The following is a 72,089-nucleotide window of genomic DNA, read 5'->3' as shown; positions in this document are numbered from 1 at the left end:
ACCACACTTTAAAAATACAAAGAGGAGGATATTTCTAAGGGTAATACTTTACAAAAAAGGGCCAAAATTAAGAGAATCATTCAAGCCCACAGGCTTCATAGTACCTAGTGTCACAATCAACATCAATTCTCGCTGGGCCAGCAATTTTTTAACATTGCCATCCCTTATCCCTGTGTGTACAATATCAATCCCACGCACCATGAACCCAGAAGGGTCACAATTGTGCACTGCCTTAAAGTGATGTGGGAATGTTTTTAGATCCAAGTCATTATCAGCCTTCCTAGCCGCAACAATATCCCGAACGTGCTCTCTCACCCGTACTCTCAGCTCCCTAGAAGTTAATCCTATATAAATAAGAGAACAACTACATGTAGCATAATAAATTACATTTACACTACTGCAGGATATATATTCTTTGATAGTATAATTTTTAGTATCATCGGCTGAAGAGAAAGAGCAGGTTCGAAGAACATTATTGCAAGCCAGACAGTGGCCACATTTGAAACATCCCTTTATCTGTTTAGTATGTCCAAATAAATTCTCTTGTGGAGGTACATAATGACTTTTTACCAATAAATCCTTCAGATTTTTGGATCTGCGTGGAGTCATCTGTGGTCGATCAGTTAAAAAAGATCTCAGGGAGGGTTCCATACATAGAATCGGCCAGTGCTTCTGGAGAATTTCTCTCATACTATCCCATTCATGGTTATATTCCGAAATAAAGCGTATTGTCACATCATCCTTTTTCGGCTTCCTTTTAGAATATAATAGCTGGTCATGTGTTGTTGATTTTGCCCTATTATACCCTCTCTTTATACATCTCCTGCTGTAGCCCCGCTGCCTAAATCTCTCTCTTAAATCCAAGGCCTGATTTTCGAATTTCTGCTCAGTTGAGCATATCCGTCGCATCCTCAAGAACTGTCCGACCGGGACGGCCCTCACAGTGGCAAGGCTATGTGTAGACTCCGCATGTAACAACGCATTAACTGAAGTTGTTTTTCTGAACACATCAGTCTGAACCCAGGACAAAGCGTCCACCTCCAGACTGATGTCCAGAAAATCAATTTTGGCGGAATCTTTTTTGCATGTTAATCGTATATTAAAACAATTGGTATTCAACATAGCCATGAAATCCTCCAACTGCTGCACCGTTCCCCACCAAAATAACAAAATATCATCTATATAACGCAACCACTGCAGCACATGGTCTGCGGCCTCCACACCCGCGTCCCCAAACACCAACCTTTCCCAATACCCCAAAAAAAGGTTGCCGTACGCGGGTGCACAGGCCGCACCCATGGCCGCACTGCGTCTCTGCTGGTAAAACTGATCTTTAACCCCTTCACCCCAAAGGGTGGTTTGCACATTCATGACCGGGCCAATTTTTACAATTCTGACCACTGTCCCTTTATGAGGTAATAACTCTGAAACGCTTCCATGGATCCCGGTGATTCTGACATTCTTTTCTCGTGACATATTGTACTTCATATTAGTGGTAAAATTTCATTCAAATAACTTGCGTTTATTTGTGAAAAAAACAAAAATTTGGCGAAAATTTTGAAAATTTCACAATTTTCTAACTTTGAATTTTTATGCCCTTAAATCACAGAGATACGGCACACAAAAAACTTGATAAGTAACATTTCCCACATGTTTACTTTACATCAGCACAGTTTTGGAAACAAAATTTTTTTTTGTTAGGAAGTTATAAGGGTTAAAAATTGACCAGCGATTTCTCATTTTTGCAACACCATTTTATTTTTACGGACCACATCACATTTGATGCCACTTTGAGGGGTCTATATGATAGAAAATACCCAAAAGTGACACCATTCTAAAAACTGCACCCCTTAAGGTGCTCAAAACCACATTCAAGAAGTTTATTAACCCTTTAGGTGCGTCACAGGAATTTTTTGAATATTTAAAAAAAAATGAACATCTAACTTTTTTTCTCAAACAAAATACTTCAGGTTCAATTTTTTATTTTACCAAGGGTAACAGGAGAAATTGGACTGCAAAAGTTATTGTGCAATTTGTCCTGAGTATGCTGATACCGGATATGTGGGGGGAACCACTGTTTCGGCGCATGGCAGAGCTCAGAAGGGAAGGAGCGCCGTTTGACTTTTTCAATGCAAAATTGGCTGGAATTCAGATCGGGCGCCATGTGATGTTTGGAGAGCCCCTGATGTACCTAAACAGTGGAAACCCCCCACAAGTGACCCCATTTTGGAAACTAGACCCCCCAAGGAACTTATCTAGATATGTGGTGAGAACTATGAACCCACAAGGGCTTCACAGAAGTTTATAACGTACAGCGGTACAATTAAAAAATCATATTTTTTCCACAAAAATGATCTTTTCACCCCCAATTTTTATTTTCCCAAGGGTAACAGGACCTTAAAAGTTATTGTGCAATTTGTCCTGAGTACCCTGGTTCCCCCGCATGTGGGGTAAACCACTATTTGGGCGCATGGCAGAGCTCGGAAGGGAAGCAGCGCCATTTGACGTTTTTGGCTGAAATTGAGATCGGACACCATGTCGCGATTGGAAAACCCCTGATGTACCAAAACAGTGGAAACCCCACACAAATGACCCAATTTTGGAAACTAGACCCCTCAAGGAACTTATCTAGATGTGTGGTGAGAACTTTGAACCCCCCAAGGGCTTCATAGAAGTTTATAACATACAGCCGTACAATTAAAAAATCACATTTTTTCCACAAAAATGATCTTTTCACCCTCAATTCTTATTTTTCCAATGGTAAAAGGACCCTAAAAGTTATTGTGCAATTTGTCCTGAGTACGCTGATACCCCACATGTGGGGGTAAACCACTATTTGGGCGCATGGCAGAGCTCGGAAGGGAAGCAGCGCCATTTGACGTTTTTGGCTGGGATTGCGATCTGACACCATGTCGCGTTTGGAAAGCCCCTGATGTACCAAAACAGTGGAAACCCCCCACAAATGACACCATTTTGGAAACTAGACCCCCCCAAGGAACTTATCTAGATGTGTGGTGAGCACTTTGACCCCTCCAGTGCTTCACAGAAGTTTATAACGCCCGGGCGTGAAAATAAAAAATTCGTATTTTTTCCACAAACATGATCTTTTAGTCACCAATTTATTTATTTTCCCAAGGGTACCAGGAGAAATTGGACCCCAAAAGTTGTTGTCCAATTTGTCCTGAGCACGCTGATACCCCATATGTGGGAGAAAACTACTGTATGTGCACATGTCGGGGCTCGGAAGGGAAGTAGTGACGTTTTGGAATGCAGACTTTGATGGAATGGTCTGCGGGTGTCATGTTGCCTTTGGAGAGCCCCTAATGTACCTAAACAGTGGAAACCCCCCACAAAAGACCCCATTTTGAAAACTAGACCCCCTAAGGAACTTATCTAGATGTGTGGTGAGCACTTTGAACCCCCAAGGGCTTCACAGAAGTTTATAATGCCCGGGCATGAAAATAAAAAAATTGTATTTTTTCCACAAACATGATCAATTAGTCCCCAATTTTTTTATTTTCCCAAGGGTAACAGAAGAAATTGAACCCCAAAAGTTGTTGTCCAATTTGTCCTGTGTACGCTGACACCCCATATGTGGGAGAAAACTTCTGTATGGGCACACGTCGGGGCTCGGAAGGGAAGTAGTGATGTTTTGGAATGCAGACTTTGATGGAATGGTCTGCAGGTGTCATGTTGCCTTTGGAGAGCCCCTAATGTACCTAAACAGTGGAAACCCCCCACATATTACCCCATTTTGGAAACTAGACCCCCTAAAGAACTTATCTAGATGTGTGGTGAGCACTTTGAACCCCCAAGGGCTTCACAGAAGTTTATAATGCCCGGGCGTGAAAATAAAAAAATCATTTTTTTCCGCAAAAATGATATTTTTGCCCCCAATTTTTTATTTTCCTAATGGTAACAGGAGAAAGTTGCTTTGCAATTTGTCCTGAGTAGGCTGATACCCTACATGTGGGGGTAAAACACTGTTTGGGTGCATGGCAGAGCTCGGAAGGGAAGGAGCACCATTTGACTTTTTCAACTCAGAATTGGCTGGAATTGAGATCAGATGCCATGTTGCATTTGGAGAGCACCTGATGTGCCCAAACAGTGGAAACCCCCAATTCTAACTCCAACCCTAATGCCAACACACCCCTAACCCTAATCTCAGCCCTAACCCTATCCCTAACCCTAGCCCTAACCCTAACCCTAGCCCTGGCCCTAACCCTAGCCCTAACCCTAACCCTAATGGGAAAAAGGAAATAAATACATTTTCTTTTAATTTTATTATTTTTCCCTTACTAAGGAGGTGATAACGGGAGATTTGATTTACTATTTATGGCGGTTTTTATATTTGGCAGCTGTCATATGCTAAAAGACGCTTTTTATTGTAAAAATAGTTTTTGCATCACCACATATTGAGAGCTATGATTTTTCCGTATTTTGACCCTCCGAGTCATGTGAGGTCTTATTTTTTGCGGGACGAGTTGACGTTTTTATTGGTACAATTTTCGGGCACGTGACATTTTTTGATCGCTTTTTATTCCGATTTTTGGGATGCAGAATGAACAAAAACTAGCGTTTCATGAATATCTTTTGGGGAGGTGCGTTTACACCATTCCGCGTGCGGTAAAATTGATAAAGCGGTTTTATTCTTCGAGTCAGTACGGTTACAGCGATACCTCATTTAGGTTGTTTTTTTATGTTTTGTCGGTTTTATGCAATGAAAACTATTTTATATAAAAAATAATTATTTTTGCATCGCTTTATTCTGCGAGCTACAACTTTTTTATTTTTTAGCTGATGATGCTGTGTGGTGGCTTGTTTCTTGCGGGACAAGATGACGTTTTCAGCGGTACCATGGATATTTATATGTGTCTTTTTGATAGCGCGTTATTGCACTTTTTGTTTGGAGGTATGATAATAAATCATTATTTTTTGCTTCGTTTTTTATTTTTATTTTTTAAGGGGTTCGCTAAAGGGGTTAACTAATGGAACAGTTTTATAGGGCAGGTTGTTACGGACACGGCGATACCTAATATGTGTACTTTTATTTTTTTTATTTGTGTTTTATTTCCAAAAAATGGATTTATTGGGGGAATTTTTTTTTTTCTAATTTATTTGGCGATTTTTAAAAAATTATTTTAACGCTTTTTTTTTTAACTTTATTACATAGTACCAGCTGGGACATCACTGTCCTGTGACAGATCGCTGATCTGTCAAATCACAGATCACTGTGACAGATCAGCGATCTGTCACAGGCACTGCTGCAGATTTCCTCATGCCTGCGCTTTGCAGGCACTGAGGAAGCCGGCTCCCTGCAGGCCTCCGAAGGCCCCGTCGCCGTCTTGGATTCGGGGGCCTGCAGGGAAGGAGCCCCCCGCAGCAGCGCTGCACATTACGCTGCCATGGGAAGCACGGAGGGAGCCCCCTCCCTGCCGATGCTTCCCTTTAACCCCCGGTACACCGCGATCATGTTTGATCGCGGTGTGCAAGGGGTTAACATGTCGGGGGCGGTCCGTGACCGCCCCTGACACATTGTGCCGGGTGTCAGCTGTGATAATTAGCTGACACCCGGCCGCCATTAGTGGCGCTCACCACGTCGGCGCCGCTTAACGCTGAGACGTACTATCCTGTGCATGGGCATAGGGGCCCGAGTCCCATGGACGGGACAGTACGTCTGATGTCAGGAAGGGGTTAAAAGTAAAATAATTATGAGTCAGGACAAAGTGCAGCAGTTCGAGGATCAGCTCACAAAGAGGATCGTCCAGGTCGGAGGCCTCGAGGAAGAAACGGACAGCTCGCAGACCATCTTCATGGCTGATGCAGGTATACAGCGTCTCCACTTCCGCGGTTACTAGTAATGTCCCTGCCTCAACACTGACTCCGTCAACCCTTGCCAAGACGTCCGTCGTATCTTTTATAAAGGATGGCAATGTCTCCACCAGCCCCTTAAGATAGTAATCTAAAAATTTACACGTTGGATCACACAATCCATCTATTCCAGACACGATCGGACGCCCTGGAGGGTTGACGGAGTCTTTATGACCTTGGGAAGTAAATAAAATGTAGGCACTTTTGGGAAGGCAACAGTCAGACCGTCCAACACTTTTTTGTTAGTAATCCCCAAATCAAAAGCTTTTTGAAGGATTTTTTGAAGGACCACTGAGAAGGAGACCACCGGGTTATGGCTCAATTTATTATATACTTCGTTATCACGGAGCTGACGAAAAGTTTCCCGTTCATATTTTGCCAACGGCCAAATCGCGATATTTTCCCCCTTGTTAGATGCCTTAAAAGCCACATTATTTAGAGATTGTAACTCACGTAACCCCTGTCTTTGTTTATATGTTAAATTATCAAAACGACGGTTAGTTGGCAACTTTTTTAATTCTTCAGTCACCATTTTGGTGAAGACTTCCACCGCAGGACATAATGACAAGGGGGGAAAACTCGTGGACTTTTGGAATATTGTTTTGGCCCACCCACCTTCTTGCGTGGGATTCTGCTCCTCCAATAGCTCGTCCAGAATCCCAATGGCATCCCTCTCAGCCGCCGTCCAATCCTCCTGTACATTATCGCCTTTAGTATGTAATTTTTTCAAGATAAATTTCCTTGAAAACAGGTGGAGATCTTTCAGTGCTAAAAAATAATTAAAGCTGTTAGTAGGAGAAAAAGACAGCCCTTTACTGAGCACTTCTATTTGTTCATATGACAACACGTGATCCGACAGGTTAATTACCTGGAGCCCCCCCTGAGATCTATTATCCATCTGTTTCGCAAATGTAGTTTTCTTCGCATTTTGTCTGGTACTCATCTTCCCATTACTGGTCGAAGAATTGCCTTTGTCCATTTCGGATCTTGGCTTTTTAACTGTAGATTCTTCAACTGATAAGGTACTGTCACACTTAGCGATGCACCAGCGATCCCGACCAGTGATATGACGCCGTCAGGATCGCTGATACATCGCTAAGTGGTCGTTAGTGAGCTGCCACACAGGCAGATCTCACCAGCGACATCGCTGGGGACGGGGGTCGCTACTTACCTGTCACAGTAGGCGATCCTGCGTCCTCCCGCCCGGCTCCACGCTCCTGGCTCGTCTCTCCACAGGAAGCGCCGCAGGAAGCTGACGACGAGAAACAGTCCAGCCTGTTCTCGCGCGATCAGCGATAACCAGCGGGGGAGCGGGTTGTAGGTAAGTATCACACACAGCCATATGGCTAGCAATATCGCTATAACGCCACTAGTTATAGCGATATTGCTAGCGATATCGCTTAGTGTGACAGGCCCTTTACTTTCGACCTAACAGAAGTAGATCGTGACCGAGATTGGGAACTAATCCTATAGAAAGGTCGTGACCTATCACTTGCATTTCTCCATTTATACATCTTATTCTGTTGTTTATCACTGATGTCACGTTGAAATTTCTTAGATTTAGTCAGCTGAATCTCATCAGCCCATTTCTGGGTTTCTTATTCTATCTCGGTATTTAATTTTTTCAGTGCCTCATTTGTCATATCCTTCTTAATCATAGTTTGTAGGGCTTCTATTTCCCCTTCGATTTTTTGAAGGGACTCAGCATTCATACCTTTAAGTATTTCCATAAAACCATAGGAACAGGTGTTAGCATACCCCTCCAATTTCTGTTTAATCTCAAGATCATCCACTGGGAACGAAGGGAATACCTGTACTCTTAGACCCCTTGGTATTAACCCTTTCTGCAAGTATTTATCCAGGAAAGCATGGTTCCACCAAATTTTGGTGCGTTTCCTAGGTAAGTCCTTAAAATTTAAAATGACCTCCTGTAATCCTTTATTCTTATCCTGCACATTTGCATTATTGGTATCATTGAACACATTATCTAACTGAGAGAGCCATGCACCGTCGCGAGCTCAAAAGTCCATTACCGTATTGCTGGAAAGAACTGTGAAAAACACAGAAAAGACAATTAATGATTTGAACACCAGACTCATAATCAAAGGCACCAGGTGTGCAAAAACACCCTTTGTTGCAACCAAATACTCAACTGCTTATACAGTAGCATAATGACACACCAGAGAAACGCAGGAGCTTTTTTCAATAAAAAATATCTATTCTTTATTGCCGTGTACAAATAGTTAAAAACATGATCAATTAGAAAATGTATTACAAAAAGACACCAAAAATTCAGACATGTGCCCCCAAGTATTAGGTTAATACATCAAAATAGCAAAAAAGGTTATTACAATAACAGGTAACTCCACTAAATATCACTCCTCCATTATTTTGCATGACCACAGATAATCATACAATCGCAAGTAATTCAGCAGGACCTGCATGAAAGTTCATGCTCCATGATGTCCCCCATTGCATTACATGTGATGGGGGACATCATGGAGCATGAACTTTCATGCAGGTCCTGCTGAATTACTTGCGATTGTATGATTATCTGTGGTCATGCAAAATAATGGAGGAGTGATATTTAGTGGAGATACCTGTTATTATAATAACCTTTTTTGCTATTTTGATGTATTAACCTAATACTTGGGGGCACATGTCTGAATTTTTGGTGTCTTTTTGTAATACATTTTCTAATTGATCATGTTTTTAACTATTTGTATACGGCAATAAAGAATAGATATTTTTTATTGAAAAAAGCTCCTGCGTTTCTCTGGTGTTTCATTATGCTATAAGCAGTTGAGTATTTGGTTGCAACAAAGGGTGTTTTTGCACACCTGGTACTTTTGATTATGAGTCTGGTGTTCAAATCATTAAACTTTTAGTAAAGGTGCAGGAGCCAAGGAACAAATGGAGGGGGAGAGGTGATTTTTCTTCCAATAGTACTGTCACGGTTCCTAGAGTGGGCCCACTGGCTTGCGGAACCAACTGACCCCGGGTGAGCTGGCCAGGTGGAACCGACCCCTATACAGGAAGCGTTAGGGACAAACCCGGGGGGAAAGCACTGCAATAGCTAGTACTTGAGGGCCAGCTCGTAGGAGACAGAGAGGACTGGAAGCGTGAAATGGACAGGTAGCAGGAGCGGGGTACCAGGAAAGCTGAGGATACGGGGCAGGAACCGTACTAAGATCTCTGGGAACAGGACCACGACTGGGCAGAGCATAGGCTGAGATCAGGACACACCGAGAAGCATACAGGGCTGAGGTCAGGGCAGAACGTACACTGGAAAGTGTACAGGGCTGAGGTCAAGGCAGAGCGCATGCTGGGAAGCGTACAGGGCTGAGGTGAGGGCAGAACGTATGCTGGGAAGTGTACAGGGTTGAGGTCAGGGCAAAGCACACGCTGGGAAGTGTACAAGGCTGAGGTGAGGGCAGAACGTATGCTGGGAAGCGTACAGGGCTGAGGTCATGGCAGAGGGCACACTGGGAAGCGTTCAGGGCTGAGGTCAGGGCAGAGTGCCCGCTGGGAAGTGTACAGGGCTGAGGCCAGGGCAGGGTGCACGCTGGGAAGCATACAGGGCTGAGGAGACCAGAGTGCAGGAATGTCAGCAGCGATACCAAAGGGTAGCACCAGGCGATATTCAGGTGTTACCCTGGACAGAAGGCAGTCAGTTATACACGGTGGATGCCACCATGACAGGGCGGAGCTTCCCGGTCACGACCCTCCCCAGAATGCCGAGCAGAAGGAGTGAGTCGCCGGGACCCTCTACGCATGCGCAAACAGCGGAATCCCAGAGATGCCAGCGAGGCACGGTGTAGACCCTGTCCAGTGATACCACGGGAGCCCAGGTAAGTATCCTGGGATCGGATGGGTGTAACAAGTACTCTATGAAACTTATGTTTGTGCCATCTTAGTGTGGCTGGGAAAAAAAAAGCTGTTGCATGAGGTATCAGGGCTCCCACCATAGAAGGCTTACACCACTCCCTTAATGACCAGGTCCTCATTGAAACTTCAATTCCAAGCTGTAAATGCTGGGCCAGACCCTGATGCCTTATGCATGGCTCATGGCTGACTGCTGCTCTGCCATTTGAAAATTTGTACTGTGGTCAATTGATGTGACTTTTCATGGTATTTTCCCCTAATTTTAGCTGTTTGAGAAGCTTTTTGTCACCCCTTAAGGTGTTGTGTACACTCACTGGCCACTTTATTAGGTACACCTGTCCAACTGTGTGTTAAGACTTAATTTCTAATCAGCCAATCACATGGCGGCAACTCAGTGCATTTAGGCATGTAGACATGGTCAAGACAATCTCCTGCAGTTCAAACCGAGCATCAGTATGGGGAAGAAAGGTGATTTGAGTGCCTTTGAACGTGGCAAGATTGTTGGTGCCAGAAGGGCTGGTCTGAGTATTTCAGAAACTGCTGATCTACTGGGATTTTCACGCACAACCATCTCTAGGGTTTACAGAGAATGGTCCGAAAAAGAAAAAAAATCCAGTGAGTGGCAGTTCTGTGGCCGGAAATGCCTTGTTGATGCCAGAGGTCAGAGGAGAATGGGCATACTGGTTCAAGCTGATAGAAAGGCAACAGTGACTCAAATTGCCACCCGTTACAACCAAGGTAGGCAGAAGAGCATCTCTGAACGCACAGTGCGTCGAACTTTGAGGCAGATGGGCTACAGCAGCAGAAGACCACACTGGGTACCACTCCTCTCAGCTAAGAACAGGCATCTGATGGCTACTTTCAGCAGGATAATGCGCCATGTCATAAAGCTCGAATCATCTCAGATTGGTTTCTTGAACATGACAATGAGTTCACTGTACTCAAATGGCCTCCTCAGTCACCAGATCTCAATCCAATAGAGCATCTTTGGGATGTGGTGGAACGGGAGATTCGCATCAGGGATGTGCAGCCGACAAATCTGCGCCAACTGTGTGATGCCATCATGTCAATATGGTCCAAAATCTCTGAGGAATGCTTCCAGCACCTTGTTGAATCTCTGCCACGAAGAATTGAGGCAGTTCTGAAGGCAAAAGGGGGTCCAACCCGTTACTAGCATGGTGTACCTAATAAAGTGGCCAGTGAGTGTATATGTTTGGTTTGGCCTCCTGTTGAATCTAATGGGTTTCACATGTGTTCATGGAACCATTTGGCGAACATGTTCGATGAACGTCTAAACATTCAAATCGAACCAAACCACACCTTGAAAGGTTTGCTCACCTCTAATCACTAGTCATACTGGGGTGTTAGGGCTCATACTCATCTGCGAGGAAAACGAATGAGTGCAATCCGATAAAAATTCGGATTGCACTCTGATCAATGTTAAGCTATGAGTCACAGCTTATTTGCAATTTTTTCTCAGGTGAAATCGGACTGAGAAAAAAAATCGCAGCATGCTGCGATTGTACTCATATCTCGGACAAGACTCACCAATGCAAGTCAATGTGTGTGAGAAAAAATCTAACGGCTCTCAGACCATGTGAGTGCTGTCCGATTTTTACACACTGATGTCCTAGCAATTAATCTGCCGCATACAGTAAAATCTCAGCGTGACCCAATAGAATAGAATAGATATAAACACATAGAATAGATAGATATAAAGATGTCAGTGACATAAATAATTAGTACAGTGCTTGTGTAGCTTACTGTACATGTATTTTTTATATACTAAATTATTTCCTTTAGAAAATATTGTGGGATCCTCCAACATTTTATTAAACAGCATTGGGAAAGCGGACAACTGGGGGCAGATGTTTATAGCCCGGGAAGGGGATAATACCCATGGAGGTTCCTGGGATATTACTTTCAGCTCACAACTGTATACTGAGGCCTTTCTAGTTATTAAAATGAGCGACACCAAAAAAAATCATGTAGGGTCCCCCTAAAATTAATAACCAGCAAACACTAGGCAGACACCTGGAGGCTGATGTTAATAGGCTAGAAAGGGGCCATGTTTATTCGCACCCTCCCAGACTAAAAACATCAGCTCTCAGCCGCCCCAGAAAAGGTGCATTCATATGATGCGCTAAAATCTGGCATTTAACCTCAATCTTCCCACTTGCCCTTGTGCGATGGCAAGTGGGTTGATAGTTGGGGTGGTTAATGTCACCTTTATATTTGCAGACGAACTCAAGCCCAGAGGTTAGTTATGGAGTGGCGTCTATAAGACACCCCATTTCTCATCCCATAGTGTATAGTGCAGCAGGGTTGGTGTAGTGTGACACACAGGCAGTGATCATAGAAAAGTTAAAAGAAAATGTCTTTTAATATCCAAAGAAACTTACAATTGGTACACAAGAGGTATCCTCCAGATCGCAGTTGGGAAACAAAACAGTCCGTAACAGAGACCGGTTGCTGAGGGGTGCCAGGCCTTATTGCTGCGCTTGGCTCCGTGTTACTTCACACAGGCTGAAGCCTCACAGAGCCTCCTGCTCGGCAAGTTTGCGAACCAAGACTGACCCACCCAAACGCTTTACTACAGGGTTTTTAACTGGAATCTGAGGCCATGGGCCACTTGTAAGACCTGACCTAGAGGGAGTAACCTGCCCCACTACCATCCTGTAGATCGCTCCAAAAATAAAAGCCCATACCGGGGTTTCTTAAATCTGCCTTGGGCAAATAACTTGCCCAAGAGCAAAACTTACTTTTATTTTGCACCGCAATCTAGAGTTGAGCGAAACAGGTCGGTCAGATTCAAAAATCGCTGACTTCCGCCAAAGTCGGGTTTCGCCGATCGAAACCCGACCCCCCCGTGAGGTTGGCCATGAGGTCACCGATCAGTGCACCAAAGCCGCATTTCAAATCATGCTTTCAGCGCCTTTTCTCACCCAATGATGGAGGACGCACACTGTGGGCAACGCAATGACATGCGCAGCGGTCAGCACCATCTTAGAGAAGGGCATTGAAATGATTGGCTACGCTTTGTGTGGCTTCACAGTGGGTATAAAAGGCTGTGAACGCCGACCGCCATCTTACTTCTGCTGATCTTACAATAGGGAGAGGTGCTGCTGCTGATTCTGAACAGGGAGAGCGTTAGGCAGGGAAGAAGGAAAAAAAACTGCTTCTGCTGATAGCGCTTTTCACTACAGTTAGTGTGCAGTGAAAGGGGAGGAGGGGAGGATTTTTGTTGTGTGCAGCAGTGCTGGTGGTGATTAGGCTGCCTTTTAAGGCTACCTGCTAGCTGCATTGCTGTGTGCACACTGCTGTTCAAACTGCTTTTTTCAAAGCACTCCAAATTTTATTATTTTGTCCTGGTGAGTTACTGAGCATTCATTTTTTCATACACCGCCTAGCGGTGTACGCTCCTCACACACTTCCGTGTACCGGCTGGTATCACAGACATTTAAAAGCTATATGGGTGTGACTCTGGAAGAAAAAGCTGAGGAGTTTGTCCATTTTTCCAGACCTACGCCTTAGAGTTGTGTCCGTTTTTCAAACAGTTTTGTATATCTGCTGTTTGATTACAGTCAAAACTAGACAGAGACAGCGTGTGTCAGTCCGTATACAAATACACAGAGCTTGACAATTTTCCATGCAGACACTGTCTAGCGGTGTACGCTCTTCACACACTACCGTGTACCGGCTGGTATCACGGACAAATAGAAGCTATCTGGGTGTGACTCTGGAAGAAAAAGCCGAGGAGTTTGTCCGTTTTTCCATACCTACACCTTAGAGTTGTGTCCGTTTTTCAACAGTTTCGCATATCTGCTGTTTGATAATGGTCAAAACTAGACAGAGACAGCGTGTGTCAGTCCGTATACAAATACACAGAGCTTGAAATTTTACATACACACACCGTACAGCGGTGTACGCTCCTCACACACTACTGTGTACCACCTTCTAGCACTGACAAATAGAAGCTACCTGTGTGTGACTCTGGAAAAAAAAGCCGAGGAGTTTTTTCATTTTTCCAGACCTACACCTTAGAGTTGTTTTCGTTTTTCAAACAGTTTCGTATATCTGCTGTTTGATAACGGTCAAAACTAGACCGAGACAGTGTGTGTCAGTCCGTATACAAATACACGGAGCTTGACAATTTTACATACACACACCGTACAGCGGTGTACGCTCCTCACACACTACCGTGTACCGCCTTCTAGCACGGACAAATAGAAGCTACCTGTGTGCGACTCTGGAAAAAAAAGCCAAGGAGTTTTTCTGTTTTTCCAGACCTACACCTTAGAGCCGTGTCCGTTTTTCAAACAGTTTCGTATATCTGCTGTTTGATAACGGTCAAAACTAGACAGAGACAGCGTGTGTCAGTCCGTATACGAATACACGGAGCTTGACAATTTTCCTTACACACATCGTATAGAGCTGTCCGATTCTCCAACAGTATTGTATATCTGCCATTCGCATTACAGTCATTTTATACCTAGTCAGCGTGTGTGTGTGACACTCCATAAATACATATATGGAGATTGTTAGTTGCACAAAAATCGTATACAGCTGTACACTTCTGATACAGTTCCGTATATCTGCTTGTTGGATTACGGTCTAATACATACTATTACGTCTGTGAGAGCGTCTGTGACTAACATAATATATACGTTGATTTAATTTGTTTAATACACCTTACACAGCTGGACGCTCCTCATACAGTACCATCTCTCTGCTGGTATTTTTGGTACAATTTCCCAACATGAGGAAGAATGGTGGAAAAGGCCGCGGACGTGGGCAGGGGGGCGCAGCTGATACTGATGGTGGTGGTGCATCAGCTGGTTCTGGCAAAAGCACAATAGCAGCTAAGGCAGGAGGTGTTGAGCCTGCGTCATCCTCTGGCCCAAGAAGGCCTGTAAGGTTGCCTTTTCTTGGAGTAGGAAAACCGCTTTTAAAGCCGGAGCATCAGGAACAGGTTTTGGCGTACATTGCTGAAACAGCCACCAGTTCTATTGCCTCCTCTTCTGAACGGTCGAAACCTGCAAGCACGGAGTCGTCAGTGCAGGGTTCTGGTAATAAAAAACCCTTTCTTTGTGTCCTTCACCCACACTAAAAGTTAAGGATGCGGTAGCCCACACTTCAGATTACTCTATGGAGCTCTTTTCACATACCATGCCTGGGTTATCCAGACAAATCCTGAATTCCCCAGTCCAAGATGAATCTTACATGGAGTGCACTGATGCACAGCCACTGCTAGATGATTCTGCTGGCACATTGCCCCACAGCACTACATTGCCCTCGCAGTCTATTGAGCCAGAATCTGACCCTGATGAAATCCAGGTGCCCCTTCCCGCATACTATACCACCTTACACGGTGACACAGAGGAAGGTAAAAAGGAAGGTGCAGATGACTTTGAAGGGGACGTGATGGATGACCCAGTTCTGGACCCGGATTGGCATCCATTGGGGGAGGAGGGTGGTGCTGGCAATAGTTCAGATAAGGAGAAGGATCCGCAGCAGGCATTGACATTGCAGCAGCGGTTATCTAGCAGGCCTGTAGCTGTCCTAAAACGTGGAACAAAAACTAAAAGAGTTGCAGGACAGCTTGACCAGACGGTCAACTTGCATAGCGTGCAAGGCCAGAAAATGTTTACCATAGTAGGAAGAGTGCAGTGTGGCACTTCTTTGTCCAAAATCCTACTGATGAGGCAAAGGTTACCTGTAAGAAGTGCGGAAGGGCCTTTTGCCGAGGTAAACAACTCAGAAATTTGAATACTAGTTGCATGCTTAGACATTTAATCAACATGCACTTGCAAACGTGGACGGACTACAAAACCTCAGGTAGCACATGTGCACCTGCTCCGACTGAAGGTAGCCAACAACGCTCCATCGCTACCCCCACTGTAAGACCACCGCCACCATTAAGCACACCACCAGCACTAAATGTGAAGGTGTCATCGCAAGGCCAAAGCACTCAGGGAATCACAATGGTTTTGCAACACAACACTGAATCTAGGCCATCACCACCAATACCATCACCAACCCCCTCTCACTCCATCCAGTCCACCGCTACTTGCCCCATATGCAGCTCTCCAGTCCAGCTCACCCTACCAGACACTCTGAGTAGGACAAGAAAGTACTCATCCTCTCATCCGCGTACACTGTGTTTGCACGCCTACATTGCCAAACTAATCTCATTAGAGATGATGCCCTACCATTTGGTTGAAAACGAAGCTTTCCGCGACCTCATGGCCTACGCTGTCCCACACTATGACCTACCCAGTCGGCAGTTCTTTTCTCGAAAAGCCATCCCTGCCCTCCATCGGCATGTGAAAGACCACATTGTCCATGCACTAAAACAGTCAGTGAGTGGAAAGGTGCACCTCACAACAGATGCATGGACCAGTAGGCATGGCCGGGGTCATTACGTGTCCATCACTGCGCACTGGGTTAATGTGGTAGATGCAGGCTCCACAGGGGACAGCGGCGGTGGAACAGTGCTGCCTAGCTCATGGTATAGGAAACAGTTGGCTGTAGGCTTTTGACCCTCCTCCTCCATAAGTGAAAGCTCGTCCACAGAGCGCAGTCACATGAGGACTCCATCCACAGCTGTCAGTGTTGCACACGAGGTGTCCCACTATCGAACAGCTAGTGGTAAGCATCAGCAGGCTGTGTTAAAGATGATGTCTTTGGGCGACAACAGACACACCGCGGAGGTACTGGCCAACTACTTGCAGTGACTAACAGAGTCATGGCTGGGCAGTCTACATCTTGAGGCAGGCAAGGTAGTCAGTGATAACGGCCGTAATTTTGTGGCAGCCATAAAACTCACACACATACCTTGCCTGGCTAACACTTTGAACCTTGTGGTGCAGTGCTTCCTTAATAGTTATCCGGAGTAAACATCCCTGCTCCATAAGGTGCAAAGACTGTGCTCGCACATCCGTCGCTCGGCTGTACACTCCAGTTGTATGCAGAAGCTGCAACGATTGCTCCACCTCCCCAAGCACCGCCTAATCATAGATGTTGCAACAAGGTGGAACTCCACCCTGCACATTGTTGACAGGCTGTGTGAACAGAGGCAGGCTGTAATGCATTTGTGGGAGGATACACGGCCAGTCACTTTGAGGGAAGACATGGAATTGTCGGGTGTGTAGTGGTTAAAGCTGAAGACCTCTGTAAAGTCCTTCAGTGTTTTGAGGAATGCACACGGCTGGTAAGCGCAGACGATGCTATCATAAGCATGAGCATCCCACATATGCGTCTGCTCATGCAAAGTTTGACGCACATTAAGGATCAGGCATCTGCAGCGGAGGAAGAGGAGGAGAGAAGCCTTGATGACAGTCAGCTATTGTCTGGACAGGGAACTGTCCTGGATGAGGTGGAGGAAGAAGAGGAAGAGGAGGAGGATGAGGATGAGGGGGATGATTATTTTGGGCAGGAGGATGTTTCTCAGGGGGCAAGAGAAAATGTTGGCATTCCAAGGTCAGGTACAGTGTTTGTGCGTGACTGTAGGGACGTGGATTTGCCAGAAACTGCTCCTCCACCCACCACGGGCAGTGCATCATTGACACCTGGAACATTGGCCCACATGTGCGATTATGCCTTGCGGATCCTAAAAAGGGACCCCCGCATTGCCAAAATTATGAGGGATGACGACTACTGGCTGGCCAGCATCCTCTGTCCATGCTACAAAGGCAAATTACACAACATCATGCCACAGGAGAACGTAGAGATAATACTGGCAAATAAACAAGCAACTCTGGTAAACTGGTAAACCGTTTGAGGCTTTCCCAGCACACAGCAGCGGTGCTGGTTCTCCCACGAGCCGTAGTGGGGACAATGGAAGAGGTATTTTTGGTGCACACAGCTGAAGTGGCGTTGGAGACAGGGGTTTAATGACCATGTTGTGGAATGATTTCTCAAGTACCGCTCACACGACTGCTAATACTGCATCGATTAAAAGTGACAGGAGGCAGCAGTTGTCATTGGATTACAAACTACTTTTCCTCGCATATCGATGTTCTCCCTCACAGGTCATTCCCGTTTGACTATTGGGCCTCTAAACTGGACGCCTGGCCTGAATTGGCACAATATGCCTTACAGGAGCTCGCTTGCCCTGCTGCTAGTGTGTTATCTGAAAGAGTCTTCAGTGTTGCTGGATCAATCCTGACAGAAAAAAGGACCTGTCTGTCGACCCAAAATGTTGATGATCTAACCTTCATTAAAATGAACCATGCATGGGTTTCAAAGGATTTTGTCCCACCTTCCCCTGATGACACATAGGTTACCAGAAAAGTGCCTCGGTTTTTTCCTCCTCTTCCTCGGACTTGCCCAATTACGCCCTTTGCAGCAGCTGAATGTCCAGCCAACACATCAACATATGCCAATTTTTAAACCTCCCTAACTGGGCTGCCCAGCCCTCCCCCAACAGCTGGGGTCAAGACATGGTGCACCCAGGCAAGTGCCGTTGCTCTGAACAGGTGGATGGGCCCACTGATGGCCGACGGCAATGGCACAGGGCCCCTCATAGTACAATACAGTGTCTCAGACGGTGGGAGGGCCCACTCGCCGTCAGACACACCAGCGTACTATGAGGGGCCCTGTGTGAGTACCGTCGACCACGATTGTGCCCCCCTGCTTGGTCATGGCCACAGCACTTGCAAGTTGCAATACTTACCTCTTCCTGCTCCATCGCTGTGTAGTCTGGGCAGTTAAATCCTTCACAGGGACGGCCACTAGAAATTTGGTGTATTGATCAATGATGGTTAAGATGTAGCTATGGCCTGTCCTGCTGGCCTCTACCTTCAGATGATCAATGGCTACCATTTGAAATGGACGTCAACTTACAAGCGGATGCAGTGGTGGTTTATGATCACCTTTCACAGTTGTGATAGTCACAGACGTGTGACATTCCTGCCACCATTTTTCAATGTCTCCTCTCATGCCAATCCAATAGAATCGCCTACTGCCTATGGCTTCTGTCTTTTGCACTCCAAAATGACCAGACACATCATGATAGGCAGTGAGGACCATGGGTACATCTCTCCCTGTTATCACAATTTGATGGAGACGAGTAACGGTGATGTGATCCACGCTGCTGCAATAAAGCAATCTTTTCTTCACAAAGAGCCTTTTTCGCTTTCTCCACAGACACAGTAATTGAGGGTCTGCATTGCCTCTGAAACATCTATGGGGAGGTTTTCCCGCGATGAGTAATTCCAAAATTTCTGCTAACACTCGACTTTGTGTCTATACTTGTATCCATGTAGTTTCCAGTAGTGGAGATTCTTGACTGGCTTACTGAGATTGAAATATATACGAAGATTTAAAAGTACCACAACACTGTATACTGGTGTACGCTATGAATACCTTTCCCTTTTTCTACTTTTTTAATTCTGGTGTAATACATAGTGAGCCTGTGAGTGTCTGTGTCTGACTCCGGAAGTATAGACGGAAATTTAACCCCAGACTGGACACACCTGGTATGTGCTGATACAGTACCTTGTTTCAAAAATTTGTATTAAAGTATCATCTGTAGGATAACCAACTGTGGGGGGGACCCTCTTCTTGCCGCAGACAAACACAAGACTGAGACAGAGTTTGTATTGAACAGGTCCGTTTTTAGTGCCCATCCTTCTGTTGACAACAGCAATTCACCACAGTCGTTTCACATTTCTCTGTACACAGTCCCCAGTAGCTTCACTTCCTTTGTAACTATAATCGTGGCGTCAGAACATAGCCAGAGAACAGGGATGGGCTATGCGAGGGGGATCACCACAGACAATTGGTTGGCATTTAAATAGACAATTGTTTATTTAGACATGTATAAACCACACAAAAAGTAAAAACATTAAAAAGTCACACATGTGACTTAACAAACACATAACTGGCTCGCAATAGAGCCTTCACCCTGAAGGTATACTCCACAAGAGACCTGCCTATATAAACAGCACACCAAAGGGTGACCAAGTGTACCGAATAAACCATAAATGAGAAGGGTTATAAAATCCCTCAGTCCAAACGCCTGAAATTATTCAGAGGTAATTGTGACCCCTAAATGAGTTAAATATAGAAAATACACTTAGTCACCATCACCCAGAATGCCTATCAAGAAGAAAATGTAGAGCATACATGTAACCATCATCAGATGGGTGCATCCCCAGATTCAAAATAAACCCAGACAGGCATATAAACCCTGGTAGAAGGAACCAATAACCATGAGTAATGGTATGGAGAGTAACCTAAGAATGCAGAGTCCATGTGGGGCAGCCTCAGGGAGAAAAAGATGCCCGACGCGTGTCGCCACCCACAGTGGCTTCGTCAGGGGACGAAGCCACTGTGGGTGGCGACACGCGTCGGCCATCTTTTTCTCCCTGAGGCTGCCCCACATGGACTCTGCATTCTTAGGTTACTCTCCATACCATTACTCATGGTTATTGGTTCCTTCTACCAGGGTTTATATGCCTGTCTGGGTTTATTTTGAATCTGGGGATGCACCCATCTGATGATGGTTACATGTATGCTCTACATTTTCTTCTTGATAGGCATTCTGGGTGATGGTGACTAAGTGTATTTTCTATATTTAACTCATTTAGGGGTCACAATTACCTCTGAATAATTTCAGGCGTTTGGACTGAGGGATTTTATAACCCTTCTCATTTATGGTTCATTCGGTACACTTGGTCACCCTTTGGTGTGCTGTTTATATAGGCAGGTCTCTTGTGGAGTATACCTTCAGGGTGAAGGCTCTATTGCGAGCCAGTTATGTGTTTGTTAAGTCACATGTGTGACTTTTAAATGTTTTTACTTTTTGTGTGGTTTATACATGTCTAAATAAACAATTGTCTATTTAAATGCCAACCAATTGTCTGTGGTGATCCCCCTCGCATAGCCCATCCCTGTTCTCTGGCTGTGTTCTGTATTGTTCTTTGAATGGGCTGGGTTGGATCCTACTGTGCTATTTATAGACGGTGGTGCCCCTATTTCTTGTTTTGCATATAATCGTGGCGTCCTCTGTGGCTCTTCCACTGTGGCTGGCCTAGGCCCAACCGCCACAGCGCTGCACCAGTCTGAGCACACCGTCCATATGATAGCCCCAGGCCATCTTCGTCTGCGGCCACCGTCCTCTGGGCCACCCCCCCCGTGACCGCCTCAACTGTCAGTCCTCTCTGGAGCCTTTCCACTGTCTCTATTTCCTCAGCAGAACTTCCTCCTTACTGTGCTCCCTTCGCTGACCTTCCCTCAGCCTTTTATACTTCCAGTTCTGGTAACTCCACCCACCATCACCTAACAGTTTCTCTGACCAATGGCAGTTATTCAGTCCCACTCCTACACTCTCCACTGCCCTCCAATGGGCAAGCAAAAACACTGCACCCTTTCTCTTTATCTTAGCGGTTTCACACCTACACTGCGCCACACCTCTGCTTCTCACTACAGGCTGGTTTGTCTGTCAGTCCACCTTCCCTACATCATCCATAGTGAGTGAGCGTGTGTGGGTTACGCCTTCTTGGTGAATCGGAGAAACAAATTTTTACACTATACTTGATACAGCTTGTATCTTGTTATAAAGTACCTTTGTTCAACATTACGGTCCAATCCATACTGTGTAAGCGTCTGAGAGTGACTACGGGACTATTTATACGGAGATTTCAATTGTACCCTAAAAAATATATACTTGCTATCTTGTTATCCAGGACCCTTTTTAGAACATTTTTAATTATTTTCAAAACCAAACTGAGTGAGCGTCTGAGGGTGACTACAGAAATATATACCGATATTTTCAATTTGGCCAACACTGTATACAGCAGAATGCTTCTGTTACAGTAACCTTTTTAGCTATTTAGATTCTGGTGTAATCCATAATGAGCCTGTAAACGTCTGACTGTTACTCCGGCAATATATTTGGAACTTTAAGATTACCCCAACACTGTATACAGCTGTACGCTTGTGTTACATAACCCATTTACAGCTTTTCATATTCTTGTGTAATCCATACTGGGCATGAGAGCGTTTGTGTCTGCCTCCTGAAATGTATACAGAGAATCAGAAGGTTTACACTATACTATATATACCTTGTATCTGGTGATACTGTACTCTTTTTCAACTTGTTATTTTATTGGGCAATCCATACAGAGCCTGTGAGCGTCTGTGTATGCCTCATGAAATATATACGGAGATTTACTATTATCCATAGACTGTATAGAGCTGTACGCTTCTGATACAGTACCATATATCTGCTGGTATTTTGGGTCCATTTTCAAAAACATGAGGAAGTATGGTGGAAGAGGATGCAGATGTGGGTGTGGAGGGCCACCTGGTACTGATGGTGGTGGTGGTGCATCTGCTGGTAGTGCCAAAAGCACAATAGCAGCTAAGGCAGGAGGTGTTGAGCCAGCGTCATGGTGTAGCTCTGGAAGGCCTGTAAGGCTCCCTTTTCTGGGAGTAGGTAGACTGCTTTTAAAGCCGGAATATCAGGAACTGTTTGTGGCTTACATTGCTGAAACAGCCACCAGCTCTATCGCCTCCTCTTCTGAAGTTGTAAAAAATGCAAGCACTGAGTCGTAACTGCAGGCTTCTGGTCAGGAGCAACCCCTTTCCTTGTGTCCTTCACCCACACCAAAAGTGAAGGATGTGGAAGCATACACCTCAGATTACTCCATGGAGCTCTTTTCACATACCATGCCTGGGTTAATTAAAAATAGGGCCCATCATGTACTGGAGCAATGTAAATCGGGCAGATCAGACACTGGAGCAGCATCTAAGGGGCACATTATACACTGGAGCATTACAAATGGTGCCCATTATATATGGAGCATTATTGGAGCCCATCATACACTGGAGCATCATCCATGAGGCCCATCATGTACTGGAGCAATGTAAATGGGGCAGATCAGACATTGGAGCAGCATCGACGGTGCCCATTATACACTGGAGCATTACAAATGGGGCCCATTATATATGGAGCATTATTAGGGCCCATGATACACTGGAGCATCATCCATGAGGCCCATCATGTACTGGAGCATTGCAAATGGGGCAGATCAGACACAGGAGCAGCATCTAAGGGGCACATTATACACTGGAGCATTACAAATGGGGCCCATTATATATGGAGCATTATTGGAGCCCATCAGATACTGTATGGAACATTATATGTGACTAATTTTTTGGTATGGAGAAATATATGGGGCTCACTATTTTGTATTGTGCACAATGTGGTGGCCATAACACTGTATGGAGTAATATACTGTCCTGTTTTTGAGCTATTGTACAATTTAAAATAGATAAGTCATGTCATGTAAGCAGTGAATTATGTGTCATTGTACTATACCTATATTTCTGTGGCATATCGGAGCATCATGAGTTGTGGTATGTGTTAAAGGGGCGCACTGACACTCTTTGGCCCAGGCCACACGAAAACCAGGAGCCAGCCCACCCCCCCCAAGAATTGATGTTTTTGGCATTGAAATTAGCACTGTAGGTGTGTTTACTGTCTTCCACTCCCTGCCGACTTTGCTTCCCCATTGACTTGCATTGGGTTTCGTGTTTCAGTCAGCCTCCGACTTTTCCCTATAGTCGGCCGATTTCGTTCGACCCAACTTTTGCGAAAGTCGGGTTTCATGAAACCCGACTCAACCCGGAAAAAAGGCAAAGTCGCTCATCTCTACTGCAATCACATCTACATCTGTGACTGTAATGCACTCCAGCGGTCTTAATACGCTTCTATACGCATCCTGTGGGACACATAGCAACCCTCGCATATAACACCTGTCACTGCCTCACAAGTGATATTATGTAAAAAAACACACATACCCAAATAAAGTCCTTTAATTGAAAGAATGACACAGACTCATTTAATGAATGTAAATTAAACCATACTAGCGTTATCACCCAATCCACTGAAGTCAACGTCACCTGTAACAAAAATAAAGATGTATTTTTATCTTTGCTACAGGTGACATTGGCTTCAATGGACCGGGTGATGACGGGAATATGGTATAATTTAGATTCATTACATGAGTCAGTGTTATTCTTTCAAATAAAGGACTTTACTCAGGATATGTGTGTTTTTTATACAATATCACTATGGGGTTAGTAATGGGGGCATCTTATAGATGTCTTTCAATTACTAACCTCTGGGCTTAATGTTACCTGGCAATACAAAGGTGACATCAACCACCAGCCCTTATAGTGAATTATAATGGTAGGCAAGCATAAAGTCTCCGTGAAGTCAAAGTTTAATTGATAACTGGTTCCTCTTCTTAACAGAATCAATTATTGGACCCTATTAGTGTGTAGGGTCAAAGGGTTTTGACCCTAAGGGGAGGAACCGTGACAACAACCTTAATGAATTGGCAACTGGTTGTTATCATCATCCTTGGATGCAGGATGAAGGAAAATGGAGGGAAATGGAGGCTGAGCTACCATAATGCATTGCAAAAAGGGGAAGCGAATCAGAAACAAGAAATTGAAAATAGGACTGCAATGACTCTGGCCACCAGAGGGAGCCAAAACACTAAAAACAAATAGAGATTATGAATGTGCAAGTTTTTCTATACTCATACTAATGAATCACTGCAAAATTATGCAAACAGATAATCAGAGGTAAAAAATTATATGTCGGAGACAGAACAGGGCAGTCTTATCGCAGGGGTCCAAAACTCTGACTAACCTGCTTTTCTTTCTAAAAAATTTTCACTGGCAGAGAGAAATTATGATGTGGGTAATCAGGAGTTACTTGCTGTCTAATTGGCCTTTGAGGAATGGAGGCATTTTTTTGAGGGGGCGGTTCATCCAGTTACGGTGATCACCGATCACAAGAATTTAGCGTACACTGAATCGGCTAAAAGGCTAACTCCTAGACAGGCCAGATGGTCCTTGTTTTTCTCTCGATTTAATTTTTCTATTACATTCAGGCTTGGTTCTAAGAATGTGAAAGCTGATGCTTCATCTCGTAGTCTAGATTCAATTTCTCCTTCAGAACCCCCATCCTCCATTATGGCTCAGGGCATTTTGGTGTCTATGGTAACCTCAGAATTGGGAGAGGAGATTTGTAAAGTCCAGTCATTGGCTCCTTCCACTTCCCCATAGTCCAAATTATTTGTGCCTGTGTACCAAAGATTGCGGGTGTTACAGGAACTACATGATTCCGTTTTAAGAGGTCATCCTGGGGTTACTGTCACAAGGAAAGCCGTTGCTAGACTTTTTTGGTGGCCGTGCATGCATAATGATATTAAAGATTTTGTATCTGCTTGTGAAGTCTGCGCACACGCCAAAGTCAGTCATGGCAGGCCGGTTGGGGAATTGGCTCCATTGCCTATTCTTGAAAGACCATGGACGCATGTGTCCATGGATTTCATTACAGATTTGCCTCTGTCTGATGGGAAAACTGCTCTTTGGGTGGTAGTTGATCAATTCAGCAAACAAGCTCATTTTGTTCTTTTGTCAGGATTACCTAATGCAAAAACACTCTCCAGGTTGTTTATTTCTCATATTGTAAGACTACATGGGATCCCTCTGAACATTGTGTCTGATAATGGAGTACAATTTGTCTCTTAATTTTGGAGAGCTTTTTGCAGTAAACTAGGGATTGACTTGTCATTTTCATCTGCTTATCACCCTGAAACCAATGGTCAGACTGAGAGGACAAATCAATCTTTGGAACAAATTTTAAGGTGCTTTGTGGCAGCGTGACAGGAGGACTGGTCTAAGTTTTTACCTCTAGCTGAGTTTGCTTTTAACAGTCGAGTAAATCAATCTACTGGAGCCTCACCATTCTTCTGTAATTATGGTTTTCATCCCCATTTAGGTGAATTTTCTAGGATCAGTTCTGAATGCCCTGGGGTGGAGGTCACTGTACAGAGACTTGGTGATGTCTGGAAGGAGGTTCTCCTCAGATTCGCCAAAAACGTAAGGCCGATAGAAGACATTCGGTGGGTTTTCTTTTCAAGATTGTGGATAAGGTTTGGTTGTCATCTGGGACATTAAACTTAAAGTGCCATCAGCGAAGTTATGTCCAAAGTTTATTAGTCCATATGAGATCCTAGAGGTGGTCAATTACGTGGCATTTATATTAAAGCTTCCTCCATCCCTTCGCATCCCTAACGTATTCCATAAATCTCTATTAAAGGAGTATGTCCCTTCTGCATTGTCTGTCATCCCCGCCTACTCCACTTTCAATAGACGGTGGCCTGGAGTATGAGGTTCAGAGGGTTGTGGATTCTCGGAGGGTCCGTAATTCCCTCCAGTACCTCATCCCCTGGAGTGCATATGGACCAGAGGAGAGATCTGGGTCCCTGCTCGAGATGTGAAGGCCGATTGGTTAGTTGGCCCCCCTAGAAGAGGGGGTACTGTCACGGTTCCACCCCTCAGGGTGTCTGGGATGCAATTACTGACAGCTCGGCCATCCAATCTGAAGCTGTCAGTACTTTGATGGACAGCATGGCCATCCAATCTGGTACAGGGGTGTGCTGAGCTGTCAGTGTGTTGAATGACAGCTTGACTAGCCAATCTTTGACTGTGAGGCGTCGGCTGACTACGCTTTTGTCTCTACCTTCTGTTTATGATGTACCCTCCTGGCTTCTGACCTTGGACTCCTTGACCACTCCGAATAACGGCTTGGCCGTAAGCAGTGACTAGCATAACAGCTGTGTTCACACATTACTGTAATGGTGCATTTGTAATCAAGGTGACAAAATGCACTGTCTTGCCATGATTTTCAGAAATTGTGCCAAAAAAGAGCACCGCAGCTACAACTTGTGAAAGCAACCTAACATAGCTGCCCAGTGTCTATTCTAAAAGCTCAGGTGAATGATCCCTGCCAATTGTGCACATGTCCTAAACGTTATGTGCAGTCACGATGTCATGGGCAGTACTCACATTAAAGGAGTTGACTGCATACTGTACGCTGCAGTGATTTGTCAGTTTCTGACCCTGGAATGGAGGATATGTATGCGTTCTACATCCCCCCAGCCAGTAGTCGCGGCCTCGCTCTTCATACAAGTGTATGGAGTGAGGCCACGACCACTGGCCGGGGGGATGTATAACTCATACTTACCCTCCTTTTCCAGGTCTGAAACAGGTTGCGCCATGAGATAGGCTTGGGAGACGATCTATAAATCGGGCTCCCATGCAATCTAAAAGTTGAAGGTGGCATAAAGAAAAGTAAAATTTTTACGGAGATGAGAGAAAGAGCTTGCCTCCACTTAACACTGTACATGACCCCTTCCTTTGGATATAGGAAAAATGTATATCTTTGTACTGTGTTAGCCAGTGGATAGAAAAATATTAAGAATTGAGACTCCTCAGTGGTTGATACTTTTTAATGGCTAACTGAAAAGATGGTAACAAATTGCAAGCTTTCAAGACTACTCAGGTCTCTTCATCAGGCATAGACTAATAGAAAATCTTAAGACTCACATATTTATACACAGCACAGCACAGAAATAAAGCAATAGATAAGACAAGTGAAGTGAAGCAGAACTATCATTATGGGAGAGTGATAGACAGTTATGGCCATAAATATTGGAATAGTTCATAGATAATGAGTGTGAATATTTTATTGTCCTCTGATTGGGGTCTGGTTCTGTGTTGGAACCAGACCCCAAGACCCCCAGGCTCCTTCCTTTGGAGTGATGTAATTAAGGAAAGACCATTGCACCAGGAATGTGCAAAAGCAGATGACCGAGATAAGAACTAGGAGAAACACAAAGATCTCTCTCTTGCCTTTGACAGCTTATTAGAAATTTTGCAGGGAGGTTTGTATCAACTGTATCAATCTAATAGATAGAAAATTCATATTTTCTGAAACGTGATATAGTAGTAAATGCAAAGTATAGTTTCACATTGCTTGACAATGACCAGAATCCCTCCAATTGAATAACTATCTGATAGATGAGGCTACACCTGTCATCTTTGGTCTCTATGTCAAGATAGAATTGTAATTGGAAAAATGGCGGTAAAATCTCCCTCCTGTGACTTCCAGAGTTTCAGGAACACCGCACTGCACTTGCTCACTGGGCCAATGTGCGTGTCCTGAGTACAAAAAAACTGTGCACAAAGATACCTGTGGAGCAGGGCAGCAGTGGTGATGATGCGTGCTCCAGACTAACAGGACCTGAAGCATGTGACTGCTGAGGGCGTGGTCTAAACTCCAGAGAGCTAGGAGCTGAGGAAAACTCCTAAAAGGGTAACTACGGGACAATGTTACCAAGGGGCATAGACAGAGACGTAAACCAGATCAGGCCGGGGTCAAAGCACGAGATAGCACGACAGTACCAAAGGATTAGACAGAACGGACAGTCAGGACGAAGCAATAGATCAGTAAACCATAACGGGCAATAGACGGTACAATAGGGGCAAACAGTAGCGGAGTAACGATAGCCAAGCCAGGAGGTCAGAATTGGAGAAGACAATAGTACCAAAATGTGAGACAGAGAACAGAGTGAGGGGACTGACCGGGTCATAAGCAAACAAGCAAAGCAGTATACAAGCACACCAGGGGTCAGACACACAGCCAGAATAACAGTATAGCTGACAGGGAATCCTAGTCTGGAGTTGGTATAAATACCCCTCCCAGATCCAAAGGGAGGCCAGCAAAAGTTAACCCTGCGAGAACAGGACATTAACCATGTCCTATACCATGACGCAGAGGTGGAGATATCCAGGAAATTGTGGATCTCATAATTGCCACATCCTATCACCAGCTCTGTTATGAGTCATCAAGGGATGGTGTGTGGGTGTAACTTAGGAGTTGTGATGGGCGATCCCGTGGATGTTCGGGAGTTCGGCTGAACATTAAAAAAAAAGTTCGGTTTGGGGCCCAAACATCCGTTGTTTGCCATGCTGTCATCTGCATGTGATTCCCATACTGACAGATGACAGCATAAACCAGCATCTGTGACCGGCATTAAAAAAGTTATCACCAGTGACAGGTGTTAGCTGATGAGAAAGTATTACTCTCATCAGCCTACCCCTGCTGTCACTGATAACAGTGAGAGCTGGTACCGCTGATGGGAATATTTATCATTCGGGGTCTGTGCTATAAATAAATAATAGTAATAAAAAAATGACATGGGGTCTCTTCTATTTTTGATATCCAGAGCAGGCAGGCAAAACTGACAGCTGTGGGCTACAACCATGAGCTGTCAGCTTTATCATGGCAGATTATCAAGAATAGAGGGGTCCCCCAATTTTTGACAACCAGCCACACTAAAGCAAACAGCTGGGGGATGGTATTCTCAGACATGGATATTGGCACCCACCAGCCTAAAAATAGCAGCCCGCAGCCATCCCAGAGAAGACGCATCTATTGGATGAGCCAATTCGGGTGCTTTGCCCCGATCTTCTCACTTGCCCTGGTGTGGGGTTGATTTTAGCTGTTCTATGGCTGCTGACATCAAGCCCACAGGTTAAAAATGAAGAGGCATCTATAAGACGCCCCATTACTAACTCCATAGCTAGATTGTAAAAAAAAAACACAGCCAGAATAAAATCATTTAATTGAACTAACTGTCATGGTCCAGGCTGGATGATGACAGTTAAAAGCACATGTAACCTTTTTTTTTCCTAAAGCTGTGTGCTTTAGTGTCGTTTTTGCCCCCGGTGGCCATTGGGATTATTGCACTTGGTGTCCTTTGTTCTAAGTTTGCCCCGGTGGTGGTGAGCGTCATTGCACTCTTGTTTCTTTAGTTTAGTGCACATGATTATAGTGCAGGTGTGATTGCTGGCTCTGCTATAAAAGAGTCACAGGTGTTGCAATCAGTGTTGGTGATAGTATTCATTTCCAACCATCCCTGGTGGAGGAAGGAGCTGTAGAGAGCTCCTTGCAACACGGTCAGAGCCCTGGTATGGAAGGAGTCAGAGGGGATTTCCTTGTAGCTCTGACAGAGCTTGGTGGCAGCGTTTCAGTAGGAGAGCTGCATTCTAGTGGTGGACTCTGTTGAGAGGCGCAGACCTCGTAGTAGGAGAGGTTGGAGGGTGGTGTTTCCTTTGGTGAATTGCGGGGGTGTGAGTGTGGTGACGCAGGGGGATGCCTCTGTTGTCAGTTCCAGAAAGAGTTCACCCTATTTTGACAAGCGAATGTGTGGCAATAGACGTTCAGGTCCGGACCTGTGTGTGAACGAGCATGTATGGGTGGCCACCAAAAACATCCAGTGGAAGTGTGTTGTGGTGGTCTGAAATTCTCAGGTGATCGGACTGTATCTGGTGTCAGCTATCCAGGGCCCGTAGTCTTACCAGCTCGAGTTACTCCCAGACATGCATATACACAACTCGTTCCCCAGGTCGGCGCTTCGAAGATGTGTGGTCCCTCCGGAACATACATTGCCAATACCAGCGGTGTGTTCGTTTGTCATAAACCTGAAGTGCAGGTAGTTGCAGGTGTGAACTCTGGTTCTGGGCGTCCCCGCTGTAGGTGGTTCTCTGATGAGGAGCGGTCTTGAGGGTCCAGAGGCCCCTCATAGAGGGAGGGTTGTTGTGAGTTTATTCTCTGGTTCACCAGTTGTGAGTTCTCCTTCCGGACTCCCTCTGGTGGTAACAGGAGGTAGTGAGGCTGGTTTGATCGGTGGAGGTCTGCCACCTGAGGATGAGGATGACGATTGGATCTCAGGAGTCTCAGATTGGATTTAAAACCGCCGACGCCCTATTCAGTTGCTGGTGATTCCTTCTGCTTGTCAGGTCTTGGTTCTCAGCTCTGTTCCAGTCAGCTCAAGCTAAGTTCCTCTGCTAATGTTCACACTTGATTTTGTTGTTCTATTCAGTTTTTTGTGTTGTCAGCCAGCCCCGGCTAGGGCTGTGCTGAATTTCCACTCTTATTTATCAGTATTTGCCAATTTGCTTTTTGTCCCTTATTAGATTGGCCTCTTTTTGCTCTGTCTCAGAATATATCAGAGTGCTGATATAGTGGGAGAAGTCTAGTGACTTCAGGGTTAATTTTGCTATCAGAAGTGTTGGACATTATTTTTGTAGGGTTTTTGGCAGATTGCAGACAGTGTCTTTCCTTTCCTATCCTATCTAGTTAGTTTGGGCCCCATCATTTGCTCAGCCTATTTTCCTACCTGTGTTTGTGTTTTCATCTTGTTTCACCGTCAATACATGCGTGGGGGCTGTCTATTCCTTTGGGGTCTGCTTTGGGGCAGTTAGTTTTCCCTTTTCTTGCTTTAGGCTTATTTAGTCCTCCGGCCGTGACGAGGCGTCTAGGTTCATTGTAGGCACGCTCCACGGCTACTGCTAGTTGTTGTTGGTAGCATCAGGGATCTGCAATCTGCATAGTTACCAACCTCTCTGGTTTTTCTGGGCTTAGCATGTTTAGGTTTTTTCCTCCTCGGTGACCCATTCTTAACAGATGGTACTGTCATGATCCAGGTTGGATGATGACAGTTAAAAGCACATGTAACCTTTTTTTTTCCTAAAGCTGTGTGCTTTAGTGTGGTCTTTGCCCACGGTGGCCATTGGGATTATTGCACTTGGTGTCCTTTGTTCTAGGTTTGCCCCTGGTGGTGGTGAGCGTCATTGCACTCTTGTTTCTTTAGTTTAGTGCACATGATTATAATCTAGGTGTGATTGCTGGCTCTGCTATAAAACAGTCACAGGTGTTGCAATCAGCGTTGGTGATAGTATTCATTTCCAACCATCCCTGGTGGATGAAGGAGCTGGAGACAGCTCATTGCAGCACGGTCAGAGCCCTGGTGTGGAAGGAGTCAGAGGGGATTTCCTTGTAGCTCTGACAGAGCTTGGAGCAGCGTTTCAGGAGGAGAGCTGCATTCTGGTGGTGGACTCTGTTACCAGGAGCTAGGGCAACAGAGTAAAGCTAAGTGGTGTTTCCCTGTGTGTGCCTTTCCTTTATGTGTGTTTTAGTGCAGTGGTGGGATTAGTCTCTGCACCGGCCATTTCACTAGAAACGGGTTGGTGCAGGGCGAGCTAGGGTTTAAAGGTATCCTGAGCAGCACCCGGTGCAGAACCGGCCTAGGGATTGGTAGGAGTGTAGAGACACTGACTCAGGGGAGTGCATGAGGTCTCCATATCCCCGCTCCCTATCGCAGGGCCCACCATTGTTATTGTGTCCCTGGTGTTTCCCCTTATTATTTAAATTCACCCTGCTGGAGGCGGAGTATCCGGTTTTACGTGTATTTCTGAAATTCGCCTGCTGGAAGCGGTATATCCGGCTGCACATCTTATTATTTAAATTCACCTTACTGGAGGCGGTGTATCAAGGGTCGCGTGTGTCATTTACATTCGCCCTGCTGGAGGCGGTGTGTCCAGTCACACGTTAATCGTGACAATAATGACACATACTCCATACTATGCCTCACTCTTCCCACTTGCCCTAGCGCGATGGCAAGTGAGGTTATAGTTGTGGGGGTGATGTCAGCTTTGTATTGGCAGCTGACATCAAGCCCAGGGGTTAGTAATGGAGAGGTGTCTGTAGACACCCCAATTACTAACCTCATAGTTAGATTGTATAAAAGACACAACCACAATAAAAATCCTTTAATTGAAAGGAAGAGACTGACACCTTTATTTGAAATAAAAATAAAAAGCACAGTTATACTTACCTTTACGCATAACCCATTGAAGGCCATGAAGTGATGGCCGGGGAAGCCACCACCATGCAGGGAGACTACGGTACACAAGATGAGGTGCAAACAACAAAGGGTTCATTTATTGACAGGCAAGGAATGAAGTGATAGGAAGGTGTAAACAGAGGTATGCAATGACAAAAGACAATTTACAAGAGTGATATTTTTTAGCTGGGCCGTCAAATAGCACAGTGCTCCAACTATCACAGGTCAATATATCTTCCAGCAGGCAAATCAACACAATAAACGCAGTATGATTGTCACAATCCATTTTTTGATCTGTGTCAGAGTCTTGACTCTCGTATATAAACCTTTTTCCTTTCTGGTCTTCGGGGGTTAATATAGGTTTTTGCCCCCAGTGGCCGCTGGTGTTACTACAAGTTTAGTGAGTCTGCTGCTGAGTTTCCCCCCCCAGTGGCCGCTGGTGTTACTACATGATAGTCAGTCAGCAGGTGTGACCACTCCCTCCTACCTATAAAGGGTCATCAGGTGCTGCACTCACTGTTGGTGATATTGTTCCTCAACCAAGCTGGAGTCAGGAGCAGGCTGTTACAGTGTAGCTCCACCTATTTCCCTTTCTGGTGCCTAACTCTGCTGTCCGGTGCATGACTGCAGAGGAAGATAAGTTTTGTTGTTCTGTTGCTTTAACCCCATGGTGTCTGTTGTATCTTTCCTTTGTGTTATTGGTGCAGTACATCTTTTCCCTGTCTCACCTCCTGTGGAGGGGGTTGGGTCTTTAGCTCAGGGCTAAACAGGAGATAGGGACAGGTCGAGGACATGGGCCTCACTACCATCAAGTGTACCCACAAGTTAAGGAGAGTCAGGGCACCCCCTTAGCCTGAGGGGCAGTTCAGGGGCCCAGGTTCCATGTCTCCTGTTTTCCCCCTACTGACCCGTGACATTATTACCAACCCACACTTTTTTTTCTGGTGAGCCATGGCCCAAATGCAGGCCTTTGCCACACTGCTTCAGTCCCTCACTGATAAGCTTAGGGTGCTACGTGGAGATGTGGTGCAGCAGCTGCAGCAGTTGGTGGGGTTTGGGGCCTTGGTACAGGTGCAGGCTCAACCAGAACCCAAAATATCTCTCCCTGACAGGTTTTCTGGAGGGAGAGATAAGTTTTTGGTTTTTCAAGAGGCCTGTAAGTTATACTTCAGGCTCCATCCTCGTTCATCAGGGAGTGAGGAACAACGGGTGGGAATCATTATGTCCCTTCTTAAGGGTGATCCCCAATCCTGGGCATTCTCCCTGCCAGTCGATTCACCATCTTTACGATCAGTGGACGAGTTTTTTGCAGCATTGGTGCTGGTGTATGGAGATCCTGATGGCGTCTCTCTGGCGGAAACCCGACTCCGTAAGATCAAGCAGGGGGGCCGGTCTGCTGAGGAGTACTGCTTAGAGTTTAGGAGGTGGGCCACTGACACACAGTGGAATGACCCTGTCCTTAGGAGTCATTTTGTGCAGGTCTATCCCCAAAGTTGCAGGATACTCTGGTACAGTACGCCGCCCCCAGGTCGCTGGAGGCCGCCATGTCCCTTGCCATACGGTTGGATAGACACCTCAGGGAGAGGCATACACCAAATGTGCCCCTGTAGTCCTTGCTATGGAGGAGGACACACCAGTGCTGACGGATGAACCCATGCAGGTGGGAGGAACCCAAACGGTGTTACATGCAGTTCGCCGTGGTGGTGGGGCATGTTTTTACTGTGGGTAGACTGGTCATTTCATCGGAGTCTGCCCAATGCGGGCCAAATCTTCTGTACCAGCTAAGAAGCCGTGTCCCCCTGGTCGTGTGGAGGGAGGCCATCAGGGAGTGCATATTTCCTCCATTTCTTCCCCTCAGTGTAACCTGCCTGCGGAGGTGGTGCTTGGCGGGGAGCCTGAGGGTCTACTGGTGCTTGTGGACAGTGGAGCAGGAGTCAATCTGGTCGATGCTCACTTTGTCCGGACTCATGGCCTGAGGTGTAGGATGCCAGCTAAACCCCTAAGTGTCCAGGCCATTGACTCTGTTCTACTTAGCCAGGGGAGGTTGACCCAAGTTGTGGATAACAAACATCTGCGTATAGGGACTCATCATGAGGAGTCCCTGTCATCCTAAGTCTTGGAGGTAATGCCAGTACCTATAGTTTTAGTCCTCCCGTGGTTGGAAAAACACAACCTGGTAATAGATTAGTGGTCTAGGGAAGTAGTCGGCTGGGTTCAGCCGTGTGAGGGCTGCTGCCTGGGGGCTACTGTCAATGTCGTCATTCTACAACTATCCCCTTCTACTCCAGTGGGGGCAGCAGAGGTGCTGCCAGGGAGTAGGGGCAAGTCTCTACCCTCACCACATGCTAACCCTGGGTGTCTTAGTCCTCTTGGAAGGAGGGGTCAGAGGACTGTATTCTGCATTGCTTGTTTGACTCCCATGTATGACCCGGCCTGTTCCCTCACTCTGTACTCCGTCTCTCGTTTTTGTACTATTGACTTCTCCGGTTCTGACCTCCTGGCTGGTCGTTCAAAGAAGGATTCAAGCTTTTTTTTTCTCTGAGGCCCCGCTCCTCCGGGGATGAGTTCCAGAGGGTGGGGGTCGTCATTTCTCTACTTCAGGGGGCTCCACAGGCATGGGCTTTCTCTCTCTCTCTTCCTCTGCTACTGAACTTATGTCTGTGAATTTGTTCTTTGAGGCTCTGGGGCACATTTATGATGAGCCTGATAGAGTGCGTCTGGCAGAGGATATGGTGATGATTGTGACACAGGGGAGGCACTCTGCTGAATGATTCTGCTCAGAGTTTAGACGTTGGACCGCTGAAGTATCCTGGAACGCCGCCGCCCTGAGGGGGTTGTTCTGCAGGGGCCAGTCTGACCATCTGCAGGACGCTCTGGCATTACATCCTCCCCCTGATACCCTGGAGGATGCCATGATGCAGGCAGTCCATATGGACCGGAGACTCCGTGCTAGGGGAATGATGCAACAAGAGTCTCCCTTGTACCCCAAATTGTGTGACACTGCACCTGTATCTGAGCCCATGGAGGTTGGGTCAGTCTCGGTTAAGGAGAAAGAGAGAAAGCACCGTAGAGACAACCTACTATGCTTTTACTGTGGAGCCTCTGGACATTGGAAAAGGAATTGCCCCTCCTGCCCTTCTTCAGAGAAACCATCAGAGAAACGACTGAGTCTGGGCAACAATCGAGGATGTTGTCCAGACTACCAGGTACATTTTTTCTCATGTACAAAGATGGTGCTCCAGGTTGAATTGGAACTTGCTGGTGGTCCTGTTATGACTACCGCCTTTGTTGACTGTGGTTCCTGCATTAATCTGATTGATGCCCAAGTTGTGACTCTTAATAAGATAGGGACAGTCAGGTTAAAAGACCCTGTTAAAATTGTGGCTGTTGATTCATCCCCTCTTACCCGGGATGAAATTTGCTTTATGTCTGAAGTTTTTTCTATGAAAATGGGTTCCACTCATGTGGAGAAGTTAAGTTGCTTTATTATGAATAATCTGCCTGCAGGACTGGTATTGGGGATGCCCTGGTTGCAACGCCACAATCCTCTCATTGATTGGGTGAAGGGGGTGATCATCCGATGGGGATGTAATGATAATCGTCTGTGTTGTAACCCGGTTCCTTTTGTCAATCCGATAAGATCTGTATCTGTGTTGTCTGTTGGTCTGGAGGGTATTCCGGAGTACCTAAGAAACTTTGAAGACGTATTTTCCGAAAGCGAGACTGAGGCGCTCCCACCACATAGACCATTTGACTGTGCTATCGATTTAGTACCTGGAGCCAAATTACCCAAGGCTCGTTTGTTTAATTTGTCTGGGCCTGAGCGCCAAGCTATGAAAGAGTACATCAAAGAGAGCCTTCGCAAGGGGCATATTCGGCCCTCGGTCTCACCCATGGCAGCGGGGTTTTTCTTTGTAAAGAAAAAAGATGGTGGGTTGCGACCGTGCCTCGACTTTCGGGAACTGAACAAAATTACTGTTAAGAACACGTACCCTCTCCCGTTGATTCCTGATCTATGTAACCAACTCACGGGGGCCAAATGGTTTTCTAAGCTCGATCTACGAGGGGCTTATAACCTTATAAGGATCTGGGAGGGGGACGAATGGAAAACAGAGTTCCTGACAACTGAGGGGCTGTTTCAAAACCTGGTTATGCCCTTTGGCCTCAATAACGCTCCTGCTGTTTTTCAGAACTTCATTAATGTTGTTTTTTCTGACTTGATTGGGCGTTATGTAGTTATCTACTTGGATGACATCTTGATATACTCTGAGGACAGTCAGTCACACTTACACCATTTACATACGGTTCTTATGAGACTCCGGGAGAACCATTTGTATGCTAAGCTGGAGAAGTGCTCATTTTTTATGCTAGAACTGTCTTTTCTGGGTGTAATTGTATCCGGGGAGGGATTCCGCATGGATCCAGGGAAGGTTCAGGCCATTACCGATTGGGTGCAGCCTCATGACCTGAAGGGGTTGCAGAGATTTCTGGGCTTCGCTAATTATTATAGGAAGTTCATTAAAGGGTTCTCGCAGGTGGTGAAACCCTTGACGGACCTCATTCTTAAAGGGGCAGATGTAAAAAATTGGTCCATGGCCGCAAAAAAATCCTTCCTTACACTAAAGAAGTGTTTTACCACAGCCCCTGTGTTGGTACAACCCGATTTGTCAAGACCTTTTATCGTCGAGGTCGACGCTTCGGAGGTGGGGGTGGGGGTGGGGGCAGTATTGTCATAGGGTCCCTCTACCCTGACTAACCTCAAACCTTGTGCCTTTGAAACTATGATGTCGATAACATTGGTTAAATTGGCCTTCGAAGAATGGAGGCATTTTTTGGAGGGGGCCACTCATCCCATTACGGTCATCACTGATCATAAAAACCTGGCCTATATCGAGTCTGCTAAGAGATTGACCCCCAGACAGGCTCGGTGGGCACTTTTTTTTTCTCGATTTCATTTTACCATCACATGCCGACCAGGGTCTAAAAATGTAAAGGCAGATGCCTTATCCCGAAGTTTTGATTCTGTGTTCCCTCCAGAACCTCCTTCCTCCATTCTTCAACCGGCAGTGGTTGTAGCTGAAATCTCCTCTGAGTTACAGAGAGAGATTCTGGAAGCACAAGCTCCCAGAAATAAACCCCCAGGTAAATTGTTTGCACCCGAACAATTCCGTCTCACACTCCTTCAAGAATTTCATGATTCTGTGTTAAGTGCACACCCTGGTATTGCAGCTACCCGGGGGCCAGTAGCTAGGGGTTTTTGGTGGCCCTCTATGGGTACTGATATAAAAAGGTTTGTAAATTCTTGTGGGGCGTGCGCGCGCTCTAAAAGCTCTCAGGTCCGGCCGGCCCGGGAATTGGTGCCTTTGCCAATTCCGGATAAACCGTGGACACACCTGTCCATGGACTTTATCACTAATCTTCCATCTTCCAAGGGCAACTCAGTGGTATGGGTAGTGGTTGATAGATTTTCTAAGCAAGCTCACTTTGGGCCATTACTTGCGTTACCATCTGCTGAAACCTTGGCCCGCTTGTTTATACAGCACATTGTTCGATTGCACGGCGTGCCCGTGAGTGTGGTGTCGGACAGGGGTGTGCAATTTGTGGCCAGGTTTTGGAGAGCGTTTTGTATGAAGTTGGGGGTCACGTTGTCATTCTCCTCTGCCTATTACCCGGAATCCAATGGACAGACTGAATGCAACAACCAGTCATAGGAGCAGATTCTGAGATGCCTGGCCTCCTCCATACAGGAAGACTGGTGTGAGGTATTGCCCATGGCAGAATTTGAATTCAACTGTCGTATTAATCAGTCTACCGGAAAGTCTCCCTTTCAGGTCAATTATGGGTTCATTCCGCAGTTTGGGGAATTTTCCCGTATGGATTCGGATTGCCCTGGTGCCGAGGGGATGGTACAACAGTTAAAAACCCTCTGGAGGGAGGTGCAGGGGAACATCTCCAAAGCCTAGAAGAAGTATAAACATTTTGCGGACAGGAGGAGGGGGTTGGGTCCTGCATTAACAGTGGGGGAAAAAGTCTGGTTGTCCACTCGTAACATCAAACTTAAAATACCCTCTACGAAGTTGGGCCCAAAATTTATTGGCCCATACAAGATTGTAGAGGTGATCAACCCGGTGGCATACAGATTACAGTTGCCCACCTCCTTCAAAATATCTAACGTCTTCAACAGGTCCCTGTTAAAACCTGTGGGGACAGTTAGGGAAGATCCCTCATCTGTGGCTCCACCAGTGTTGGTAGAGGGTCAACTGGAGTGCGAGGTAGGGCGCATCATTGATTCACGGTGGGTGTGCCGGAGATTTCAGTACCTTATTCATTGGAAGGGATATTCCGTGGAGGATCGGTCATGGGTTCTGGTCAGTTCGGTGCACGCTGATCGACTGGTGCGGGCTTTTCATGCCAGATACCCTGAGAAACCTGGGTGTCCAGTGGCCCCCCATTAAGAGGGGGGTACTGTCATGGTTAGGACATGGTTAATGTCCTGTTCTCACAGGGTTAACTTTTGCCGGCCTTTCTTTGGATCTGGGAGGGGTATTTATACTCACTCCAGACTAGCATTTTCTGTTATCCTGGCTGTGTGTCTGAACGACCCCCCTGGTGTGCGTGTATTCTGCATTGCTTGTTTGATTCCCGTGTATGACCCGGCCTATTCCCTCACTCTGTACTCCGTCTCTCGTTTTTGTACTATTGTCTTCTCCGGTTCTGACCTCCTGGCTTGGCTATTGTTACTCCGTTGCAGTTTGTTCCTATTGTACCGTCCATTGCCCGTTCTGGTTTTCTGATCTATTGCTACATGCTGACTATTCACTCTGTCTAACCCTTTGGTACTGTCCTGCTATCTCGTGCTTTGACCCGGCTTGATCTGGTTTCTGTCTCTGTCTATGCCCCTTGGTAACATTGTCCTGTAGTTACATTTCTATGAGTTTCCCTGCAGCTCCTAGCTCTGTGGAGCTTAGGCCACGCCCCCAGCAGTCACGTGCTTCAGGTCCTGGAGCATGCATCGTCACGGCTGCTGCCCGCTCCACAGGTATCTTTGAGCACTGTTTTTGTACTCGGGACACGCGCACTGGCTCAGTGAGCAAGTGCAGTGCGGTGTTCCTGACAGCAAGAACCCTGTTCAAGCCATGACAGTACCCCCCTCTTAACGGGGGGGCCACTGGACCCCCAGGCTTGTCTGGGTATCTGGCGTGGAAAGCCCACACCAGACGATCGGTATGCACCGAACTGGCCGGAACCCATGACCGATCCTCCAGAGAGTACCCCTTCCAGTGTATCAGATACTGGAGTCTCCGGCGCACCCACCAGGAGTCGACAATGTGCCCTACTTTATACTCCAGCTGCCCCTCTACCAGCACTGGCAGAGCATTTGATGAGGCATCCTCTCTCACCATCCCCACAGTCTTTAACAGGGACCTGTGGAAGACATCAGAAATTTTAAAGGAGGTGGGCAGCTGCAGTCGGTAGGCTACTGGGTTAACAACCTCCACAACTTTGTATGGGCCAATAAACTTGGGGCCCAGCTTTATAGATGGTATCTTAAGCTTGATATTGCAGGTGGATAGCCACACCTTCTCCCCTGCTGCAAATGCTGGATCTGGCCCCCTCCTCCTGTCAGCAAACCGCTTATAGTTTTTCTGGGCCTTGAAAATATTCCTCTGAACCTCCCTCCAAAAAATTCTAAGATGTTGTGTCGCACCCTCAGCTCCAGGACAACCTGAATCCATGAGGGAAAACTCTCCAAAATGTGGGTTAAACCCATAGTTGATCTGAAAGGGAGACTTCCCAGTAGATTGACTCACACGACCGTTGAATGCAAACTCTGCCATGGGCAATACCTTACACAAGTCCTCCTGCCTGGAAGAGGCCAAGCATCTCAAAATCTGCTCCAACGATTGGTTCGTGCACTCCGTCTGTCCATTAGACTTTGGGTGGTAGGCAGAGGAGAAGGACAGCAAAATCCCCTGCTTTTTGCAAAAAGCCCTCCAGAACCTGGCTACAAACTGTACCCCTCTGATACAAAAACAGAACACAGTATGACAAACGTGCATAAATACTCTGCTGTAAAACATATGTAACTGTAAGTAGCAAGTGCTAGTAAAAGATGTTTAACAAAAACAGGGTATTTTGTTGATACGTTTTTTGCAAAAAAATGTACGCTAAGCCACTCCGCCGCGTCAAGGCATACCCTTCTCGGAGCAGTCCTATCTAATATATTTAAAAACCTGAACATGTGAATAATACCTTCATGAGCAGGGTTCAGAAAGGTGCTGCCCGGTATGGGCTCGCTGGGCAAAATGGCTTTTTATGCATGTCCCAAAGGAGAGAGGCGGGGATCTCCCAAAGCTTGCATAAGCAAGAAATCAATGGATTCAGAACACATGACACATGCACAAAAACTGAACGGGTCATAAGACCCTGTTCACACCACCCAAGAACTAAGACACAAAAACAGAACACAGTATGACAAACGTGCATAAATACTCTGCTGTAAAACATATGTAACTGTAAGTAGCAAGTGCTAGTAAAAGATGTTTAACAAAAACAGGGTATTTTGTTGATACGTTTTTGTGCAAAAAAATGTACGCTAAGCCACTCCGCCGCGTCAAGGCATACCCTTCTCGGAGCAGTCCTATCTAATATATTTAAAAACCTGAACATGTGAATAATACCTTCATGAGCAGGGTTCAGAAAGGTGCTGCCCGGTATGGGCTCGCTGGGCAAAATGGCTTTTTATGCATGTCCCAAAGGAGAGAGGCGGGGATCTCCCAAAGCTTGCATAAGCAAGAAATCAATGGATTCAGAACACATGACACATGCACAAAAACTGAACGGGTCATAAGACCCTGTTCACACCACCCAAGAACTAAGACACAAAAACAGAACACAGTATGACAAACATGCATAAATACTCTGCTGTAAAACATATGTAACTGTAAGTAGCAAGTGCTAGTACCCTGTTTTTGTTAAACATCTTTTACTAGCACTTGCTACTTACAGTTACATATGTTTTACAGCAGAGTATTTATGCACATTTGTCATACTGTGTTCTGTTTTTGTGTCTTAGTTCTTGGGTGGTGTGAACAGGGTCTTATGACCCGTTCAGTTTTTGTGCATGTGTCATGTGTTCTGAATCCATTGATTTCTTGCTTATGCAAGCTTTGGGAGATCCCCGCCTCTCTCCTTTGGGACATGCATAAAAAGCCATTTTGCCCAGCGAGCCCATACCGGGCAGCACCTTTCTGAACCCTGCTCATGAAGGTATTATTCACATGTTCAGGTTTTTAAATATATTAGATAGGACTGCTCCGAGAAGGGTATGCCTTGACGCGGCGGAGTGGCTTAGCGTACATTTTTTTGCAAAAAAACGTATCAACAAAATACCCTGTTTTTGTTAAACATCTTTTACTAGCACTTGCTACTTACAGTTACATATGTTTTACAGCAGAGTATTTATGCACGTTTGTCATACTGTGTTCTGTTTTTGTGTCTTAGTTCTTGGGTGGTGTGAACAGGGTCTTATGACCCGTTCAGTTTTTGTGCATGTGTCGTGTTCTGAATCCATTGATTTCTTGCTTATGCAAGCTTTGGGAGATCCCTGCCTCTCTCCTTTGGGACATGCATAAAAAGCCATTTTGCCCAGCGAGCCCATACCGGGCAGCACCTTTCTGAACCCTGCTCATGAAGGTATTATTCACATGTTCAGGTTTTTAAATATATTAGATAGGACTGCTCCGAGAAGGGTATGCCTTGACGCGGCGGAGTGGCTTAGCGTACATTTTTTTGCAAAAAAACGTATCAACAAAATACCCTGTTTTTGTTAAACATCTTTTACTAGCACTTGCTACTTACAGTTACATATGTTTTACAGCAGAGTATTTATGCACGTTTGTCATACTGTGTTCTGTTTTTGTGTCTTAGTTCTTGGGTGGTGTGAACAGGGTCTTATGACCCGTTCAGTTTTTGTGCATGTGTCATGTGTTCTGAAACTGTACCCCTCTGTCTGACATCACATTCATAGGCACTCCTTGCAACCGAATTATATGCTGCATAAATAAGCGGGCCAGGGTTTCAGCAGATGGTAACGCGGGGAGAGGTACAAAGTGGGCTTGTTCTGAAAACCTATCCACCACCCCCATATCACTGAGTTGCCCCTGGAAGGAGGAAGATTTGTGATAAAATCCACGGACAAATGTGTCCATGGTCTATCCGGAATTGGCAAAGGCACCAACTCCCCGGCCGGCCGGACCTGAGAACTTTTAGAACGAGCGCACACCCCACATGCAGTCACAAACTTTTTAATATCTGTTACCATAGAGGGCCAACAGAAACCCCTCGCAATTGCCCGCCCGGGTAGCTGCAATCCCAGGGTGAGCACTCAACTTAGAATCGTGAAATTCCTGCATAAGTCCGAGATGGATACGTTCCGGTACAATCAATTTACCCGGGGGTTTACCACCCGGAGCCCGAGCCTGGGCCTCCAAAATCTCTCTCTGTAACTCAGATGAGATTTTGGCCACCACTACTCCTGGCTGAAGAATGGAGGAGGGAGGTTCTGGAGGGGACACCAAATCAAGCTTCGGGATAAGGCATCAGCCTTGATGTTTTTAGATCCCGGGCGGAATGTGATGGTAAACTGAAATCGAGAAAAAAAAGCACCCACCGAGCCTGTCTGGGGGTCAATCTCTTGGCAGACTCGATATAGGCCAAATTTTTGTGATCAGTGATGACTGTAATGGGATGAATTGCCCCCTCCAGGAAATGCCTCCATTCTTCAAAAGCCAACTTTACCGCCAACAACTCTCTATTGCCGATATTGTAATTTCTCTCGACAGAGGAAAATTTTTTAGAGAAGAAGGCGCAAGGCCTTTGATTAGTAAGGGTAGGAGTGCCCTGAGACAAAACTGCCCCCACCCCTACTTCCGAGGTGTCAACCTCCACGATAAAAGGTCTTGACGGGTCGGGTTGTACCAATACAGGGGCTGAAGAAAAGCAATTTTTTAATGTCATGAAAGAATTTTTTGCAGCTACAGACCAATTTTTTACATCAGCTTCCCTGAGAGTGAGGTCCGTTAGAGGCTTTACAACCTGCGAGAAGCCCTTAATAAATTTCCTATAAAAGTTAGCAAAGCCTAAAAATCGCTGCAACCCTTTCAAGTCATGAGGCTGCACCCAATCTGTGTGTGAGGCGGAACCCCTCACCTGACACAATCAACCCCAGAAAGGATACTTATTGCATAAAAAAATGAGTATTTTTCCAACTTGGCATACAAATGATTCTCCCTCAGTCTCAGGAGAACCATCCGCTAATGGTGCAAGTGAGATCGACTGTCCACCGAGTACACCAGAATGTCATCCAAATAGATAACCACAAAATGACCAATTAAATCAGAGAAAATTACATTAATAAAATTCTGAAAAACAGCAGGAGCGTTGGTGAGACCAAAGGGCATAACCAAGTTTTCAAACAGCCCTTCAGTCATCAGGAATGCTGTTTTCCATTCGTCCCCTTCCCGGACTCTTATAAGGTTATATGCCCCACGTAAATCCAGTTTAGAGAACCACTTGGCCCCGGTGAGTTGGTTACATAGATCAGGAATTAGGGGAAGAGGGTATGTATTTTTCACAGTAATTTTGTTTAATTCCCGAAAGTCGAGGCACGGCCGCAAACCACCATCTTTTTCCTTAACAAAAAAGAAGTTCGCCACCACAGGTGAAACAGAATGCCTATTATGCCCTTTGCGGAGACTCTCGGTAATGTACTCCTTCATGGCTAGACGTTCGGGCCCGGACAAATTGAACTGGCGAGCCTTGGGTAACTTGGCTCCAGGGACTAGATAAATGGCACAATCAAAGGGTCTATGTGGTGGTAGCACCTCAGCCTCACTTTCAGAAAATACGTCTTCAAAATCTTTCAGGTACTCCGGAATACCTTCCAGATCGACAGACGACACTGACACAGATTTTACTTGGGTGACAAGAGTTGTCAAGTTACAACATAGACCGTTAGCCATGCAACCCCACTGAATGATCTCCCTCATGACCCATTCAATAGTAGGATTGTGACGTTGAAGCTAAGGCATACCCAGTACCAGTCCAGTCGGCAGATTATTTAGAACAAAACACCTTAATTTTTCCATGTGAGTGGAACCCACTTTCAGCAAAAAGGTATCAGTCATGAAACAAATTCCCTCCTGGGTGATAGGAGAGGAATCAATTGCCACAATTTTAACAGGATCTTTTAACCTGACTGTCCCTATCTTATGAAAAGTCACAACTTTGGCATCGATCAGATTAATAGAAGAACCACAGTCAACAAAGGCGGTAGACCCAACTGGACCGCCTGTAAATTCTAGTTGCACCGGAAGCAGAATTTTAGTAAGTGAGGAAAAGGGTACCTGGGAGTCTGGGCAACCTCCTCGATTGTTACCCAGACTCAGTCGTTTTCCTGACGGCTTCACTAAAGAAGGGAAAGAAGGACAGTTCCTTCTCCAATGTCCAGCGGATCCACAGTAAAAGCACAATTGGTTGTTTCTACGGCGTGTCCTCTCTTCTTCCTCCAATGACGTGGCACCAACCTCCATGGGCTCAGAACTAGATGCAGAGTCTCTCAGATTGGAGAATAAAGGGGTCTCCTGCAGCATGACCCCTCTTGCCCACAGCCTACGGTCCATGCGGACAGTCTGGATCTTAGCGTTCACCAAAGAATCCGGCGGAGGATGAAGGGCTAGGGCATCTTTCAAACGTTCGGACAGGCCTCTACAGAACAATCCCCGGAGGGCAGCATCATCCCAGGAGACCTCCGCTGCCCAGCGTCTGAACTCAGAGCAGAACCATTCAACAGAGTGCCTCCTGTTATGATCGAGTCACCGTAGGAGGCAAAAACAGAAATGCTAGCTAAGTCCTGAAAACCAGAGAAGTTGGCAACTATCAGATTGCAGACCCCTGAACCTATCAACACAACTAGCAGTAGCCGTGGGGGGTTCCTACGATGACCTAGACCCCTCGATCACAGCCGGAGAGATACATAGGCCTAAAGAAGGAAAGGGGAAATCTAACTGCCCCAGAGCAGACCCCAAAGCAATAGGCAGCCCCCCACATATAATGACGGTGAAGCAAGATGAAAACACTTACACAGACAGAAAGACAGGCTGAGCAAAGACGGGGCCCAAAAACTACCTAGATAGGAACGGATAGGAAGGCTGCTGTCTGCAATCTGCCAAAACCCTATCAGAGACAAAAGCCAACAAGCTGATATAAAAATGGCCCTGAAGCAACCAAGCTTCAAAAACTAAATCAGCATTCAGGTACCTTCAGAAGACAGAGCTCACGGAACACTGCACACTCCAGCAGGGAGTGGCGGAATCCAAAAAGCAAGAAAAACAAAAACAAATCTTAGATGCAAAAAGGCAAAACAGAAAACTTAGCTTTAGGAGAGCAGGAATCAGACTGGTGTCCAAGAGTCCACAGAGAAATCACCCGCAGGGCAGAAAGGGCGTAGGCTGCCTTAAATCCAGTCAGTGACTCCACTCAGCCAATCGTCTTCATTAGTCCCAGGTGTCTGATAATCAGGCTCACTACCTTCCTTCACTAGAATAGGGAGTTCACCAGGCCTCAGTGACGGAGGGGAAAATGAACTCACAACAGTACCCCCCCCTTGAGGAGGGGTCACCGAACCCTCAACAACTCTACCAGGGCGATCAGGGTGAGCCCGATGAAAGGCACGCACCAATCTTTTGGCATGAATATCAGAGGCAGAGACCCAGGAATTATCCTCCTGACCATAACCCTTCCACTTAACCAAATACTGGAGTCTCCGTCTAGCCAGACGCGAATCCAGAATTTTCTCTACCTCATATTCCAAGTTACCTTCAACCAATACAGGGTCCGGAGGTGCCACCTCAGGCACAACTGGCTCAACAAACCTCTTCAACAAGGACTTATGGAACACATTATGGATCTTATATGTGACAGGAAGAGCCAAACGAAAAGAGACCGGATTAATAATCTCCAAAATCTTGTAAGGTCCAATAAATCTAGGCTTAAACTTAGGAGAAGCCACCTTCATAGCAATATTTTTTGATGATAACCACACCATATCACCAATCTTAAACTGGGGACCAATGGTCCTATGTCGATTGGAAAACCGCTGGGCCTTTTCCTGGGAGAGAGATAACTTATCCACCACTTGGTCCCAGATCTGGTGCATTCTCTCCACCACAGTGTCAACACCTGGGCAGGCAGAAGGCTCCACCTGCCCTGAAGAAAATTGAGGGTGAAAACCAAAGTTACAAAAAAAAGGTGACAATCAAAGTGGCAGAACTAGCTCTATTATTTAAAGCAAATTCGGCCAAGGGCAAAAATGAAACCCAATCATCCTGATCAGCGAAAATAAAACATCTCAAATACGACTCCAAGGTCTGGTTTGTTCTCTCTGTCTGCCCATTGGTCTGAGGGTGAAAAGCAAGAGGAGAAGGACAACTGAATTCCCAACTTGGAACAGAACGTCCTCCAAAATTTAGACACAAATTGAACTCCTCTGTCAGATACAATATTCTCAGGAATCCCGTGCAAGCGAACCACCTGTTGCAAAAACAGAGGCACCACCTCAGAGGAAGATGGCAACTTAGGGAGTAGTACGAGATGAACCATCTTAGAGAACCTATCACAAATCACCCAAATAACAGTCATTCTTTGAGAGACCGGCATATCAGAGATGAAATCCATTGAAATATGGGTCCATGGCCTCCTGGGGACCGGCAAAGGCATCAACAACCCACTAGAGCGAGAACAAGATTTAGACAGGGAGCAAGTCCCACAGGACTGCACAAAATTCCTGACATCATGAGACAAGGTGGGCCACCAAAAAGAGCGACTCACCAGATCTCTAGTACCAAAAATACCTGGATGACCAGCCAATGCAGAGCAATGAACTTCAGACATCACTCTCTTCTTCCACTGGTCAGGAACATACAACTTTCCACTGGGGCCACGCTCAGGTTTGTCCTCCTGGAACTCTTGCAGAGCAAGTCTCAAATCGGGCGAGATGGCAGAAAGAACTACCCCTTCGCCTAAGATGGTGGCAGGCTTGGTCACCACAGGAGAATCAGCAAAGAAACTCCTAGAGAGGGCGTCTGCCTTGACATTCTTAGTTCCAGGAAGGAAAGAGACCACAAAATCAAAACGTGTAAAAAACAAGGCCCACCTAGCCTGTCTAGGGTTCGAGCGTTTAGCCGACTCTAGGTAAATCAAATTTTTGTGGTCAGTGAGGACCACAACTTGATGTTTGGCTCCCTCCAACCAATGTCTCCACTCCTCAAATGCCCATTTCATGGCCAACAGTTCCCGATTCCCCACATCATAGTTACGTTCAGATGAAGAGAACTTACGGGAAAAGAAAGCACAGGGATTCATTTTAGATGTTACCGGATCCTTTTGGGACAACACCGCTCCTGCACCAATCTCAGAAGCATCCACCTCTACCTGGAACGGGAGTGAGACATCAGGTTGCCGCAGAACCGGGGCGGAGGTAAATCTACGCTTCAGCTCCTGAAAGGAAGCAACCGCCTCCGGAGACCAATTCAACACATCCGCACCCTTCATGGTCAGGTCAGTCAATGGTTTGGCAATACTAGAAAATTTTGCTATAAATTTCCGATAAAAATTAGCAAAACCCAAAAACTTCTGGAGGGCCTTCAAAGAAGTGGGCTGAACCCAATCATAAATGGCCTGTACCTTGGCCGGGTCCATTTCAATAGTAGACGGAGACAAAATAAATCCCAAAAAAGAAATTCTCTGTACTCCAAAAAGGCATTTTGATCCTTTGACATACAGAGAATTCTCTCTCAAGATCCGGAACACAGTCCGAACATGTTCCACATGAGAATCCCAATCCTTGGAGAAGATCAAAATATCATCCAGATAGATAATCAAAAATTTATCGACAAAGTCTCGGAAAATATCGTTCATGAAGCACTGGAAGACAGAAGGGGAATTAGTGAGCCCAAAAGGCATCACCAGGTACTCAAAATGTCCCTCCGGAGTATTAAACGCCGTCTTCCATTCATCCCCCTGCTTAATGCGGATAAGATTATACGCCCCCCTGAGGTCAAGCTTGGTAAACCAGCAAGCACCTCTGACTCTAGAGAATAGATCCGAAATCAGGGGTAACGGATACTGATATTTAATAGTAATTTTATTGAGGGCACGATAATCAATACAAGGCCTTAAAGAACCATCCTTCTTGGCCACAAAAAAAAAACGGCACCTAAGGGTGAAGAGGATGGTCTAATATGACCCTTCTCCAACGCCTCCTTAATATAGGACCGCATAGCCTCGTGCTCGGGTACAGATAAATCGAAGAGCCGACCCATAGGAAATTTACACCCCGGGTTTAGTTCAATTGCACAGTCATAACTCCTATGAGGAGGCAAGGACGCAGACTCATTCTCACTAAATACATCATAGTAGTCCGCCAAATAGTCAGGAACCTCATGCGACTGAGGAGAGGTGGAAAAAACCGGAGCCTCACTAAAGGTACACCGGCAACCCCAACTCACCACAGACACAGACTTCCAATCCAAAACTGGATTATGAATCTGCAACCAGGGAAACCCCAGAACAACGGCATCATGCAGACCATGCAACACCAAAAATCTGCAATTTTCTTGGTGGTCTGGGGCGACCCGCATGACCAACTGGGTCCAAAACTGAGGTTTATTTTTTGCCAGAGGGGTAGCATCAATCCCCCTCAAAGGGATAGGCGTCTGCAGAGGTGTCAATGGAAATCCACAACGTTTAGCAAAATCCAAGTCCATTACGTTTAGCGCTGCTCCCGAATCCACAAAAGCCTTGGCGGAAAATGTGGACAGGGAACAGATCAGAGTAATCGCCAAAAGAAACTTAGGCTGAACCCCACCAACAGAAAACGTGTGTGCAAAGCGTTTCTCACGTTTAGGACAAACAGAAATAACATGTGAGGCATCTCCACAGAAAAAACACAGCTTATTACGCCTTCTGAATTCCTGACGTTGCGCCTTAGACAAAACTCTATCACATTGCATAGGTTCAGACGTCTGTTCAACCGGTGGCAACACCTCTCGTGTAATCCTGCGTTCACGTAAACGCCGATCAACCTGAATGGCTAAAGACATAGAATCGTCCAGACCAGAGGGAACAGGAAATCCCACCATAGTATCTTTTACGGCTTCTGACAAACCCTTCCGAAAGAGAGCAGCCAAGGAACTATCATTCCAGGTAGTAAGGACCGCCCACTTTCGGAACTTTTGACAGTACAACTCTGCAGATTCTCGACCCTGGTTCAATGCTAACAGGGTCTTTTCAGCCTGATCAATAGCATTAGGTTCGTCGTACAGCAACCCCAAGGCTTGAAAAAATGCGTTCACATTAGTCAGAATAGGGTCATCTGGTTTCAAAGAAAACGCCCAATCCTGGGGATCGCCGCGCAGCAAAGAGATGACAATTTTAACCTGCTGCGCGGGGCTCCCTGACGAGTTAGGCTTCAAAGCAAAAAATAATTTACAATTATTTTTGAAACTCAAAAATTTAGATCGATCCACAAAAAATACATCAGCTGTGGGGATCTTTGGTTCAACAGCATGTGAACGAGCAAGATAGGCGGAAATTCCTCGCACTTCAGCAGCGAGCTGCTCCACACGATCAGACACTTGCTTTATCTCCATTGAGAGAAAAAAAAAATTCCCCCTACGGCCTCAGAGATATAGAGGAGAGAATATACACACACTAAACTCAGAGCAGAACCATTCAACAGAGTGCCTCCTGTTATGATCGAGTCACCGTAGGAGGCAAAAACAGAAATGCTAGCTAGGTCCTGAAAACCAGAGAAGTTGGCAACTATCAGATTGCAGACCCCTGAACCTATCAACACAACTAGCAGTAGCCGTGGGGGGTTCCTACGATGACCTAGACCCCTCGATCACAGCCGGAGAGATACATAGGCCTAAAGAAGGAAAGGGGAAATCTAGCTGCCCCAGAGCAGACCCCAAAGCAATAGGCAGCCCCCCACATATAATGACGGTGAAGCAAGATGAAAACACTTACACAGACAGAAAGACAGGCTGAGCAAAGACGGGGCCCAAAAACTACCTAGATAGGAACGGATAGGAAGGCTGCTGTCTGCAATCTGCCAAAACCCTATCAGAGACAAAAGCCAACAAGCTGATATAAAAATGGCCCTGAAGCAACTAAGCTTCAAAAACTAAATCAGCACTCAGGTACCTTCAGAAGACAGAGCTCACGGAACACTGCACACTCCAGCAGGGAGTGGCGGAATCCAAAAAGCAAGAAAAACAAAAACAAATCTTAGATGCAAAAAGGCAAAACAGAAAACTTAGCTTTAGGAGAGCAGGAATCAGACTGGTGTCCAAGAGTCCACAGAGAAATCACCCGCAGGGCAGAAAGGGCATAGGCTGCCTTAAATCCAGTCAGTGACTCCACTCAGCCAATCGTCTTCATTAGTCCCAGGTGTCTGATAATCAGGCTCACTACCTTCCTTCACTAGAATAGGGAGTTCACCAGGCCTCAGTGATGGAGGGGAAAATGAACTCACAACAGCCTCCCCTGTGTCACACTCATCAACATATCCTCTGCCAGACGCACTCTATCAGGCTCATCATAAATGTGCCCCAGAGCCTCAAAGAACAAATTCACTGACATACGTTCAGGAGCTGAGGAAGAGAGAGAGAAAGCCCATGCCTGTAGATCCCCCCGAAAAAGGGAAATGATGACCCCCACCCTCTGGAACTCATCCCCGGAGGAGTGGGTCCTCAGAGAAAAAAAAGCTTGCATGCTTCTCTGAACGACCTGAACTCCCTTTTATCCCCTGAGAAAGGGTCTGGCAATTTGACCGGAGATTCGGGGGATGCCAATGACACATCTCTATCCCCAGCACTAGGAGCCCCTGCAGCGACAGCCTCCTGCACAATATCCACCAACTGTTGCTGGGTATGGGCCGTCGTGCGCTGTTCCACATTAGGTTTGTAGAACATTTGGGTCAGGTGCTTGACCTGATCAGCCAAAGCTTGTATGGGATCCATGAGGATAACACACTTTTTTTTTTTCTTCAGAGAAATAAAAAAACCTGAAATGGTCAGCTATAATGTCAGGAACACTGCACTGCACTTGCTCACTGAACCAGTGCGTGTGTCCTGAGTACAAAAACAGTGCTCAAAGATACCTGTGGAGCAGGGCAGCAGCGGAGACGATGCATGCTTCAGACTATCAGGACCTGAAGCACGTGACTGCTGGGAGCGTGGCCTAAGCTCCACAGAGCTAGGAGCTGCAGGGAAACTCCTAGAAAAGTAACTACAGGACAATGTTACCAAGGGGCATAGACAGAGAGAGAATCCAGATCAAGCCGGGTTAAAGCACGAGATTGCAATACAGTACCAAAGGGTTAGACAGAATGGATAGTCAGGACGTAGCAATAGATCAGAAAACCAGAACGGGCAATAGACGGTACAATAAGGACAAACTGTAACAGAGTAACAATAGCCAAGCCAGGAGGTCAGAACCAGAAAAGACAATTGTACCAAAGCGAATGACGGAGTACAGAGTGAGGGAACACACCGGGTCATACACAGGAAGCAAACAAGCAAGGCAGAATACACGCACACCAGGGGGTCAGACACACCAGAACAACAGTATAGCTGACAGAGAACCCTGGTAAAGAGTGAGTATAAATACCCCTCCCAGATCCAGAAAGAGGCCACGAACACTTAACCCTGTGAGTGCAGGGCAAGAACCCTGTTCAAACCATCACATCGGGTTTCACCGACCGAAACCCGACCACAGCGTGAAGTCGGCCATGCGGTCGGCAAATCGAGCGCCAAAGTCGGATTTCCCAGAATGCTTGCACGTGACTTTTTTAAGCCACTGAGCAAGGACGTACACTGTGGGCAACGAGATGACATGTGCAGCGTCCGGGGAGAGAGAGAGAGTTTTCGCGCACTTTAAAAAAGCGGCCTGGCATGTAGGTGTGTTTAATGTCCTCCACTCCCTGCCGACTTTGTTTCCCCATTGTCTTGCATTGGGTTTCGTGTTTCAGTCGGACCTTCGACTTTTCACAATAGTCGGCCGATTTCGTTCGACTCGACTTTTGAGAAAGTCGGGTTTCATGAAACCCGTATCGACCCTAAAAAAGGCAAAGTCACTCATCTCTAGTGTCCACCAAAAACATCCGGTGGAAGTGTGCTGCAGGGGTCTGGGGTTCTCGGGTGATCAGGCCGTATCGGGTCTCAGCCATTCCTGGCCCGGGGACTTACCAGCTGAAGTTTCCCCCAGTAATGCCCATACACAACTCATTCCCCAGGTCTGCATTCTGGAGATTTGTGGCGCCTCCGGAGCATATGTTGTCACCTCCATCAGCCACGTTTGCCAAGAACCAGAGAGTCAGGTGATCGCTGAGGTGAACTCTGGTGGACCTAGGCGTCCTCACTGTAGGTGTTTTTCTGGTGAGGTGCAGTGTTGAGGGTCCAGAGGCCCCTCATTGGAGGAAGGGTACTGTCAAGATCCATTTTTGGATCTGTGTCAGAGTCTGGACTCTCGTATATAAACCTTTTTCCTTTCTGGTCCTTGGGGATTAATATGGGTTTTTGTCCCCGGTGGCCGCTGGTGTTACTACAAGTTTAGTGAGTCTGCTGCTGGGTTTTCCCCCCCCGGTGGCCACCGGTGTTGCTACATGTTAGTCAGTCAGCAGGTGTGACCACTCCCTCTTTCCTATAAAGGGTCATCAGGTGCTGCACTCACTGTTGGTGATATTATTCCTCAACCAAGCTGGAGTCTGGAGCAGGCTGTGTTACAGTGAAGCTCCAACTATTTCCCTTTCTGATGCCTAACTCTGCTGTCCGGTGCATGACTGTAGAGGAAGATAAGTTCTGTTGTTCTGTTGCTTTAACCCCATGGTGTCTGTTATATCTTTCCTTTGTGTCATTGGTGCAGTACATCTTTTCCCTGTCTCACCTCCTGGGGAGGGGGTTGGGGCTTTAGCTCAGGGCTAAACAGGAGATAGGGACAGGTCGGGGACTTGGGTCTCACTACCATCAAGTGTACCCCCAAGTTAAGGAGCGTCAGGTCACCCCCTTAGCCTGAGTGGCTGTTCAGAGGCCCAGGTTCCACGTCTCCTGTTTTCCCCCTACTGACCAGTGACAATGATGCTACTCTAACTATAGCCTACCTGGCCTTTGCTATGCAGGCCACATGGCTGCCGTGCTCTGTCTAATGAAGCCTACTCTAGGCCCTAACATGTGCAAACAAGGGGTTAAAACTCACAGTAGCACTGGGGACTTCAGTCCCGGGGGCCCCCAGCAGTCCTGCAAGATGGTGCGCACATCTGTTTGGAAGATCCGTGAAATGTGGTCCTCTACTTGCTTGAAGGTCCTGGAGATGCTCCTGGAAACGGCAGATTCCTTTCTTGTATTTCTTCATGGCTCCTCACAATAACACAGGACAGCCACCTTTATTATCCCCAGAAGAGTCTACAGAATCTCGTAAGTTCAGTTAATCTCAGGCTGCGCGCCCTCTGCTCACAGCTCCAGGCATGCCAGTGTCCTGCAGAACCTTCAGCCAGAACCCTCACACAGGAAACAGCCCCTCCCCTCTCTGGAGCTGTTAGAACAGTACACCCAGTCTTTTCCAGGGGAGAGCAGAATGTCCCATTGCATCCAGGGGAAAGCAGAATGTACCATCGGACCAGCCAAGGGGGTGCTGACTCTTAAAGTGGCAGTGTGTCTCTACTGTCCATAGCAACACCACCCCTTGCAGCCATGTACCCTGGAAAAAAACGAAAATAATAAACAACCATATCTCTCACTGTTTCAATGTAAAAATGGATCATTTGAATAGCAGTCACGTCAGTGATGCAACCGCTATCAACACCAGCCGGCTCAAACTGAAGCTTGTAGAGCTGACCTGCCTTGAGAAAGCACACTAGAGTTCATAACTGATCAAATGTGCCTCATTTGAGAGCAAGTTAAGTTAATTTTAAATCCTTCTTCAATTTAGTACTATTAGGCCCTCTTTTATTGCCACAGAATGTCCATTTTTGGGAGGCAAGCTATCAATTAACCCTGTCTTTTAAGTGAAATTGCTCTTTTGCTGTGATCATGTCTGAAAATTTGGGACAAATAACAAAAGACTGACTGGCAAACAAAAGACTGACTGGCATATCCAAGCTAGTGTGAAAAGGTGCATACTAGGAGCAGCTATCGCCATATACAATATACAAAAAAAGTTGCACTCTATCGTGCTAAAGCATGTCAATGAGAAATATGTGAAATATGAATAGCAATATCACTTTTGAATAATAGGAAAAAAATTAGACGTTTTGCACATAATTTGGCCAATTCATGTCTGCCCATCAACCAACATCAAGATGGTCTTAAAAACTGATGAGTCCCTACATATCAGCTCTTTTAAGTGAAATTGCTCTTTTGCTGTGATCGTGTCTGAAAATTTGGGACATTTCTAGCAAAATTGAGACAGGAACATTACAAAATGCCTTATTATTATTGTTTATAAATAATAATATAATTGTAGTTATAGAGGCTCTATACAGTTATAGAAAGTTATAAAATGGAGATTAACAACACAAAATTTGAGTTTATTTACCGAAATATTAAAGTAAATTGGAATTGTGTATGTTCAGCTACCTGAGGTTAGTTACTGTCTCGTAGCCCCTTAAAAAATATTAAGGGAATCGTAATAGCAGCTGAGAAAAAGCCGAGAGCAGCAAAGAGAAAGTGCTGAGACATTCAATAATAATTTCAAAGATATTTGCAAAAGAAGAGTTTAACCATTCTGTTGCATAATAATGGGTTAAAAATTCCAAAACCATTTTTGTGTATGTTACTGTTGCTGCCTGTTCAATATACAGAACTGCAGTGGTTGTCAGGTACTCCCACATGCCCAGAACTCCCACCTCATATTCTTTATAGATATTTTGGGCTGCAATGAGTCATCATTTGAGACAGCAGAAAAATGCAGGCACATGCACAAAGTGCCAAAAGTGCCCTCCCGGCTGCCTAGAAAGAAAGCATAAGACAAGCCAGTCTTCTCATAAACCATGGATCTTATCTATTTAGTCTTGTGGCTCTAGGACTCTTGCTAGGACACAAATTGGTTCTCACATTAGCACCAATGGTTTCATCATCAAAATCATTTATTATACAGATTAAACATAAAAGTATACATTTCAAAAGTGAAAAAAAAATCTTTTGCATACTGTTCCTATTTTTTTTATTGAAGTATAGCCACAAACTACTCCAAGAATTAGGACATAGATATTTTTGAATTAAAGAGAATGTATCATCAGGATTTTATACCCCAAACCAAGGCCACATTCACACGTTCAGTAAGTAGTCAGTATTTTATATCAGTATTTGTAAGCCAAAACCAGGAGTGGATGAAAACTGTAGAAGTGTTGATGTGTTTGCATTTTACTTTTCCTCTGATTGTTTCAGTCCTGTTTTAGGCTTATAAATGCTGATATACAGTGGCATGTAAAAGTTTGGGCATCCAGCTTTTCTACAGATGGTTTATGTTTGTAACAAGAATTTGTTCACATTTCATTGAATCCAATCTTCCCTCTACCTGTGAAATGTTCCCCATGCCATTAGCTGCAACACAACCCCAAAGCATGACTGAACCACCCCCATGCGTAATGGTTGGCGAGATGTTCTTTTCCTGAAATTCTGCACCCTTTTTTCTCCACATATACCTTTGATCATTGGAGCCAAAGAGTTCTATTTTAACCTTACTGGTCCACAGGACTTGTTTTCCAAGTGCATCAGGCTTCGTTTTGATGTTCTTTTGCATACATCTGATGCTGAATTTTATGGTGAAGATGAAGGATAGGTTTTCTTCTGATGACTCTTCCATGAAGTTCATATTTCTGCAGGTGTCTCTGAACAGTAGGACAATGTACCACAACTCCAGAGTCTGCTAAATCTTTCTGAACGTCTTTTGCAGTCAAACTGACCAAACCGGTCAGGATGTTGCAGGCAGCAGATCGCTCACCACTGCATCTCCAGATTCTGTCACGTCTGTCACATGTGCTGAGTGTGAACCTGCTGCATGCAACATGGCTGGTTTGGCAGTGGGTCAGTAATGGTGTGGGGTGGCATTTCTTTGGAGGGCCACACAGCCCTCCATGTGCTCTCCAGAGGTAGCCTGACTGCCATTAGGTACCGAGATGAGATCCTCAGACCCCTTTTGAGACCATATCCTGGTGCGGTTGGCCCTGGGTTCCTCCTAATGCAGGACAATGCCAGACCTCATGTGGCTGGAGTGTGTCAGCAGTTCCTGCAAGATAAAGACATTGAAGCTATGAACTGGCATGCCCATTCCCCAGACCTGAAACCGATTGAGCACATCTGGGACAGCATGTCTCGCTTCATCCACCAACATCACGTTGCACCACAGATTGTCCAGGAGTTGACGGATGCTTTAGGGCATGACTGGGAGGAGATCCCTCAGGAGAACATCTGCAACCTCATCAGGAGCATGCCAAGGCATTGTAAGGAGGTCATACAGGCACGTGGAGGCCACACACACTACTGAGCATCATTTTTTACTTGTTTCCACTTTAATTTTGTCTTGTTTTGATTTTCATTTTGACTTGTTTCCACTTTCATTTTGGAGGTCTCTCCAAATCCAGGCCTCCATTGGTTCAAGAATTTGATTTCCATTGATAATTTTTGTGTGATTATGTTGACAGCATATTCAACTTTGTACAGAACAAAGTATTCAATTCATTTAGATCTAGGATGTGTTATGTGAGTGTTCCCTTTATTTTTTTGTGCAGTGTGTGTGTATATATATATACATATATATATATATATATACACACATATATATTACAAAGAAAATGTGTCATCTTTAACTTTAGGCCTTTTAATTTTAGAGATAATTTGATCCACTTGATTAACTGTTCGCAATAACAAGGATTTTGACCAAGGATGCCCAAACTTTTACGTGCCACTGTACATACATGCTTGTGTGGGTATGTATGTGTGTGCTGGGTGGACACACAGATCCAAGGTGTAAATACGGGAAGATAAGTATGAAGTGAGAAAAAGATGAAAAAAAATTAGAAATGACTCCTTAATCATCCATACCTGGTTTAAAAACAACAGTGGCTCTTGTTGCTAAGAGCACAGTGGCCTCCATAATTCTTAAATGGAAGACGTTTGGGACCACCAGAAGTCTTCCTTGACCAGGCCATCCAGCCAAACAGAGCAATCCTGGGAGAAGAGCCTTGCTGAGAGAGGTAATGAAGAACCCTAAGATCACTGTGGCTGAGCTCTACAGGTGCAGTAGGGAGATGGAAGAAAGTTCCACAAAGTATCACTGCAGCCCTCCACCAGTCAGGCCTTTATGACAGAGTGGCCCGATAGCAGCCTCTCCTTGGTGCCAAACATATGAGAGCCTGCATAGAGATTGCTAAAAGACACATGAAGGACTCCCAGACTCTCAAAAATATGATTCTCTGGTTTGAAAAGATGAAGATAGAACTTTTTGGTGATAATTCTAAGAAGTATGTGTGGAGAAAACCAGGCACTGCTCATCTCCTGACCAATACAATCCCAACAGTAAAACATGGTGGTGGCAGCATCATGCTATAGGGGTGTTTTTCAGCTGCAGGGACAGGACAACTGGTTACAATTGAAGGAAACATGAACTTGGCCAAGTACAGAGATATCCTGAATGAAAACCTCTTCCAGAGTGCTCTGGACTTCAGACTTGGCCGAAGGTTCACCTTCCAACAAGACAATGACCCTAAGCACACAGCTAAAATAGCAAAGGAGTGGCTTCAGAACAACTCTGTGACCATTCTTGACTGGCCCAGCCAAGAGCCCTGATCTAAACTCAATCGAGCATCTATGGAGAGACCTGAAAATGGCTGTCCACCAATGTTCACCATCCAACCTGACGGAACTTGAAAGGATCTGCAAGGAAGAATGGCAGAGGAACCCCAAATCCAAGTGTGAAAAACTTGTTGCATCATTCCCAAGAAGACTCATGGCTGTAGTAGCTCAAAAGGGTCTTTCTACTCAACACTGAGCAAAGGGTCTGAATACTTATGACCATGTGATATTTCAGCTTTTCTTTTTTAATAAATTAGCTAAAATTTCTACATTTCTGTTTTTTTTCAGTCAAAATGGGGTGCAGAGTGTACATTAATGAGAAAAAAATGATTTTTTATGAATTTACCAAATGGCTGCAATGAAACAAAGAGTGAAAAATGTAAAGGGGTCTGAATACTTTCCATACCCACTGTAATTTAATTTTCAACAAGGATGACATAATACAGCTTTCCTGCCTGGAGATTATGGGTCGCCCTCCCAGGGCTGTGCGGTACTCGGTACCGGGCCCGATGAGCTTCAATGGGAGATGTCACGGCAGCTGTAACCCGGCCCATGGCCCTGGGTGCCCATTGGAAAAGGGGTTGTTTCCGTGTGCTTATGGTGATGAAAGTTTATAAGTGATTCGTGGCGCCACCTGTTGTGTTCGGCAATGAAGATATAAGCCGACGCTGCAGACAGATCCTCTGGGACAGATGGTGTGGTGCAGCAATGATATTATAGCCCTCCATAGGCAGGGCTGTAGTCCCAGGGCAGAGTAAATGAAGTGACACATAGATGGTGTAGTGTCAGGCGCAAGGGATATAGCATTGCTGGGCAGGTTGGCGCAGGAATAAGTGGAGGACACCAGGGCATGTAGTTCCAAAGGTTTTCTCACAGTCTGTTGTACAGACAGGTGCCTGCCTCTGTGCCGTGTCCTCCGGGTCAGGGACTCAGTCAACCTCCAGGCCAGATGGAATACTCCTTTCCAACACTCCGCCAACATGTACCTTTCTGAACGTCTCCTCTTATAGCGCCTTTGGGTGATGTACTCCTAGTACTGAGTTACACTGGAGTGCCTCTTGTCTGATGTTCTTATGAAATCTACTTGTACGGCAGACAGCTGTAGGCTGCTTCGGGGACTCCTTGCTACTATGTCCCGGCTCACTACCCAGTTGCTGTTGTGCCCCCAAGTCTTGTGTGGGAATAAAGTGGTCACTACTTCTATTCCTCCGGTGTCTGCTGCAGGACCATTAGTATCCATACAACCTCGGGGACCGGGCCCCGGCCTTGCACTTAGAACTTCTAGGAAGGGTTCTCTTCTAACCCACGTCCTCTGTTCTCTTTTACTCCTCACGTTCCGTACTGATCTTCCTCTCTATGGAGAGTCAGGCTTCCAGTCTATGTTGCTCTCTCTCCCTTTCCTGTGCCAGCAGACCCAGGTCACTGGGATCTGCTGTAGCACTTCCATCCATCTATCCCTCTCTCCAGGGATCTTCTTCTCTCCAACTCTCTAACCAACTGACTCTCTACTCCTAACCTCTTCCCGCTCTTTTTAATGTAATCTAACGCCACCCACCTCCCAGCACGTTTTATGTTCCAAGCAGGGAGCCACCAATGGGTGCTTTGCTATACTCCAAGCAGGGAGCCGCCGAAGGTGCTTTGTTACACTACTTTGTGGGGTGGGGTGCAGGTGTTGGAGTGTGGTCAGGAGTATCCACCTTACCTGGATGGTGGGATACCACACCTCAGGAGGAGGTGCAGTACCTCTGTGGCGACTGAGCCTCAGGGGCGACACAATTACACTGTTACTTGTGATGGTGATGTGATGCTGTGTATCTGCCACATGCAGCAGGGGGGATACATAAGTCTGCAGACACACAAAGTGACTGCAGATTTATCGATTTGGACCGGACAACCCCTTTATCTTTGTTCAGTGGATCAGTATAGTTTTACTACTTTAAAAAGAATATAGTGTGTCGTCATATTCTGAGATCCATAAGCTGTTCTTTTTTCAGACAATGGATTTGTGTAAAAACAAGCTGTAAATTTTATTGGCACCATTTTGAGGTAATTTTTTCCCATTTATGGAAAGCTAGGAGATCAAAGAACACCAATTCTGGCCTTTATTTCCCACTGCAAGAGGGATAGGCATTGTAATAATTTACTAGATTATGTGACTTAAATATGAGTGTCTGAGCAAAGGGTCTTAATACTTATAACCATGTGATATTTTGGTTTTTCTTTTTTAATACATTTGCAAAAATTTCTACATTTCTGTTTTTTCAGTCAAGATGAGGTGCAGAGTGTATATTAATGAGAAAAAATGAACTTTTTGGAATTTACCAAATGGCTGCAATGAAACAATGAGTGAAAAATGTAAAGGGGTCTGAATACTTTCCGTACCCACTGTAAATATTAAAAATGGAAAGTACTCATATAAATTATTGAACTCCTCAGAAACAGCTCAGAAATCTGTATTAAAAATTAATGTTTCAATTCTCCAAGTAAATATCCAGGGAAACATCTATATATTAACCCCTTTCTGCCATTAGACGTACTATCCCGTCCATGTGCCCTGGGACTTAATTCCCAAGGACGGGATAGTACGTCTAATGCGATCAGCGGCGCCCACGTGGTGAGCGCCGCTGATTGCGGCCGGGTGTCAGTTGATCACCACAGCTGACACCCGGCACAATGTGTCAGGGGCGGTTACGGACCGCCCCCGACACGTTAACCCCTTGTACACAGCGATCAAACACGATCGCGGTGTACCGGGGGTTAAAGGGAAGCTCCCTCCGTGCTTCCCTGAGCCCCCCACGGCAGCGAAATGTGCAGCGCTGCTGCGGGGGACTCCTTCCCTACAGGCCCCCGGATCCAAGATGGCGATGGGGACCTTCGGGGGCCTGTAGGGAGCTAACTTCCTCACTGCCTGCAAAGCGCAGGCATGAGGAAGTCTGCAGAACTGCCTGTGACAGATTGCTGATCTGTCACAGTGATCTGTGATGTGAGAGATCAGCGATCTGTCACAGGACAGTTATGTCCCACCTGGGACTATGTAATAAAGTAAAAAAAAAAAAAAGTGTAAAAATAATTTTAAAAAAAATCGCTAAATAAATTAGTAAAAAAAAAAAAATATTCCCCAATAAATTCATTTTTTGAAAATAAAAAAAAAAACAATAAAAGTACACATATTTGGTATCGCCATGTCCGTAGCGACCCGCCCTATAAAACTGTCCAATTAGTTAACCCCTTTAGCATACCCCTTAAAAAATAAAAATAAAAAACGAAGCAAAAAATAATAATTTATTATCATACCACCGAACAAAAAGTGCAATAACGCGCGATCAAAAACACGCATATAAATATCCATGGTACCGCTGAAAACATCATCTTGTCCCGCTGAAAACATCATCTTGTCCCGCAAAAAACGAGCCGCCATACAGTGTTATCCACAGAAAGATAAAAAAGTTATAGCTCGCAGAATAAAGCGATGCAAAAATAATTATTTTTTTATATAAAATTGTTTTCATTGCAAAAAACCGACAAAACATAAAAAAACGACCTAAATGAGGTATCGCTGTAACCGTACCGAACCGAAGAATAAAACCGCTTTATCAATTTTACCGCACGCGGAACGGTGTAAACGCACCCCCCCAAAAGAAATTAATGAAACGCTGGTTTTTGTTCATTCTGCGTCCCAAAAATCAGAATAAAAAGCGATCAAAAAATGTCACGTGCCCGAAAATGGTATCAGTAAAAACGTCAACTCGTCCCGCAAAGAATAAGACCTCACATGACTCGGTGGGTCAAAATACAGAAAAATCATAGCTCTCAATATTTGGTGATGCAAAAACTATTTTTACAATAAAAAGCGTCTTTTAGCGTGCGACAGCCGCCAAACATAAAAACCGCCATAAATAGTAAATCAAACCCCCCCGTTATCACCCCCTTAGTTAGGGAAAAATAATAAAATAAAAAAAATGTATTTATTTCCATTTTCCCATTAGGGTTAGGGTTAGAGCTAGGGTTAGGGTTAGGGTTAGGGCTAGGGTTAGGGCTAGGGTTAGGGTTAGGGCTCATATTAGGGTTAGGGGTGTGCTGGGGTTAGGGTTGTAGGTATAATTGGGGGGTTTCCACTGTTTGGGCACATCAGGGGCTCTCCAAATGCAACATGGCGTCTGATCTCAATTCCAGCCAGTTCTGCGTTGAAAAAGTCAAATGGTGCTCCTTCCCTTCCAAGCTTTGCCATGCGCCCAAACAGTGTTGTACCCCCACATATAGGGTAACAGCATACTCAGGACAAATTGCAAAACAACTTTTGGGGTCCAATTTCTCCTGTAACCCTTAGGAAAATAAAAAATTGGGGGCAAAAATATCATTTTTGTGGAAAAAAATGATTTTTTTATTTTCACGCCCAGGTGTTATAAACTTCTGTGAAGCACTTGGGGGTTCAAAGTGCTCACCACACATCTAGATAAGTTCCGTGGGGGGTCTAGTTTCCAAAATGGGGTCACTTTTGGGGAGTTTCAATAGTTGACACCCGCAGACCATTCCATCAAAGTCTGCATTCCAAAACGTCACTACTTCCCTTCCGAGCCCCGACGTGTGCCCATACAGTAGTTTTCTCCCACATATGAGGCATCAGCGTACTCAGGACAAATTGGACAACAACTTTTGGGGTCCAATTTCTCCTTGTAACCTTGGGAAAATGAAAAAATTGGTGACTAAAAGATCATGTTTGTGGAAAAAATACAATTTTTTTATTTTCACGCCCGGGCGTTATAAACTTCTGTGAAGCACTGGGGGGTTCAAAGTGCTCACCACACATCTAGATAAGTTCCTTGGGGGGTCTAGTTTCCAAAATGGTGTCATTTGTGGGGGGTTTCTACTGTTTTGGTACATCAGGGGCTTTCCAAACGTGACATGGTGTCTGATCTCAATTCCAGCCAAAAACGTCAAATGGCGCTGCTTCCCTTCCGAGCTCAGCCATGCTCCCAAATAGTGGTTTACCTCCACATGTGGGGTATCAGCGCACTCAGGACAAATTGCACAATATCTTTTAGGGTCCTGTTACCCTTGGAAAAATAAGAATTGAGGGTGAAAAGATCATTTTTGTGGAAAAAATATGATTTTTTAATTGTACGGCTGTATGTTATAAACTTCTGTGAAGCCCTTGGGGGTTGAAAGTTCTCACCACACATCTAGATAAGTTCCTTGGGGGGTCTAGTTTCCAAAATTGTGTCTTTTGTGGGGGTTTCCACTGTTTTGGTACATCAGGGGTTTTCCAATCACGACATGGTGTCCGATCTCAATTCCAGCCAAAAACGTCAAATGGCGCTGCTTCCCTTCCGAGCTCTGCCATGCGCCCAAATAGTCATTTACACCCACATATGGGGTATCAGCGTACTCAGGACAAATTGCACAATAACTTTTAGGGTCCTGTTACCCTTGGAAAAATAAAAATTGGGGGTGAAAAGATCATTTTTGTGGAAAAAATATGATTTTTTAATTGTACCGCTGTACGTTATAAACTTCTGTGAAGCCCTTGTGGGTTCAAAGTTCTCACCATATATCTAGATAAGTTCCTTGGGGGGTCTAGTTTCCAAAATGGGGTCACTTGGGGGGGTTTGCACTGTTTAGGTACATCAGGGGCTCTCCAAATGCGACATGGCGTCCGATCTGAATTCCAGCCAATTTTGCATTGAAAAAGTCAAACGGCGCTCCTTATCTGCTGAGGTCTGCCATGCACCAAAACAGTGGTTTCCCCCCACATATCAGGTATCAGCGTACTCAGGACAAATTGCACAATAAGTTTTGCAGTCCAATTTGTCCTGTTACCCTTGGTAAAATAAAAAAAATTGAACCTGAAGCATTTTTTTAGTGAAAAAAAGTTAAATGTTCATTTTTTTTTAAATATTCAAAAAATTCCTGTGACGCACCTAAAGGGTTAATAAACTTCTTGAATGTGGTTTTGAGCACCTTAAGGGTGCAGTTTTTAGAATGGTGTCACTTTTGGGTATTTTCTATCATATAGACCCCTCAAAGTGGCTTCAAATGTGATGTGGTCCGTAAAAATAAAATGGTGTTGCAAAAATGAGAAATCGCTGGTCAATTTTTAACCCTTATAACTTCCTAACAAAAAAAAATTTTGGTTCCAAAATTGTGCTGATGTAAAGTAAACATGTGGGAAATGTTACTTATCAAGTTTTTTGTGTGCCGTATCTCTGTGATTTAAGGGCATAAAAATTCAAAGTTGGAAAATTGCGAAATTTTCACCAAATTTCCGTTTTTTTCACAAATAAACGCAAGTTATTTGAATGAAATTTTACCACTAACATGAAGTACAATATGTCACGAGAAAACAGTGCAGAAGCACCGGGATCCATGGAAGCATTTCAGAGTTATTACCTCATAAAAGGACAGTGGTCAGAATTGTAAAAATTGGCCTGGTCATTAACGTGCAAACCACCCTTGGGGCTTAAGGGGTTAAGGCAAAACTAAGACCACTAGTTTGAAAAAATAAACGAGAATTTTCAACCAATAGTTACATATAGGGAAAACACACTTTCCATTTATAGTATTTTGCACCACTGGAGTTTTTTCTGTAGTACCTGTCTTTTTTAATATTGTAATATTTTGTGCATGTATCTAATAATGTATATATATTTTATATATGATGAGTAAGGAGTCATTCCTATTTATAATTTTTTCTTTGACTCCCAATGATATTTCCGACTGTATAGGTCTATCAAGTATGGAATGAAGACTTGAAACACTAGAGGCCACAAGCAGACAGGACACAAGAAAACACGTTTGGAGCAAGGACTTGGAGCACTGGAGGCCACAGGCAGACAAGATGCAGGAAAGACCAAGACAATGCAGTCTTAATACCAAAACAGTTTTCACTTTTTTACACTTTTTATAGTGGAACATTTATAATGTTTACGTTGATCACTGGACTCATACACTGATGTACTCATGTACAGCAGTGCATAAAAGCAGTCAGTGTCTCATTGACACTCACTGACTCAGCCTGTGAGACCCAGCTAATTGCTGGATCGCACAGGCCACCGTACCGTGGGGTCACCATATGATCTCAGGGTACCATCGTAACCATTGAGACCTGTGATTCTCATCGCTGGGATCCGATGGTTACTGACCCCCCTTGTAACAACTTAAATACTGCTGTTGAAATTGACAACGGTATTTATAGGGTTAATCAGCCCCGATCAGTCGCAAAACCAGTCGAGTCGGATACTACAGGGTGTTAGATGTCATGAACAGCTGACACCCGCTGGAATTATCGCTGCTGGGCGGCGCTATTCTTTTATTCCCGATTGCCAAAACGGCGATGAGTGAACGAGTGTCCTTAAAGACTGCCACTTTAATGCTTATCGGCAGTCGTTAAGGGGTTAAAGAAGGCAATGATGGAATAATAGGTGCACAAAAATATTAAGAACTCAGCAGAAAACAGGTTCAACAATTAATCAGAATGGAACTTCATAGGTGCAGGAATATCAAACTTTGGGAAATATAAAATCTTCATTAAAACTTTGGGAACTTTCAAAATCAAAGCCAGTAATCTGAAAACACAAATCCAACATCTGCTACATCTTTTATTAAATTAAGTATTTTTGCTTTACTCCACTAGTGCCAGAATGGAGAAAGCTGATAACATGCTGGTTCAGCTTTAATAAGACCCCCTGAAGAAGCCAGGCTTCAGCAATATGCATTGGAATTGCTTTTCGGATGCCCTGGACTTGGTATTTATCACATTCTAGCCAGCATTTTGTTATTATTTACTCCTGTCTTAGCTAGTACAAATCTATACTTTGATGCAGTATTATTGTTTTATCAACTTTCTGTTCCTCGTACTTTTACAGAAATCTCTTATGATAGGTAAGCCCTTCAGGCAGGCGTCCCTATTTTATTGTTTATTCATGCTGGATATGTTTGATCTATATAGTCCTGAGCGTCAGACATTCATTTTTATGTTCTTGGGTCTCATTGTGGGGATACCTAGCACTAGAGTTGAGCGAAACGGGTCGAAAAATTTCAAAAGTCGTCGACTTTTGGTAAAGTCGGGTTTTATTAAACGAAACCCAACCCTAGGGTGAGGTCGGCCACGAGCTCGGCGACTTTAGCGCCGAAGTCGCGTTTCAAAAGTGTGTTTTCCGCCCTTTTTCAGCCAATCAGGATCCACGGACACTGTGGGCAATGTGATGACATAGGCAGGGGTCACCACCATCTTTGAGAAGGGCATGCAAGTGATTGGCTTGCTTTGGGGGGCGTCACAGGGGGTATAAAAGGGCGTGCACGCCGACCGCCGTGTTACTCATGCTGATCTCAGAATAGGGAGAGCTGCTGCTGCTGCTGCTGATTCTGTAGGGAGAGCGTTAGGCAGGGAACAAGACACCAAAAACTGCTTCTGCTGCTAGCGATTTTGCCTGTACAACACACCAGTCACTGTGTGTGCAGTGCAAGTGGAGGCTATATTTTGCTGGATCAGCTGTGTTGGTTGTTAGGCTGCCTTATAAGGCTTCCTGATAGCTGCATTGCTGTTTTCCCACTGCTCTGCAAACTGCTTTTTTAAAAGCCATCCAAATTTTTTTTTTTGTCCTGGTGAGGTACTGAGCATGCATTTTTTCACACCATACAGCGGTGTACGCTCCTCACACAGTGCCGTGTAACGGCTGTTATCACGGCCACAGTGAAGCTATCTGTGTGTGACTCTGTAAGAGTAAGTCGAGGACATGTTCCGTTCTTACAGACCTCCACCTTCTAGTTTTGTCTGCTTTTCAAACAGTTAAGTATATTTGCTGTTTGATCACATTTAAAACTATAGAGAGACAGCGTGTGTCAGTCCGTATACTTAAAAAACACGGAGCTTGACAATTTTACGGACACCGGACAGCGGTGTACGTGCACGCTCCTCTCTCAGTACCGTGTAACGGCTGTTATCACGGCCACAGTGAAGCTATCTGTGTGTCACTCTGAAAGGATAAGTCGAGGACATGTTCCGTTCTTACAGGCCTACACTCTAGGGAGATTCCTCTTCTGCCCAATTCTATATACACCTTGTAGTTTGTCATACACTAGCCAATTTCTGCCTGTGACATAGCAGTGTGATATTCACTGGGCCTCACACAATCCAACAGTGTCCACAAGTGTGTTCAGAAACTCTACATCTCCCCTGTCCTATAGTGACATTTTTCACACCTACGACATTGAGCCTTTGACATAGCGGTGTGATATTAACTGGGCCTCACACAACAGTGTCCACAAGTGTGTTCAGAAATTCTACATCTCCCCTGTCCTATAGTGACATTTTTCACACCTGCGACATTGAGCCTGTGACATAGCGGTGTGATATTAACTGGGCCTCACACAATCCAACAGTGTCCACAGTGTGTTCAGAAATTCTACATCTCCCCTGTCCTATAGTGACATTTTTCACACCTGCGACATTGAGCCTGTGACATAGCGGTGTGATATTAACTGGGCCTCACACAATCCAACAGTGTCCACAAGTATGTTCAGAAATTCTAAATCTCCCCTGTCCTATAGTGACATTTTTCACACCTACGACATTGAGCCTGTGACACAGCGGTGTGATATTAACTGGGCCTCTCACAATCCAACAGTGTCCACAAGTGTGTTCAGAAATTCTACATCTCCCCTGTCCTATAGTGATCACACCTGCGACATTGAGCCTGTGACATAGCGGTATGATATTAACTGGGCCTCACACAATCCAACAGTGTCCAAAAGTGTGTTCAGAAATTCTACATCTCCCCTGTCCTATAGTGACATTTTTCACACCTACGACATTGAGCCTGTGACATAGCGGTGTGATATTAACTGGGCCTCACACAACAGTGTCCACAAGTGTGTTCAGAAATTCTACATCTCCCCTGTCCTATAGTGACATTTTTCACACCTCCGACATTGAGCCTGTGACATAGCGGTGTGATATTAACTGGGCCTCACACAATCCAACAGTGTCCACAAGTGTGTTCAGAAATTCTACATCTCCCCTGTCCTATAGTGACATTTTTCACACCTACGACATTGAGCCTGTGACATAGCGGTGTGATATTAACTGGGCCTCACACAACAGTGTCCACAAGTGTGTTCAGAAATTCTACATCTCCCCTGTCCTATAGTGACATTTTTCACACCTACGACATTGAGCCTGTGACATAGCGGTGTGATATTAACTGGGCCTCACACAATCCAACAGTGTTCACAAGTGTGTTCAGAAATTCTACGTCTCCCTTGTCCTCTATACACCTTGTACCTTGTTTTACATTACTATATAGTTTGTGGGATTTTGTGTACATTTTTACCAAAAATGAGGAAGGCTGGTGGAAGAGGCCGTGGAATTGGGCAGGGGTTGCCAGCTGGTAATGATGGTGTTGGTGGTGGATCTGATGGTAGTGGCAAAAGCAAAATAGGACCGAATGCAGGAGGTGTTGAGCCTGCGTCATCGTCTGGCTACACAAGGCCTCGAAGACTTAGTTTTCTAGGAGTTGGCAAACCGCTTTTAAAGCCAGAGCTTCAGGAAAAAGTTTTGGCTTACATTGCTGACTCAGCCTCCAGCTCTATCGCCTCCTCTTCTGAAGTTGTAAAAAATAAAAGCACTGAGTCGTCATTGGAGGCTCATGTTCATGAACCACACCTTTCCTTGTGTCCTTCACCCCAACCAAGATTGAAGGATGACGCAGGCCATACAACTGATTACTCCATGGAGCTGTTTTCACATACCATGCCTGGGTTATCAAGTGAAATGGTGAATTACCCAGGCCAAGATGAATCTGACATGGAGTGCACTGATGCACAGCCACTGATAGATGATTCTGCTGGTACATTCAGTCAGAGCACTACATTGTCATCGCAAGGTAATGAGCCAGATTCTGACCCTGATGAGACTCAGGTGCCCCTTCCCACATAGTATACCACCATACACGGTGACACAGAGGAAGGTGCACATGACATTGAAGAGGAGGTGATGGATGACCCAGTTGTTGACCCAGATTGGCATCCATTGGGGGAAGAGGGTGCTGCTTCCAATAGCTCAGATGAGGAGGAGGAGCATCCACCGCAGACATCGACATCGCAACAGCTGTTATCTGTCAGGCCCGGAGCACTCCAAAGACAGGTTCCAAAAATCAAAAGAGTTGCAGGACAGCTTGTCCAGACGGTCAAAATAGCACAGCGTGCTAGGCCGCAAAATGTCTTCCAAAGTAGGAAGAGTGCAGTGTGGCACTTTTTTGAACAAAATCCTCATGATCAGGCCAAGGTTATCTGTAAGAAGTGCGCAAAGACCTTTAGCCGATGGAAAAATCTGAAAAATTTGAATACCAGTTCCATGCTTAGACATTTAACCAGCATTCACTTGCAAGCGTGGACACAACACCAAACCTCAAGTACCACATGTGCAACTGATTACAAAGAAGATAGTCAGCAACGCTACATTGTTTCCCCCACTGTAAGCCCACCGGTTAGTACAGCAGCAAATGTTGAGGTGTCGTTGCAAGGCCACCCTTTTTTGGATTGTAACACCACCCTTTTTTTCACAATCAATAAAATCACAACAATTAAAGACTGTCGTTGAGAAGACTTTACTTTCATGTTATTAGTGTGCCGGGGTTACTCCTATACTTTATCAGAAAGAACACCAACTCCATCATCATCATCAACCCTCTCTCAGTCTGCCCTGTCAACCGCTACTTCCACGATATGCAGCTCTCAAGTCCAGCTCACCCTCCCAGAGACTATGAGTAGGTCAAGAAAGTACTCAGTCTCTCATCCGCGTACACTGGGTTTGAACGCCCACATTGCCAAACTAATCTCGTTAGAGATGATGCCCTATCGGTTGGTGGAAAGCGCAGCTTTCCGCGAACTCATGGCCTATGCAGTACCACACTATGACCTACCCAGTCGCCACTTCTTCTCTCGCAAAGCCATCCCAGCCCTCCACCATCATGTGAAAGACCGCATTGTCCATGCACTCAAGCAGTCAGTGAGTGGAAAGGTGCACCTCACAACAGATGCATGGTCCAGTCGGCATGGCCAGGGCCGTTACGTGTCCATCACTGCGCACTGGGTTAATGTGGTGGATTCAGGGTCCACAGGGGACAGCGGTGGTGGGACAGTGCTGCCTAGCCCACGGTATAGGAAACAGTTGGCTGTAGGCGTTCGACCCTCCTCCTCCTCCTCCAGAAGCGAAAGCTCGTCCACAGAGCGCAGTCGTAAGAGCACTCCATCTGCAGCTACCACTGTTGCACACGAGGTGTCCCCCTATCGAGCAGCTAGATGAAAGCGTCAGCAGACTGTGTTGCAGATGATGTGTTTGGGCGACAGACACACCACGGAGGTGCTGGCCGAGTACTTTCAGTGACAAACTGCGTCATGGCTGGGCAGTATACATCTTGAGGCAGGCAAGGTAGTTAGTGATAACGGCCGTAATTTTGTGGCAGCCATAGCCCTTTCAAAACTCAGCCACATACCTTGCTTGGCTCACACCTTGAACCTGGTGGTGCAGTGCTTCCTCAGCAATTATCCGGAGTTAACAGCCCTGCTCCAGAAGGTGCGAAGACTGCGCGCGCACATCCACCGGTCGCCTGTACACTCCATTCGTATGCAGAAGCTGCAGCGATTGCTCCACCTTACCAACCACCGCCTCATTATCGACATTGCAACAAGGTGGAACTCCACCCTGCACATGGTTGAGCGGCTGTTCGAACAGAGGCAGGCCATAATGCATTTGTGGGAGGATACACAGCCAGGCACTTTGAGAGCAGACATGGAGTTGACAGGTGTGCAGTGGTCGAAGCTGAAAGACCTCTGTAAAGTCCTTCAGTGTTTTGAGGAATGCACACGGCTGGTAAGCGCAGACGACGCCATCCTAAGCATGAGCATCCCACTTATGCGTCTGCTCATGCAAACTTTGACGCACCTTAAGGAGCAGGCGTCTGCAGCCAATGTTGACGAGGAGGAAGAGGAGGAGGGAATCCTTGATGACATTCAGCCATTGTCTGCTCAGGGACCTCTCCTGGACGAGGTGGAGGAAGAAGAGGATGATGATGGGGATGATTACTTAGGGGAGGAGGATGCATCTCGTGGGGCAAGTGAAAATGTTGGCCTGGCAAGGTCTGGTACAGGGTTTGTGCATGACTGGAGGGATGTGGATTTGCCAGAAAGTGCTCCTCCAACCAGCACTCGCAGTGCATCATTGACACCGGGAACATTGGCCCACATGTCAGATTATGCCTTGCAGATCCTAAAAAGGGACCCCCGCATTGCCAAAATGATGAACGATGACGACTACTGGTTGGCCAGCATCCTGGATCCACGCTATAAAGGCAAATTACAAAACATCATGCCACACGAGAACCTTGACCTAATATTGGCTAATAAACAAGCAACTCTGGTAAAACGGTTGTTTGAGGCATTCCCAGCACACAGCAGCGGTGATGGTTCTCACACGAGCCGTACGGGCCGGGGGGCAGCTTGGCAGAGGTGTTCATGGTGCACAAAGCAGAAGTGGCGTTGGAGACAGGGGTTTCATGACAATGTTGTGGACTGATTTTTCAAGTACCGCTCACATAACTGGTAATACTGCATCCATGGAAAGTGAACAAAAAGCACAGAATGACAAATGTGCAAAAATACCTTGCAATAAGACATATAACAGTAGTCAGCAAGTGCTGATAAAAGGTAATAACAAACACAGGGTATTTAGTCTATACGTTTTTTTGCAAAAAAATGTATACCAAGCTGCCTCACCAACGTCAAGGTAACCCGTATTGAAGCAGTCCCTATCTAATGTATTTAATACCTGAACATATGAACTGTGTCTAAATGAGCAGGATTA

Source organism: Dendrobates tinctorius, unplaced genomic scaffold (assembly GCF_039654945.1).
Source record: "Dendrobates tinctorius isolate UK_male_01 unplaced genomic scaffold, ASM3965494v1 ptg000250l, whole genome shotgun sequence".
NCBI classification, from domain to species: Eukaryota; Metazoa; Chordata; class Amphibia; order Anura; family Dendrobatidae; genus Dendrobates; species Dendrobates tinctorius.
This window is presented reverse-complemented; position numbering follows the sequence as displayed.